General features: G+C 38.2%; 2 protein-coding genes and 1 pseudogene across 3 annotated transcripts; 1 reads left to right on the forward strand and 2 right to left on the reverse strand.

Annotated features, from left to right (window-relative positions):
* Positions 1 to 14,330: 14,330 nt before the first annotated feature.
* Positions 14,331 to 16,939, reverse strand: LOC149181348 (uncharacterized). 2 transcript variants are annotated; one of them, XM_089418315.1, is made up of 2 exons: positions 15,735 to 16,939; positions 14,331 to 15,069 (listed from the first exon to the last, which is right to left on the reverse strand). In XM_089418315.1, exons 1-2 carry the CDS (start codon positions 16,817 to 16,819, stop codon positions 15,057 to 15,059), a joined length of 1,098 nt encoding a protein of 365 aa, XP_089274441.1. In that variant the 5' UTR covers positions 16,820 to 16,939; the 3' UTR covers positions 14,331 to 15,056. The 2 variants fall into 2 exon arrangements, with proteins under 2 accessions (XP_089274441.1, XP_089274440.1); XM_089418314.1 differs by having other exon boundaries at positions 14,331 to 15,079.
* Positions 16,940 to 22,461: 5,522 nt separating this feature from the next.
* LOC149181349 (germin-like protein 1) lies at positions 22,462 to 22,997 on the reverse strand (annotated as a pseudogene).
* Positions 22,998 to 29,320: 6,323 nt separating this feature from the next.
* Positions 29,321 to 38,945, forward strand: LOC149181350 (uncharacterized). The gene is made up of 3 exons (XM_089414158.1): positions 29,321 to 32,147; positions 38,060 to 38,287; positions 38,737 to 38,945. Exons 1-3 carry the CDS (start codon positions 29,321 to 29,323, stop codon positions 38,943 to 38,945), a joined length of 3,264 nt encoding a protein of 1,087 aa, XP_089270284.1.
* Positions 38,946 to 61,663: the final 22,718 nt, after the last annotated feature.

Genomic DNA, 61,663 nt, shown 5'->3' on the forward strand with positions numbered 1-61,663 from the left:
AAATGCAACATGATATATCAAAATTACGAGACCAAGTGCAACAAATGTTACTCGCACAAAAAGTAACAGAATCTAAGATGGATGGTTTAAATAAAGATGTAGAAGCTAAGATGAATGACGTGGAAGCTAAGATGGACGATTTGAAGATAGATTTGAAGACAGGCATGGCAGACTTGAAGACAGATTTGACAAATTTTCTATAAAAAATACTTACTAATGGTGAAAGGGTAGTAAAAGAAACTCATGATGAGAACAAAAGAAATGTTACTCATGATTTCATAGACTCTAATGTTGGATCGAAGACCCACCATATTCCAAAAATCGATATGAGAAAGTTTGATGGCAAGGATCCCGCAAAATGGATATTACATATGGAGTAATTTTTCGATCTCAATAATGTGCAAAACACACAAAAGGTACGTATTGCAACTTTATATTTGGAACCAAATCAGTTTGTATGGTATCAATGGCTTTGCTCTCGTAAACAAATTATCACTTGGGCAATTTTCACAGAAGAATTGACAGCACATTATGAGGATACAAAAAACAACACTTTTTTTAGCCAATTGATAAGTCTCAAACAAAAGGGTTCAATAATGGAGCACATTGAGGAGTTCCAAAAATTGAACATACGAGTAAAAAATATTCTAGAAGAGCATAGGATTTATGTGTTCATAGGGACTTTGAAAGATAATATCCGACATGATGTTCACCTTTGGGAGCCTGATTCATTAGAGAAGGCATTCAGGTTAGCAAGAAAAATGGAAAGCAAAATTATGGCAACTAAGAAGCATACCACTCACAACTATAAAGATAGAAGTGTTGTTTCCCCTAGCCTTCCACAACCTATAAGGTTGACACCGCAACAATTGGAAGAAAAAAGAGCAAAAGGGCTTTGTTACAGTTGTGATAGCAAATACACTAAAGGTCATAAGTGCGTTGAGAAGAAATTATTCTGCATAGATTTTGAAGAGGAAGAAGAAAATGAGCAAGAAAGATCAAAAGAAGAGGATATACTCTAGGAACAAAGACTAGATAAAGAAGAAATGAATCCGACCATATCTTGTAATGCATTGGCTGGAATTACCACTCCTCAAACCATCAAGATAGAAGGACAAATCAAGAAAAAAAAAGGTAATAGTGTTGATTGATTCAGGAAGTACCCACAATTTTATTCATTGTAAAATAGCAAAAGAATTGAATTGCTTTCTATATCCAGCACCAGAGTGTCAAGTGATGGTTGCAAATGGAGGAACAATAAATTTCTTTGGAAAGTGTCATAATATCAAGCTATCCATGGGAGAATATGTATTGACTAGCCCAATGCTTTCCATTCCAATGGGAGGTGTTGATGTTGTACTAGGAGTCCAATGGCTACAATCCTTGGATACAATAGCTTTTAATTTTCATGAAATTTTCTGCGGAAGGAAAGGAAGTTGAATTAAGGGGTATTGCAGGGAAACTAGGAAAGATAATTAGCTCTAACAGTATGACAAAACTTCTAAAAAAGGAACAAAGAGGTGTAATTGCACAATTATGTTCACTATATGTTTCCACATCGAAATCATCTATTTCTCCAGATCTCCAAAAAGTCTTGGACAATCATTCCAAGGTATTTGAGACTCCCAAAGGTCTCCCACCTATTCGTGATCATGATCATGCTATTCATTTGATTCCAGAAAGTGTTCCTCCAAACACCAGGCCGTACAGATATCCCTATGCCCAAAAGAGTGAAATTGAACGTATGGTTGCAGAAATGCTAGAGGCGGATATAATTCAACCTAGTCAAAGTTCTTTCTCTGCTCCAGTAGTATTGGTGCACAAGAAGGATGGATCATGGCACGTGTCTGGATTATAGGGAGCTCAACAAGCTCACTATTAAAGATAAGTTTCCCATTCCTGTCATTGATGAATTACTGAATGAATTGCATAGATCAATTTACTTCACCAAGTTGGATCTTCGTTCAAGATATCATCAAACCAGAATGAAGATTGAAAACATTCCGAAAACAGCATTTAGAACTCATGAGGGTCATTATGAATTTTTGGTCATCCCTTTTAGCCTTACCAATGCACCTTCTACATTTCAAGGTTTGATGAATTCCATTTTCAAACCCTTCCTTAGAAAATTTGTGTTAGTATCTTTTGATGATATACTAATCTACAGCAAGTCTTGGAAGGATCATGTTGAACATGTTCACAGGGTGGTACAACTATTGGAGGAGAAACAATTATATGCAAAAAGATCCAAATGTTTCTTTGGAGTACAAGAGGTGGAATATCTAGGTCATATTGTATCTCGTGAAGGAATTAAAGTAGACCCTAGCAAAATTAAAGCCATTAAAGAATGGAAAATCCCCACATCCATAAAGCATCTGCGAGGATTTCTCGAGTTGACAGGGTATTATTGCAAGTTTGTTAAGAATTATGGGAAAATAGCAACACCTCTAACAACGTTTTTGAATAAAGATGCATTTTCATGGACTCCAGAAACAACCAAGGCCTTTGAACATCTTAAAGAGGCAATGTGCCAAGCACCGGTCTTAGCTACACCGAACTTCACAAAAACCTTTATTGTGGAATGTGATGCTTTAGGAAATGGAATTGGTGTTGTTTTAATGCAAGATGAAAGACCCATTGCTTTTTAAAGTCGTCCAATCAAGGGAATGTTTTTACACAAAGCTATTTATGAGAAGGAAATGTTGGCAATAATACATGCACTTAAGAAATGGCGACCCTACCTAATGGGAAGACACTTCAAGGTAAAAACGGATCATGATAGCCTTAAAAGATTTTTAGAACAAAGATTATCCTCTGAAGAGCAACAAAAGTGGGTCACAAAGATGTTGGGTTATGACTTTGAAATCATCTACAAAAAGGGAAACAAAATGTGGTGGCAGATGCATTCTCAAGAAAAGATGAGGATGTGGAAGCATTGTTATGCGCCATTTCTATTATCCAACCAGATTGGATAAATGAAGCAAGGGAGGAATGGAAGAATGATGAAGAAGTGTGGGCACTTATTCGAAAGTTACAACAAGATTCCAGTACATCTAATACATTTAGCTGGCAAAATGATTCGTTATGGTACAAAGATCGCTTATACCTATGTAAGAATTCCCAACTCAAACAAAATATTCTTATGGAATTGCACACTTCTCTCTTAAGAGGGCACTCAGGATTTTTAAAAACTTACCACAGAGTTAAGAAGGAATTTTTTTGGGATGGCCTTAAATCGAATATTCAAAAGTTTATGGTGAAATGTTTGGTTTTCCAACAAAATAAAGTTGAAACAATTAAGACCCCGGGTCTATTACAACCTTTATCCATTCCAAGCCAGAGTTGAGAGGAGGTTTCAATGGATTTTATCACAGGTTTACCCAAGTCTGAGGGAAAGAGTGTTATCATGGTGGTAGTTGACAGACTTACGAAGTATGCACAATTTTGTGCATTATCACATCCATTTAAAGTCAGTACAGTTTCTACTGCATTTATGAAAACAATTCAAAAGCTACATGGAAATCCAAAGATTATTGTAAGTGACAAAGATCCCATTTTCACTGGAAATTTTTGGACAGAATTATTTTCTTGTCTTGGTATTCAGTTAGCTCATAGCTCATCTTATCATCCTCAATCTAATGGGAAAACTGAGATAGCAAACAAATGTCTGGAAGGATATATTCATTGATTTATCTGACAAACAGACACAATGGATCAAACGGTTGCCTCTGGCTGAATGGTGGTATAACATTTCCTTCCATGCAGCAACACAAATGACCCCATTTATGGCATTTTATGGATATCAGCCACCACCATCACATCATATTTAAGAGAAAATTCGAAGGTTCAAGCAGTGGAACATCACATCGAGCATCAACAACAAGTCCTCCAACTCTTAAAGGATAACCTTGTGTTGGCGCAAAATAGAATGAAACAATAGGAAGATCAACATCGCAGTGAAAGAAGTTTTGATGTAGGTGATTGGGTATTCCTACGGCTACAACCATATAAACAAATGTCCCTCAAGCAAGCTAAGAAGGATAATAAATTATCACCAAAGTATTATGGTCCATACAAGGTGTTTCAAAAGATTGGTACTATGGCATACAAATTGGAGCTTCCTGCAGCTTCTCGAGTGCACCCAATTTTCCATGTTTCATGTTTAAAGAAGGTTATAGGTGACAAGCTCCCAATTCAAACAATATTGCAAGAACTTGACGAAGAAGGAAAAATTATATTGGAACCGGAAGCACTCACAGAAACAAGAACTCCACAGCTACAAAATCGATCAATTTCGGAGTACCTCATCAAGTGGAAGAACTTATCCGCTGAAGATTCCACATGGGAGGATGAGAATTTTATATAGAAGCGTCCAGAACTACTCAAGCGTTGAGGACAACACTTTTTTGAAGGAGAGGGGCATGATAGATCCCTATAATACTAGTGATTACCCCATTACTATTGTAATTGTATCCCTTATTAATATTGTTGTGCCCCTATTGTCCCCATATTGTTATCACTGTGCCCCATAGAATCCCTCTATTGTTATTTTTGTGCCTTTATATTATTATTTTTAGGTCGGTTGAGTTATATTGTGACTCCTCAGACTCCTATATATAGAAAGGAGGTTTTCTCATTTGAATCATCAAAGAATCATTCATTTGTGTTATGTAAAGGAGTTGCCCTCTCGAGGAGGCTGGATTCTAAGCCGTTGATCTATCTTTTCTATATTTTTGTGAGCTGGTTTCATAACAGAAAATTAACCCACGAGCAAAATCTAGCACCTTAAATTTTCCCTATTGAATATCCTATGGATGGAATAATTATTGCGTATAAAAGTATATGATATGCATGATTACCTTGATTATTGTTGTAGGGTTATGTTGAAACGTTAAAGACTTAGAGCATCTCAATGTAATGAAAGGATTTTCTAAACATTTTTGTCCAACATAGCTAACAATTGCAAGATTTCAATAAATAGGATATCATTGTAGACGCAGCTGAATAATAGAGACATAACTGCATTGGTTGAAAGAAAGGTTCACCAAAGATGGTGTCATTCTAATGAGGGAATATAATAACCTTTTTTTTACTCTTGGACTATACCTCATTAAGTCATATACTATTTTTTGGTTATGTCATAAGATTGAATCCATGTGGGATGAGTAATGATCCCATGTTGTAAAAAATGTAAAATGAATTCTGAATATTCCTAATGTGGAGTTTAAGGCCAAGATATGACTAGTGAACATGTATGATTCCCAATGGTAGGATATAAATCTAGTGTTGTGGATTAGATTTTCCATGGTGTGCTTGTGCTTATGCAAAATAATGTACAAAATTATATACACAAGATATAATGACCACCAAAAAGCTTATTTGAGGAAGTAACATGGGAACTATGATGCCACAAAAGGGGAAGAGGAAAGGGGATACAAGGGTAATTCGACTGTGTCATTATCCTTTGGAAGCAATACGCTTTGTTTCCCATGTTTTCTTACCATCTTTTCAATAAATGCTTGACTTATGTGTGTGCACCAAGAATGAATGTTCATTTCCTTCATAAGAGAGTAGTATCTCATATAAGAAAAAGCCTCTCATTATCTTTCATATTCATTAATTCTTATGCACCCACTCGTGGGAAAGAGAAGACACATGCTACCCAAACAATTTTCCTCTCCCAATTTATAGGGATCATATGCTATGGTTGTTATGGATACACATGGCAAGATGTTCTTATGTAATCATAGTTGGAAAGACCCCAAAGAAGTTGGGGAAACTCGTTCATGAAAATATGAAGGGAAATGGGGTGGTTTGAGAAAAGAACCATAGTTAAAATGCTTACAATAACTAAAGGAAACACCTTCAAATCTACAACCCTATTATTACTGCTCATTGACTATTTGAGTCTAGGTGTTAGTTATTTGCAAAAGGAAAGAAATAGTTGGAATCCTTTTACATGCACTAAAGAGCACTAGAATGGAAAAAGGTCTTGAGGGAATGTTGATCAGAGAAAGGGAAGATCTTCCTTGTATTGTGTAGGGTAGTGTAAGAGAGTGACATTATTATTTGATTGTTGGATGATAGCTTGGAACTACTCTATAATGAGAAATTTGGCTATGTCATGAGAGTAATGGGTAGTGGTGAGTGATTTTAGAGCCTTGTAGAAGCTTTCCTCCCCCTAGCGGTCTAGCTTGGGGGTGGGATCCATAACTAATTCATATGTCGAGGGTGTAAAGTGCTCTTTAAAAACTAGTTTGATAAACTTGCCTTAAATAATAAATAAGTATTTGAATATATAAAAGTGGAGAACACTTTATGTTCAGTTAATCCTTTGATTAAATTGACACTAGATGAGTTCAAACATGCAATGTTATAGCCCCAAGAGTTAGCTCAATCGGTCAAATCAAGTGCCTCGCCAATGGGAGGTCACAGGGTCGAATCCCGAAAGCTCTTGGGGTTAGGTCAGTAAATAGGCCGAGGGGTGTTGATGCCTTCGGGTGCGTCCACTCAGTGTTGAACAACCCTGGATGTAGCGGCTACCCATTGACCCGGGTATCCGTGAACCAGAAGTGAAAAAAAAAAAAAAAAAAAACATGCAATGTTATTTATGATACAATTTTAGATTTGCATTCAAAGTCTATATTATGTTGTTGTGAGACATTAAACTAAACTAAAAAGGTTTAATTGAAACAAAGAAATCTTGTTGGTAGTGTCAAAAGACCAAGGAATGCATATAAGGATGCTACAATCATCGAGGGAGATTAATTGTTATGAAACCAGCTCACAAAAAAAATAGAAAAGATAGTTGAACGCCTTAGAATTTAGTCTCTTCGAGGGGGAAACCTCCTTTACATTACACAAATGAACAATTCTTGGATGATACAAATGAAAAGACTTCATTTCTATATATAGGAGTCTAAAGGGTCATAATATAATCAGAGCCGACATAACAATAATAATTTAAGGGCACAATAATAACAATAGTGTGCTTCTATGGGGCACAATAGTAACAATATGGACACTACATGGGTACATCAATATAATAAGGGGGTTGTACTAATAACAATAAGGGGTTACACTAGTAGTATAGGGGCCTAACATGCCCCTCTCCTTCAAAAAGTGTTGTCTTCAATGCTTGAGTAGTTCTTGATGCTTCTGTGTAAAATTCTTGTCCTCCCATGTGGAATCTTCAGCGGGTAAGTTCTTCCACTTGATGAGATACCCTGAAATTGATCAATTTCGTAGCTGTCGGGTTCTTGTTTCTGTGACTACTCCAAGTTCCAATATGATTTTTCCTTCCTCTTCAATTTCTGGCAATATTGTTTGAATTGGGATCTTTTGCAACTTTTGAATAAGTTGCCATACTTCTTCGTCCTTCTTCCATTCATCCCTTGCTTCGTTTATCCAATCTGGTTGGATAATAGAAATAGCACAAAACAATGCTTCCACATCCTCATCCTTTCTTGAAAGTGCATCTGCAACAAAATTTTGCTTCCATTTTCTACAGATGATGTCAAAGTCATAACCCAACATATTTGTGACACATTTTCTCTGTTCTTCTAAAGATAATAGTTGTTCTAAAAAGTATTTAAGACTATCATGATCCATTTTTACCTTGAAGTGTCTTCCCATTCGGTAAGGTCGCCCTTTTTTAAGTGCATGTAGTATTGCCAACATTTCCTTCTCATAAATAGCTTGCTTGAGATGTAGCAGTGAAAATACCCAATCACCTACATCAAAACATTTTTCACTACAATGTTAATCTACTTGTTGTTTCATTCGATTTTGCACCAAAGTGGCGTTATCCTTTAACAGTTGGAGAACTTGTTCTTGATGCTCGATGTGATCTTTCACTACTTGAACATTTTTCTTCTTGATATGTCCTTCTATCTTTAGAGTTTGAGTGATAATTTCTTATAATCCTTTACAAGATATGATCGTATTCATTTCTTGATGCTCGATGTGATCTTTCACTTCTTGAACATTTTTCTTCTTGATATGTCCTTCTATCTTGATAGTTTGAGGAGTGGTAATTCCAACCAATGAATTACAAGATATGGTTGGATTCATTTCTTCTTTCTCGGTGTGATCTTTCACTTTTTGTACCTTTTTCTTCTTGATATGTCCTTCTATCTTGAGAGTTTGAGGATTGGTAATTCTTGCCAATGTTTTACAAGATATGGTCTGATTCATTTCTTCTTTCTCTGGGGTTGGGTCCTGGCGTATATCCTCTTCTTTTGATGTTTCTTGATCATTTTCTTCCTCCTCTTCATACTCTATGTAAAATTATTTCTCCTCAGCACACTTATGACCTTTAGTGCATTTGCTATCACAATTGTAACAAAGCCCTTTTTCTCTTTTTTCTTCCAATTGTTATGGTGTAATCCTTGTAGGTTGTGGAAGGCTAGGAGAAACAACACTTCCATCTTTATAGTTGTGAGGCGTAGACTTCTTTGTTGCCATAATTTTACTTTCCACTATGTCACAAATCCCTTTTACTCTTTCCAATTGTTGTGGTGTTGCTCTTTATATCCTCATAATGTGCTATCATTTCCTCCGTGAGAATTAATCACGTAGCAAGTTGTTTACGAGAACAAAGCCTTTTATACCATAAAAATTGATCTGGTTCTAAATATGAAGATGCAATACATACCTTTTGTAACAGTGGTACACCGCGTAGATCAAAATATTGCCCCATCTAAAGTATCCAATTTACTGGATCATTGTCATCAAACTTCCTCATATCGTCTTTCCTTGATTTTAGGAGCTCAATCTTGAAATAACTATAACTCTGTATTTCGATTCTTCCAGTTCCGAAATTGCGACCTGCAGTGGCCCTCTGTGTCATCTTTCCAATGCCACTAGTCTGATCGAATTTAGATTATCCAAGAAAGAGTTATGCACAATCTCCCAAGATAACCTGATTATATACCTTTTCAGAGGAGCGAACTTGTATAAAGTGCCATGTGTCACTGTTTTGACCTTTGAGTCTAAAAATATATACACAAGAAACTACAGTCTGTCCTCTTTCTGTAACTTTTTACGAAATTGCAAGTTGATGCTCAAAACAAAAGTTATGACGATTTTCCCAAGGTCACCTGTTTGGAATGTAATTCAGGAGTCTGCAAAAAGACCAACTTCCTCAGATCATATCTCCGCAAATATAGCGCGAAAAGCTCTGAAATTCGGACCCGAGGTTCAACGCGATTTCATCTCAAATAGGTTTTTTTGTTCGATTCTGAAACATCGTAGAAAAAATTTATAGCGAAAATTCCACGATGACCTATTTGGAGCAGCAAAACCCTAGAATCCAAAGCTCCGATACCAAATGTTATGAAACCAGCTCACAAAAAGATAGAGAGATAGTTGAACACCTTAGAATTCAGCCTCTTTGAGGGGGCAACCTCCTTTACATTACACAAATGAACAATTCTTGGATGATACAAATGAAAAGACCTTCTTTCTATATATAGGAGTCTAAGGGGTCATAATATAATCAATGCCGACATAATAATAATAATGTACAAGCACAATAATAACAATAGTGCGCTTCTATGGAGCACAATAGTGACAATATGGGCACTACATGGGTACATCAATATAATAAGGGGGTTGTACTAATAACAATAAGGAGTTACACTAGTAGTATAGGGGCCTAATAGTAATCATCTTGCTTTCATGGCTTATTGTATTGTTATTGAGGCATGAATGCTTACCCATTTGTCTTCATCATTTCATAAAAGTGTGTATGTGTGTATCATTTGAATTTACTTACCAGTGATGAATATTCTTTTAATTCTTAAAAATTGAAATTCATAATTTCATGTTTGGAATATACATGAAGAACCAACCAAAACCAATGAATAGCCTTTGTTTGGACAAGTTTTTTAATTGTTTATTAGAAGTGATTTAAGTTTATTAACATTGTGATATAAACCATTTATACACAAATAAACAAAATTTCTTATTCATATAGCATGTAAGGGTGCACATAACCAAAATAGCATTGAGTGTAATCCATCCCTGAATTGAAAATACATCACCAAATAGGCTCTAAATGGCCTCTAGCATCCAAAAAAATCACGCTACAACAAATACCTACTTATCATCAAAATCATTGCCTATATTGGGATCTTCATCATCAATATAACCCTCCATGCATTAAAATCAGATAGAAAAAGCGTAGCATGTCAAGTCAAGATTTTGTTTGAGTGATGGGTACATTTTTAGTAGAGTAGTGATAGAGGAGTTCAACAACCAATGCCAATAACATCAAAGCACATAGAGCGATTGGTGGTATTTATTAAATACTAGTTCCTTACCTTTGTACGTGACAAAATCCAATGGAAACATTGCAATCTCCGAAATCTTGAAATCTTGAAAAAATGTCAAGTATGTTGGATTTTCATTGAAATCTAAAATTCTACTTTTTGTGGATAAAATCCAATGAAATTGGAACTACTCTCCAACATCCTGAGTCATTTCATGGTAATGTTAAAAATTTAAGTAAATTGATGGAAATGAAAAATTAAGAAAAATATCACTTTTACTTTAAGAATTTAAAATTACCATGAATTGCATAAATATTAAGTTGATCTAGAGAAATTAAAAATAGACCTACCAAATGAAAAAATTAAAAAAAATAAATAACTTTTTACAATGACTCAAAAAAGTACAAACCGCACCGAACCGGTCAGTAACCAACCTATTCCAGTTCAAAGACTTGGTTCAGACAGGTTTTGAGCCAAAAACAGCCTGACCAGCGAGTTCCACCAGCTCTGATCCAATTCTGATAGCATTGATACATTAACCTCTTTGAAATATTTGTTTTAATATTCTTGTTTTATCTAGTTAAAAAATATTTTTTTGCGATTAAAATATTTTTAGTAATAGGAAATATCATTTGTTCATTAAAAACGTTCTAAGACAACTTCTTCCGAGTCCTAGTGAGTCCTAGTTGCACTAATCTCAAAGCATTCACCAATTGAACTATCTTCCAAATTGAACTATCTTCCAAGTCCTAGTTGCAATAATCTCAAAGCATTCACAACGGGAGGTTTTACGGAGTGCGCCCTAACTTCTCTGGTATGATGAGATGATCACATTTTTGTGTTTTTTTCTTCTTTTTGTGATATTTATTTTCGGAGTTGTCTTTAGTGTGATTTTTTTGGAGATTTTGGTGATGAAATCAGGGGGAAAAATTTGAGGTTAAATCTTGATTTGTATTATTTAAAATGGTTTTTTCACTGCATATTTGGATTCAGCAACCTGAAAAACCCGACGCTTTGATTGTGCAGAAATTAGCTATAAATTGCTGCCGGATTTTGACCGAAAAAACCCACCAAAAAAGCTTTCAAAAAATCTCTTTAAAAACAACTCCTTTATTTTCTTCATATCTATCGGGAGCAGAGTATGGAAGCGGTTGTTCCGTCTAAAAGACGGTTTTTTTTTGTTTGGCAGAATGTTTTTCGTACAAAATGTTTTTTCGGTACTTTTTATTGGGCTCTTTTGAGTTCTGATTATTGGCTGTTTGTTTTTTCTGGCTTTTTTTTCATGATTTTGGCTTTTTATAGGCTCAATTTTCGAATGTTGTTGGCAATGAGTTCTGATTACTAGATGTTTGTTCCTTTGTTTTTTTCTCATAATTTGGCTTTTACAAGCTGAATTTTCGAATGTTGTTAACAATTATGGCTTTTGGCTTTCTACAAGCTGAATTTTCGAATGTTGTTAACAGTGTAGCCCTTGGGCTTTCTATAGGCTGAATCTTCGAATGTTGTTAGCAGTGTAGCCCCTGACTTTCTATAGGCTGAATTTTCGAATGATGTTAGCAGTGTAGCCCCTTAGTATTTGATCTGTAAACTTCGTTGTTCTTGGATCTGTAAACTTCTTTGTTCTTGGAGGTATTTTTTGTATGGTCTCTTTATCCTCGAATCTGGAAAATGTAACTTCTCTATTTAATAGGAATAAGCTTTGTTTTTTTCTGCTAAAATAACTTCCCTAGTATGACTCCATTCATGGTCATGACTGCATTTATGAGTTTCCCTTCCGCAACAATCCTTTGGAGGGATTATCCCACTACAAAATTGTATGATTCTCCGGGAGGCCGAACCATACTACTTCAGTAACCTTGAAAGCCGGCCTTTATAGCCAGGGCTCCTAGGAGATTACCCTTAATCCTTTCAAGAGAAAATCCTGGGAGAGCGTGAGCGTGAGCGTGAGCGTGAGCGTGAGCGTGACAGTGGAAATAATCACTCCAAACTCGTCTTGGGGTGGCAACCGTGGAGATACTTGTCACACTGCACTAGAAACTTCATAGTCAGGTGGGAGGAGAGTGGAATGGGGGATCTGAGCATTATCTCGCTTGAATCTGAGGAAAACTTCTGGAAAAAATCGAGCCTCACTAAAGCATTAGATCTCAAGGATGTGGAATATATGGTGACTCATAGATGACTGGAAGATGGATGGATGGGATAGTGCCACGCGGTTTGAATTTTTTTTTCTGGTAATGAACAGGGAGTTTTTCATATTGTATCAGGCGGGTTCCATTGGACATGTTTCCAACTGTAAAAACTTAATCAGGCTTATTGTCTGCTCGGGCAGAATTGCCAAAGCTTGCTTCTTTAGACCCAGGATTGCCCAAGTTTCATCTCATTTGAACGCAAGAAAACAAGGTTTTCATAACTAATGATCCCCAGATCTGAGACATGTTAATCATGCGGCTGCCCATGATCCTTTTTGAGATATTCGTGCAATCTGAAACACACACATTTTTTTGCAACAGGTCTTGTTGTAGAGCTGGAAATGCCCCTGAACTGCTGACATAATGTCCAGTCAGTGTCAAAGTTGAGATCTGAAAGCAAGAGCCTGTCAATGTTGAAATCAGGGCTGTCTTTTTCATTACCTGCTTCATCTTCAAAAGGATTAGGGGGAGCTCCATATTGTAGGCTTGCCACAAAATCTTGAACAATGTCTTCATATCTTTAAATCTAGGACCTCCAAAAAATGTCAACGAAATTTGCAATATAACATATACGCATTGGATTAATACAATGTATAAACCAAGCTCTTTGTTTTTATGCAAAAGAGCATATAAATAATCCCATCAACATGTCCTCGTCGTCATGTTCGGTTTTTGAAGTGTATCTCAAGAAATTTACAACATGGGAAATGACCAAAAAAGTAACGCCACCAAATTTCAGGTGGTCTTCTAACCATTCCACACTGGTTTGGGTATCTAAGAAGTTTGCTTAACATCAAGAGCATTATATTGCTAATGAAATTCCTATGGAGCCATTTTTTTATTTCAACAATTATTCAACCTGAAAGATCAAATTTGATAAGATTTTACCCTATCAAATTAGAGAACCATGGAGTCGTCAATGTGAACTTTCGATTCCCTTGAAAAAGATGCTTCTTTCACCTAACAAGTACATAGACTTCAAAATCTGCAAAGAACCAAGTCTTCATTCTTCCATTCTCACACCAAGATGAGTATAGCTTTTCAATAAGCACCCTTATCCAAAGTTGTAGCTGATGGATAGATGTCTTTCAGGAAATGGACTTTATCTTTGGCAGCGGTGTCAAAATATATATGCAATAAGGTCGGCCTAATAATAAAGGGGTTACATGTGCAATGTGTATGTATCTATATACACACTGCTACAAATCATCTTCAAATAGCAGGCATTTTCCCAGGCATAGCTACAGGCTTCAAACAAAGTCGCATCCTCTATCAACACAAGAGGCATCCTTGAATTAATCAACTACTAGCTTGAGTCTGAACTAGACTTCAAATATTATAAGTTAGCACCATAATTCCTCATACAAGTTGGCCCTAGGCTTCATAGAATAGGTTTTTCCTTATAATTTTTTTGGAACATGTCAACCCTTAGAAGTTTCTACACTTGTATCCTATGTACTGGGAACGAGGTTTGAACATGATTTATCTTGCAAAGGAATTTTCTTAATCAGCTGCCTTGTATCATCCAAACTATCATTTATCCCTCCTCTATTGCTGGATCAGAATTTAACAGTGAGCGCAGAAAGAGATTCATGAATTAAAAGCTTTCCATGTGGTCAGATACATAGCTAAAATCTGGACTATGGATTTTAATATTTATCCCCCATGTTATATGTGTTGAGTTCCCTACAGTAAAGGATAGCTCTAGGATATTTAGCTTGATGTAAAGCCATGATTTCTTCCTGAACATGAAGCAATGTTTTATCATGACATTGGCAAGGAACAGATTATTCATAATTAACCTCATGAGAAGTGACAACCGTAGCAATAATACACCGGACTCATGATCAAAATAAGAGGCCTGCCAATGCTTATCAAACCGACCCTTTCTTAGAAGAGCCAGGCAACACATTGTTCCGGGTATAAATTTCATTAATTTATATAATATCTAGTGCATGCTACCTTTGTGCATAAGCAAAAAAATTCCTAACACTGGTGTGGTGTTAGCATGTCACTCTTAAACTTCTATAAATTTCAGAAGTTTAGGCCAGAATCACACAAAGCAGATGCTTATGTTGCTCCAAACACATGTTCAAGAGGGCCAAGGATTCATTATGTTGTGATGAAGGAACCAAGCCGCATAAGGCACTTCTCATTTGAGTATTAGAAATGACCCTCCCAAAGCTCCAAATACTCGGGCAGTATGGCACTATTAGTATTAGTTTTAGCCACCACATGTCTCCAAAATTGTGAGATGGGAAGCCAAATCCTATTCTTTTATATGGTTGCAGAGCTATCCAATGTATTCCTTTGGAAAGTTAAAGTGACCATGTCCGCCTGCAATGATACTCCCAAAGCTCCAAATACTCAGGCAATATGGTACTGTTAGCTTAAGCCACCACATGCCTCCAAAATATAGGATGGAAAGCCAATCCTATTCTTGTATATGGTTGCAGACAGCTCCAAATACTCAGGCGGTATGTCACCATTAGCTTAAGCCACCACATGCCTCCAAATTGTAAGATTGGAATCCAAATCCTATTCTTGCATTTGGTTGCAGAATTATCCAATGTATCCTTTTGGAAAGCTAAAGTTACCATCTCCGCCTGCAAATATCTGAGTTATCAAACAACATGTGCGAAGAATGGTGGATCACGTGCCCAAAGTGAAAAGTGAACTTCAAACTCCCAAAGAAAAATAATTTTGTAGATTACTTTGAACTTTGCATGATAGGTAAAGTGAATTTTCAACTTTGGTTGATGTGAAAAGATTTTTCTTCACAAGGAAAAATGAAAATTATTAAATTCACATAGTATTGGGAATCATTTAATCTCTTTACAAAGAAATAATTAAAAAAGGGGGTTAGGTAAACTTTGCAGGCTTGTTCAAGAAGTTTGTTTTTTGTTTTTTATTTTTTTTCAATATCACTTAAAAGTTTGAAAAATTATGTCACAATTTGTCATGCAGTCGATTTGGAATCTGGTGAGAATTTTTTCAAGAAATCTGAGTGTGATCATGTCTAAATCGTTTTTGATAACTGAAATGAATTCAGCACCGACACCAAATTTTAATAAAATTTTAATAATTAATCCCTAATTACTTGACATGTGCATTTTCCAAGTTCAGTTCATACACAGGTGGAAACCTATTTTTTGCATAACAGAAAACAGATTCTCTAAACCCACGAACCTGCACCTTATTTTTCTTAGAACTACAAGATTTCAATGAACCAGAGTGATTCTTTGCCATGCAAGAAATGAATGTGACTAACCTCTTAAACTCATCCCTGTTACAATCCACGTCGGCCAAGGCAACCGTCCTGGCACATAAGTGGCATTTGCCTTTCACCGGATCAAATTCGCAATCGATATAAATAGGGATGTCTCCACATGGGTCGACGTCTACACAAGGAAAGGTCTTTTTGTTCTCATTAATTTGGTCTAACCAAGGCACCAAATTTGCACCTTCCTTATAGACTTTGGCACCTCCACTGATGATTCCTGTTATAGGTCCTCTCACCACGCTTAATAAAATATCGTTGCTGGGCTTCAAATTCTCCACCCAGTTCCCCAAAGAGTACACTTCCCTCCTCATTGTCCGAGGCAGTCTGTCACAAATCATATGCATTACGAAGCAGAATAACGTATTTATCTTTTCATAAAGCCAAATCCTCAATATCGTGGCGAACTCCATCACAGCCGCCGTAAAGCTTATGATTGTAGGAATGAGCCAATAAATTTGTTGGTTGGTTTGCAGAAACAACCCCACCAAGTTTAAAAACTTGAGCAGTTTTTCCTCCGAGACACACAAATTCACAGGGAGAAGCAAATCATTGTCTAAAACCTTGATACTGTGGTTGTCAAGAATTAAACGATCCAGCACCTCTGATAAGCTCATCACACCGCCTGTTGCTACTTGTTGCCAAAACTCTTTATATCCTTTCAGAAATACCGTCTTGGGGGCAACTTCTCCCATGTCCAGCAGAGAGTCCCAAATTGTATCGGTTATATAATATGACATTTTCCCATTTAGGTACAACATGTGGCTTTCTCTTCGCTCCAGAAGGAAATCAATGCCCAAATATGAGGATTCGATCTCAGATATCTCATTACCTATTTGCCTTGGCATCTTCGTCTGATCTTCAGAAATGGTCACATGGCAACGCACCTCCTTATAGACACAACCTGGAAAACGTTTCAGTCGGGAGTAAGTTTGGGACAAATGTAAATGTTGGAGCAACCACCCCATTCCGCATTGTATAATCGCCCCAACTGGTGTGAGTTTCCCGATCTGCCAGAAGCCTAGGCAGAGCTGCAAGCCCAGCAAGAGCCTACTCAGAATTGAATTGGCTGACATATTTCCTCCACCAACAAACCATAGCTCTGTTTGCTTCTCCTCCACCTCCTCCCTGGTAGCTCAGTCTGCTAATATGTATACCACTTCCCCTAGCTCTTCTTTTTGTGCCAGGCTATATCAATAAAGCTACATCAATAATAAATCTAGGTACTCACATAACAACGGTACAATGTTTGATAGGAAAGAAGTGGATCTTTTATTGAGCATTGATTAAATAATTATTTTAATTCACTATTCATAAATACCGTGGTGAAATCTTATGGATGATTTTCCTTTGATTATCCTTGCTTAACTTCTTTTGGGTATTTGGATTGGTTTGTGACACATGAGGATTATATTGAAAGGGTTTTTTTTCGAAAATGGGAAATTCAAAATTTACCATTGGATGAACTAGTTTAAAGCTATATCAATAAATCTAGGGACTCACATAACAACTTTACAATGTTTGATAGGAAAGAAGTGGATATTTTATTGAGCATTGATTAAATAATTATTTTAATTCACTATTCATAGATACCATGGTGAACTCTTATGGTAGCATCCACAAGATTTCCTTTATTCAACATGATATTTTGTGAGACTTACTATATATTTGACTAGGAAGGGGTCTATAAATAAACACAAAAGGATTTTTATGCCTTAGAAAGTCGTCTCTATTCCGAAAAAGTGGAAAAAGTTTGTGAAGTGTTCACTATTCAGAGATGCCATGGTAAACTCTTATGGTAGCCCACGAGCTTTCCTTTAATCAACATGATAGTCTGGGAGACTTGGCTACGTATTTGACTAGGAAGGGGCCTATAAATAAACACAAAAGGACTTTTATGCCTTAGAAAACAGACTCTATTTGAAAAAAGTGGAAAAATTTTGTGAAGTGTGCATTTGATGTTGAGATTGTTTCTTTCCACACATGTTTGGTGCATATTTCTTTCTCCTCTCATTGACCAATTTTTAATATTGAACTTTGGAAAAAGTGGAAAAAGTTTGTGAAGTGTGCATTTTTTTTTTGTTAAGCTTGGTAGGTCCTCTTTTTTCCATTCATTTATAAGAAAATTTACACGACATAGATTGGCTAGGTGGCCTCAACTTGCCCATTGGGAAACCAAGTCTGTTGGCCACCTATCCGCATTGTATGCCATCCAAAAACAAAAAAGTTTCAGTATTTCTATCCAAGCTATATAAGTCTCTGTTTCATGACCATACTCTAGATTTTTACCTATACATATTCTTGCATAAGGAAAAGTAAAATCTATCTGCATATAAAACAAAATGAAACAAGGGAGATTATCTAATCATTATTTTCCACCAAGGTCGATTCCACTGGCGCAGGGTCTTTGACATTCGATCCAGGCATCTCAGACAGTTCTAAGATACATGAAGTATGCCTCTCAATTTTTCCCAGTGTGATATCTTGCTTATGGAGTTGAAACTGAACTTTTTGGAATTCCTGTTTGTAGCTCGGCATGCCTTGGACAGTAACAACCATGCCCATCGAAAGATGCTCCATAGCCTTTGTCCAACAGGATTTCCATCAACTAATAAAGGTATAAGGTCTATTTAAATTGAGTGATTGTGCCTCTAGTGTTACTAGGATCCGAGACTAGGGTCCTCCAGTCATCCATTTTCGCATCTGTCTCACTATCCTACTTGACTTCCTCTTCCCATTCCTCTAAAATTTTCTGAATACCTTCATCATTGCCCTCACGATATGCCTCTGCAGCCTCGCTGATAAGCCTTTCCACTTCTACCCGTGAGAGGCTCAGATGTGCTCGGTTCCTTTTCCTTTTTGGGCAGCTGGGCCTGTCTTCCACGGCCACAACTTTTCGCAGGACGAGCCATGGCGAAGATGCCCCAATCTTGTTCATTGCAACAATTCATTAACCAAAAACAATTCAACATGGTATAACAATGATCACGCCCCTAGTTTGTACTATCACAAATAACTGCCCCACCTTGCTCCTCCCCTTCCCCTTCGGTGTCGATGCTAGAGCCTTCGTGGCCATAGGTCCATTCCCCAGGAGGGGCCGACCTACTGCCACTAGCAAATAGCCTTCGTCGCCACACCCATCTCCTCACAGCCGCAGGAAGGTTATCTTCCCCTCGCCAATTACCAGTTGGTGAGCATTGTCGCATGCCAGTGTTAGGCTAGCCATGGTTTGCATACCCTTTCCCCTCTACCCAAGACGCAAGCAAATAGCCATTGATATTTTCTTGCCTGACTTCCCACCCATGATTCCCAGCATTTCCCTCTTTGCAATTATAGCTATCTACCTCCTAGTGGTTGTGAAGTGTGCATTTGGTGTTAATACCAATTTTCAATATTGAACTGTCTCACTTGATCAAAAGCTTGAAGTCTTTTACATTCTACCTGCACATAATTTGATCATGTACCTGCACATAAATTCAGCATGTACCCATTTCATATTTCAAGTCTTTTATGATATCTATTTCCCCTAACTATGCAAAATTCCTACGAGTTACAATTCAAGCTTCCATAATTGTGTTAATTTAGATACAACCATCTTATATGCAATTTTACTGAGGAAATAATTTCAAACATAAGTAACAAATTTATTGTCTTCCTCTAATATCCATTTTCCCTAGCACTGCTAAATTTCCCTCCCAAATTATTCTTGACCCATCAAATGATTCTAAGTTAATTTGGTCACACCTATCTTATATGCTATCTTTTTGAGAGTATAATTTCTAATTTAGTTGGTAGGGATTCTAATTTAGGTGGTAGGGACTAAGCTACCCTGTCGTATAGTCGTTGTTAAGAGAAACTAAGCTTTCCATCCTTTATTAATCATTTCTCAATGCTAGAGCTCCAATGAATCTTAATTTCTAATTTAGGTGGTAGGGATTCTAATTTAGGTGATAGGGACTAAGCTACCCTATGGTAGTCGTTATTAAGAGAAAATAATCTTTCCATCCTTTATTAATCATTTCTCAATGCTAGAGCTCCAATGAATCTTGTGATGAATGTCAACGCTAAGATATTTTTATGAATTAACTTTCTCTACATTGATAATATCGTACATAATGTTAGTGTAAATGATATTTTTAAAATATAATTATCACAACCTTTATCTTATCAATGTTTATTGATGTTTATTGGTAGACATGTACAAGAATAAAAGTCTTGAGAATTCTTAGTTACTTCATGAGATAATTTTTTCTATGACAACAACTTAGAGGAAGTTAACTCATATAAATATCTAGAAAAACTTAACTTTCAACAAGATCTTAAGTGGAATTATAACAATGAGAAAATGAATAAATATAGAGAATTATAAAGGAATTGAAAAATGGAGAAGTGTTGTATAACTTATAATATTGATATTAAAAGCAATATGCCATATCTCATCCCCTTCATAGAAGTTGGTATTTCCTCCATTGAGAGTATGGTTGTGACTAAGAACCTTATGTACAGTCAAAATACAATTAGGTTTCTTAAGATTGCTTCAAAATTCGTTTCTTAAGATTGCTTCAAAATTCAGTCAACATTGGGGTTAGCACAAAGTTGCTAAGACTTGGATAAAGCATTGTGAATAAATGAGGTAGTCATTTCAAAGAATATTGATGCCAATAAGAATACTCATCAAAAGTACAAAGATTAAGGAAACTTCTCTCCAATATTTATGAGCATAAAAACAAATTGCTAAAACAAAAGAACTAAATTGTTATAGTTTTCCATAAGATTAGATAAACCAAAGTTAGTATTTATAGATGGTAGCAATCATTATCATAATCAACAACCACCTTTTCTATTCTTATCAGTAGCAGTTACCTTCACCACTTCACCTTCAACTAGCCCAACCACATAATATATACACCAATACACATCTATCACCTTATATCAACCACCTCTCAATGACTTCATGAATAGTTAAGTACTAATTGGGAAAGTATTGAAATAAAAGTGAAATCTTATAGTGGAGCATCAATTATTTAGAAAACAATGGTAACATCTTTACGTTGAAAATTTTTCTAACCAACTAGAGGTTTTATCACCTAACAAATATGAAAAGTTTTTTTTTTTAACTTCAATATGGAAACAATAATATAGATGAATTTGTTGAAAAGTAGTTTAATATCACCAAGATCTAAAAAGGTAGTACAATAAAAGTGAAGGATGAAGAGGATGTTGTAATAAAGATTTGTATATATACAATGAAATTAAAATACAAAATGTCAGTGTAAAGGAAGAATTTGAAAAAAAGAGAAAAAATGGGTTTGAAAATTTATATATAAGTTAACTCTTTTTAAAAAGAAAGCCTATTTTGTAAATAAAAAAAAATAAAATAATCTTTAATATGGTCACAACTATATTATATGCAATTTTTCTTAGAGGTAATTTCTAACTTATGTGGTAGGGACTAATCTACCATCTAGCACTTGTTTGTAGTTGTCAAGACCAATGAAGCTTTCCATCCTTTATTAATCATTTCTCAATGTTGGAGCTCCAATGAATCTTGTGATGAATGCCAACTCTAAGATATTTGTATGAATTAACTTCCTCCTTTAATATGGTCACAACCATATTATATGCAATTTTTCTTAGAGGGTAATTTCTAACTTATGTGGTAGGGAGTAATCTACCCTCTAGCACTTGTCTGTAGTTGTCAAGGCCAAAGAAGCTTTCCATCCTTTATTAATCATTTCTCAATGTTGGAGCTCCAATGAATCTTGTGATGAATGCCAACTCTAAGATATTTGTATGAATTAACTTCCTCTATATTGATAATCGCAAACATAAAGTTAGTGTAAATGGTCTTTTAAGATCTAATTATCACAACAAATTGAATAAAAACTCTTGATTCTTAATTTAACTTAAACAAAAAAAGGTACAATTTATATATTTTGGAACCATCCATTCTTTTAAAAAAAAAAACTCCCCACTTTGCATCTTCATAAAGAAGGCTGGAAATTTAATATTACATTTTGCCAAACTAAAAATTTTCAAACCAAAATGAATCATCCAAAAATAGAAATTATTTCCAAATTAAATAAAAGATATGAGAATGAAAGAACATATACAAATTCAGGTAAAATTTTATAAAAAAATTACAATGAATTAATCAATTTCTAGTTATTATTATTTTATTTTTTATATAACATACATTTAATAGGTTCCCAAATCTATAAATTTTAACCTAATGTCATTTAAGACTATCAAAATGAAAGAATATACAAATTTTGGTAAATTTTTATAAAAAAAAATACAATGAATTAATAATTCAAATTCTAACTAGAAATTTTTTTATATGTAAAATGCATATGGTAAACTCCAAAATCTATAAATTTAAACACAATATCATAACATTTCTTATTATTCAGAATTAGTTCCCATGAAAGCTTCACCAATCACTTCCAAAAGTTTAGAGAGAATTTACTGAATGAAAATCACAGCCAACTTCCGGTACAGATTTCAGTTTCAACAAAACTTCTTTTTTCTTTTTTCTTTTTCTTTTTTTTTTTAATTCAGAAACATGGCTAAAAATTATGATAATGTGCAAATCAATGGATATGCAGCAACCTTACTAAACCAACATATCATTAATGGATGAAATTTCATTAGAATGAGGCAGTACAAGTTGAAGCTTGAAGGATCAATACTTGAAACAGATATATATACATATATCCTAGCCGCTACCTCCTAAGAAAGCCTTGAGGCGCTTCACCTCAACATAGGAAAGGAACATATTCTTCTCGATGACAGGAGGGATTGCCGGCAAAGGGAGCGGCATGATGGCTCCTTTGTGGAGTGTTTTGTTGTACACAATATTGCTTAAAGATTTGAATCCAGCAAAGATTACTCCTTCAACCACCAACAGAATCTCAGAACCTTATGGATGGTTATGCAATGGAATGACGCCTTTGGGCGCGAGGTCGAGTCTAGCTATCGACACGCCATGGCCATTCACTGCAAAAAACTTTGCTCAGATGGTCGGAGTTACAGCAACACTAAAAAGGCCGGAGTTACAACAGCACCGATGTTGTTGTTTACATTCCCAATATCTTCCAATCTGCAGTTAAGGATGAAGCCACCTTGCAAGGATAAGCTGGGAGTGAGCGACAAGTCTGCCACTCAGAAATCTTGTGCACGTGAAGGATGAAAAGAAAAATTACACTGGACTAGTACAATCGCTAGCAGGGATGCAATATTGGAAGTTTCCATGATTGATTAATCCAATGCTATAATTGCAGAACCCAAAAAAGTTTATAGGGTCATAGAATAACCTCGTGAGTATCTTAACTACATATAATTGATTTCCGTTTCACAGGAAATTTGTCCTTCCACTCCCCAAAACATTGTTTTCACTCTGAAATCTACAGATCCAACTATTTCGGCCACCCCATAGAAATGGAGGCTTCTATTCACCTGCATGCTAACGGACATCTAGATCAACTATTAAACTTCAAAATAATGGTATTTTTTCCAAAACAATGGCCAAACTTGGAATGGAAAAATTACAGCAAGAAGAAGAGTCCGGAAATATCGATGAGCAAATAAAACAATCTTGCGAGAGAAACCTTTTTATGAAAAACAAGACAGAAATAAGTCTTTGTTTTAACCCATCAAGAAATAGTTAAGTAAGAAGAAATCGTTCAGCGAGAAGAAACAGTTCTGCCAGAAGAAGTTACTCATTTTAATTATTATTATTTTTTTTAATTATTAACTATTTATTTGACAGTGTAAAATTATTCAATCGCCTACCATTCTATTTAATGGTGTAGATTTGTACAAAGTGGTATTGTGGAGAGTCAAAGGGAAACGCCTTACCGCATAAATATATTATCATGTAAATATTGGACAATCTAAGAGCTCTGCTCATTTCAATGGTATAGATCTCTAATTTAAACAAGCTATGTATGTAGCATATGGTTGCATAATGCTAACCTGTTTGACAAGTGTTATAAACATGTGATTGAAGAAGGATCCACATGGAGATTCAAGGCGTGATAACCCACCCTATTTTTTCTATGGATCCTCTACTCCTCATTACTTACAATATTCATCCCTCTCAATTTCTGAAGAAATTAGGGAATACAGGAGGACAAACGGGCTACACGATATGAGCTTGCATAACAACAAAAGAAAACAACGAAAATGCAGGCATCACTAGCTCTCCCCTTCTCAGCTCCATGTCCCAGCAGGCTTCCTCACACTCACCACAAGCCCCTACCATTGGGCACTATTAGGCTCACCCAGAATTTCCAAAGGTTTTTGCAACATAGGTGGCAAGCCATGGTGGAAAATCCAAGCATGGACTAGGATTCATGTGCAAAATCATAGGAGCCTTCTCATTTCTCTCAAAAAAAATCTCGAAGCTTTTTCAGAAAGAAATTTTGGGTTTGAACTTGTGTCTCTGAGTGTCCATGGAGGGCTAATAATAATTTGTGATGAAAATCTTGTCCGCAAAGTGTTTCCAACAGAGGTATGGGAGGGGAGGCATGCGAAGGAGACGTTGGCGTTGAAGTGAAATTGAAGGTCGGTTCGCCTCTTCAATCCTCTCCCACAGTGGGGGTTGACATAGATTATGTTGAGTATGTTTTGAAGCAGAAGATGTAAGTATTTTCTTGTTTTCTCTTTCTTTTTCCCTCTTTAATTTTTGCTCTTAGGTTCCTCTCTTGGCCCCAAGATTGAAACTCGGGGGCATCTTTTTGGGTATGTGAATTCATTTCTTTGGGTATTGTTGCAGGGTGTTTCCAGGTGAGCCGTGTGATGATATTGGAGGGAATTTTACGAGCCGAAATATCAAAGTGGTGTTTACAAAGAGAAAGAGCCCGCCAAATAGGGCCTTGGTTTTATGTGAATGTGTAACATAATCATCATGGCAAGTAGAGTGTGAAGGGTTGTAATAAATTTTGTAAATACAATTATGCATGGTATTGTGATACATTAAAGTCATATTGTATCTATATTTTAAGTATGTGGAGTTTACATTTTGTTGGACTCTTTTTGCATGATATCTAAAATCTTCTACAATTATCTTTATGGTTTAGCAGATATATGAAACATAGATTTATAAGTTATATGAGTCAACCACTCATCCTTTTTCACTCTCCACTCATGGAGTTGAGGGTATGTTCTCATCAACAAACTTGGAACAAGGATTTTGAACATGAAGGAGTAGGGAAGTTGAATAGGAAAACACTTCATTCTCTCATATTCAATTTATTATAAGATTTATGAGTACTTATTTAATATGAAAATAATTTTTTTAAAATGTTAAATTCATTACAAAAATCTTTGAGATATTAAAGTTTTCAGTATTACATCTTTAGTTTGTAATAAAACATCAACTTATCAAATCCATCCATTCACTCTAAGAATTATAAAAAAAGACAATTCTAATACTTAGAGAATGTTGAACTAGTGAGAAGGCCCGGGAGTTTTGAGAGATAATAGATCCAGGAAGTAATAATTTGAACGGATCAATGTCCTCTTCAAGTGAACGATGATCAACTAGAGTGATCCAAAATGGATCTTGAAACTCTCTAAGTCTTCATGAACGCTCTATAATTTATGCCAAAGATTAAAAATCTTGTGAAGATCAAGCTTATCAGAGGAATCCTCATGACAGTTGCTAACTGCGATCAGCGCGGATCAATGAAGGTCATCGATCAAGCGCGCAAAGCGGCAGACTATGGTAACGCGCGTTGTCGCGAATTAGCAAAGTCAGTGATGGTTTGAGTCAATGGGGGGAGGAATCTGATATTCAAGTTGCTATTCGCATATCGCAGGGAAAACCCCTCGAAAAGGGAGAGCCACATGCACTCGGACCCAAAAAATCATGAAATGCAGCAGAAAGTGTTTCGGTTCCGTCCGAGGGGGGATTCCACAGAAACCGGCAGGATATCGGAAGGGCTTCGAGCAGTAAGCGGTTTAGACCGAGTCCCGCCCGATGCCACACAGCGAGTGACACGCGTCCGGCGGAAGAGAGAGAAAACCGCTCACATTGGACGGGTAAACGTCGAGCAAGTTATCTGCCCGATATGTGCAATGACCATAGGATCTGGAGGGTCCAGATCAACGGCGGAGATGCGACCTGATGGATGACCAGATTTGACGAAGTTATAAAGCAGATTGTGCGGGATTTTGAAGTCCGATGTGGACAATGAGTTGGCAGAGATTCGTGTTTTGCAGGCATTCTTGGAGTAAACGGAAATAACGACTGTTTCAAACGATCGAGTGTTTCTGAAGAACCTGACATGCTCATTCATTAAAGGAATAGGTGGCCACCTCCCTATAAGGCATTATGCAGATAATGTAACTACCGAAAGAGGGGATTCGAAAGGACAAAGGCAGGGGAACTAGAAAGCAGAAAAGCGGAAACGAACAGTCAGGAAGTGGATTGGCGTTAAAGCCACAGATTGACAGAGAGAAAGAGGAGAGAGCCGAGGGAAGCACTAAGCAGACCTAGAAGCAGAGAAACCAGAGCCGAGTTGACCTGAAGAAGCAAAGGCAACAAGTGAGCCAGGGTTAAGACAAAGACAGAGAGAGTACTCCAGAGAGTTTGTGTACTCCAGAGAGACTTGGGGGATCCAAGTATAGTCCTACTGACTGTATCTGTTGTGTGAGACTCAAATTGAGCTCACTATAATAGGCAGAGCCACCAAAGGTTGGAGGCAGAGCTGCAGAGCCAGAGAGCTCTAATAGACTTCTAAAGAGCCACAAGGCTGCAGTGAAGTTGCAGCACAACAGGAGATCGAATGATCGAGCTGTGGCTGGTTGTCTGAGGTGTGTCAAAGACAAGAGAAGGAGTTCCAGAGACAAATGCAGAATTCTGAGGGAGTCAAAGAAGCCAAAAGCTCGAGAAGCTCAGAGCACTGATTGAAGGAGTCAAGTCCAGAGAAGCCTAGACCTGTCTGCAGGACAAGGATAGCCAGGGGTAAGATGGCATTCTAAGCCCATTGGTTCAGCTGTAAACCAATGGAGTTAAGTGTAGCACTTGTAAAAGAATTGAAGCCATAATCCCAGAGAGCCTAATCGAGTTGATTAGAGCTCAAGGAGACGTAGCCCAAGATATCAGGGTGTTCTCCATATTATATTGTTGTCTTATGGGTTTGTTGCATTGCTGCTTTATTTATTGTTATTTATGTTTCACATCAGCATAAGAAAATGAACATAAGCACTCAACAGTCAAAAACAAATACAAGCATACACCTATATTTTCAAGCATTTCTAAATTCTGCATTGGTTAATCTTTGAGACTTGGGAAAATTTAAAGCTTTGGAAGTGGGAGAGGTTCTTGTAATTTAGACAAGAAGCCTAAGTGCCCCATTTTCAGATCATAGAGCCTTGGAACTGAGGACTCCGAGTGTTGAGGAACTAGAAAAAGAAGGTCACTCGTTCTGTTGTTTATGATGTCGTCCGCTAAGGTGTTGCAGCAAGCTGGGATGGTCGTGAAGTAGTTGGAAAAAGGAAAACGGTGATAGACCCAGCTTGTTGTGAAGTAGTTAGAAAAAACAAAGGGTGACAGAGCTTGAAAAAGGAAAACGGTGACAAACCTTCCACGTGTCAAATTTTAATTGCAGCTAGAAAAACGAAAATAAAAACCTCTTATTGATTGGGTGAAGAATATCTAGTCACCCTAAACCCAGCGAGAAAGACGAAAATGAAAGCCTCTTATTGGTTGGGGTGAAGAATATCTACTCACCCTAAACCAGTATAGGAAACACCTCTCAATATAAAAATAATAACTCGTACACATTGCTAAAGATTTTAAAATGAGCGTTAAAGGGAATGTCACTTAATAAAGTGTATTTCTAATAAATAATTGTGATAACATTATTAAATACCTAATATTTATATTTATAAAAATAATAACTCGTACACATTGCTAAAGATTTTAAAAGGAGCATTAAAGGAGATCCACTTAATAAAGTGTATTTCTAATAAATAATAATAACGATAACATTATTAAATACCTAATATTTATATTTATTTTAATTAATTTAGATTTAGTTAAAGTTTAATTAGTTTTAGATTTATTTTAATACAGAATTTATTAAGTGTCGTAAGGACAGGATTCAATTTTATATAGTAAATATATTTATTAGGTAAAATTTGAAAAAAAAATCCTTTTAAATATTAAATAGAGTTAAGATAAACTTATATTAGCTGAAAATTTTAAAATAAGAAAAGAAATTCAAAGTTTAAGATGGCAAGTTCGTTTGGGGTAGTTCAATTGGCAATGGTTGTGGAAATGAAGTCTCACTGAACCGAAAGTCTTAGGTTCAAATCTTGTGCTATTCCCCCAATCAGGGTGAGAAGTTGGACATGATGAAGATGTAGTCCTACCAAGCTTAAAAAAAAAAAATTCAAGATGGCAAACAAATAGTTGTGCAATACATTTGGCAAATAAAGTTATGAGTTTGCAATACATTTGATATGTTATAAATATATTACTTAGTAGTGTAAAATACAAAATAAAAGAAATTCCAAGTTCAATATGTCAAACAAACTGCGCTGCAATACATTTGGTAAGTATGCATTTGATATTTTATAAATATATTACTTATTAGTAGTGAATTGCACATAGTTTATGATTCCAAACACACATTGTTATCAAATAGTGTATTGTTGGTTTAGTGTTCAATTGTTCCTCCCGATGGCTAAGGCCTTTATTCCATTCTTCATTATGTACAACATAGACAAAGTTCCTACTTCAAAATTGTTATTCCAAGTATTTTTTTTACTATCACCCCTCTTAATTATTTATCCATTGTGTCCATAATTCTATAAAGTTTATTACTTTTCATTGAAGATTGTGAATGGAGAGACTTTATATTGGTTTTCGTTGGAGATTGGGAATGGAGAGACTTTGTAATAGATCTATTTGGTGTGAGATCTCTTTAGTGGGATTTGTTACTACTTTGATCATTTTAATTGCTTTGAGGTGAAATTGAGTATTCCTTTAGGATTCTACAACATAAACATAGAATTATTGAGTAGTTTCCTCTCTTACAAACCTTTTTTTTAAAAGATATTTAATTAGGGATTTATTTGTTTTTATTTTGTTCTATTTTATTCTTCAAGTCTCTTTATTTCAATGTTTACAATACTATTGATTAAAGTGTATGTGTGATTTTGACCCAAAGTCATTAACAAAGGTTAATTATGGGTAAAACTTTTAATCCTCCTCCAAAATATTGTGACCTCACATCTCTTTCAACTAAGTTTATTATAACCCTTCCTATATAAACAAACAAGATGTCACACATCACTTGTGTCATAGTCAAGAACTTCACAGATTTTAGTAAAGGGTTTCCAAACAAAATTATTTTGCATTCAATATATTTACATATAATAAAAAATCTAACCATAATAAAAAATTAACTTCTTCCTCTTTGGTGTTCCCTTCCCCTGCTTCAAGATATACTAGGTTATTGCCATGAACCCATTCCACCAAAAAAGTTTGTGCAATAAAAGGACAAACATGGTTTTCTTCCTTTCTTGTTGGTTAGGCATCATGTTTGTTTTTGTTAATGAGAATGAAGGCAGTTGGATCATCGGAGGCAGAAAAATCTCATTTAGTGGAGCTGGAAAATCAGAAGCAAAAAATCCTTAGGGAGAGGGAAGAATCTACTCGACTGCGCAGTAGAGCAATCTGGCTTAAGGCTGGAGATGACAACTCTCGCTTTTTTCACAATTATGCCAAGGGCAAAAAAGTCAGCAATACTATATGGAATCTCCCTATGCCCGATGGTGGAGTGGCTGACACATTCAATAAGCTCTCTCAGATGGGATCATCCCACTTCAGGAATCTATACAAGCAACCTCCGGGTTCCAACATCGCAGATGTCATCAACATTGCTGGACATTTTCCTAGGTTTGTAAACGAGGAAGAAGCAGAGAATCTTTTCGATCCGGTGACCCCTGAAGAACTGGAATCCACCATTAAATGGTTTAAGAAGGAGCGTAGCCCGGGGCCGGATGGATGGACCATCGAATTCTACATTGCATTTTATGAGACGATCAATCAGGACCTTCTTCGGGTAGTAGAGGAATGTAGGATGACGGGATCCCTGTATAATGCTATCAACTCCACTTTCATTGCTCTGATCCCTAAAACTGATTCTCCCTCCTCTTTTGATGAATATCGTCCCATCTCTCTCTGTAATGTTCTCTATAAGATCATCTCAAAAATCATTGCAAACCGCATTCGCCCCATACTGTCTTGCCACATCGCCCCTCAACAATTTGCCTTCCTGGAACATCGCCAGATTCATGAAGCTATTGGGGTTGCTCATGAGGCTTTTCACTCTATCTGGACAAAACACCATAAAGCCATCATCTTAAAAATTGACCTAGCTAAAGCATTTGATCGGGTCAGCTGGCTCTATATCAAAATGCTCCTTATTCATTTGGGCTTCCCTCACCGATTTATCACTTGGATCATGGCTTGCATTACCACTCCCTCCTTCAGTGTGCTGATTAATGGATCTGCATCCCAGTTCTTCCACTCTGAACGTGGCCTCAGACAGGGGTGCCCTCTGTCTCCCCTTCTCTTCCTCATTGTCATGGATGGCCTCAGTCGTCTTATTGCCTCAGCCAAGAGAAATGGAGATATTTGTGGTCTCAAGATAACAGAGGACTGTTACCTCACCCACCTTTTATTTGTGGATGACGTTATGATCTTCCTTGATGGTAGTATCCGGGACTCCCGTTCTTTCTCAAATATTATCTCCCTCTTCTCATCCGCCACTGGGATGCTGGCCAACCATTCAAAATCATCTATTATCCTATCCAGAACCACTGTCCATGAATCTCAACTGGCACTTCAGCTTTTTCCTTACAGCATTCACCCCCTGGATCAGGGCCTTAAATACTTGGGATATTGGATCAAGCCTATTAGCCCAAAAATAGCGGACTGGATCTGGCTAGTTGCTAAATTGGAGAAGAGGCTCAATATCTGGAGCCATCGATACCTCTCTCGAGCAGGTAGACTTGTCCTGATTAAATCTGTCTTGGAAGCTACCCCGGTCTTCTGGATGGCATTGGCCTGGATCCCGCGCAGCATCCTAACCAGATTACAGCAAACCTGCAATAGGTACTTATGGAATGGGGCAAAAGAGAAATGCATTTTTGCATGGATTGGATGGAAGAGGATTGCCATACCAAAGAAATGGGGTGGCTGGGGGCTCAAAGATCTCCCTTCCTTCGCTCAGGCTCTGGCAGCAAAGATGGGTTGGACCTTAATCACTGGAGATAACCTATGGACTCATATGGTATACCACAAATATATTTGGCCCCTTCAACTAATGGATTGGATCCGTCTTCCGACCTGGCCCAAAGCAGGGATATCATCAGTTTGGAAAGCACTACTTCATGCTATACCACTTATCAGAGATAACTTGATATGGAAAATCAATGATGGCACACAGGCCAGGATCGGCCTGGATCCTTGGAATGGAAGCGGAGGCAGGCATATATTGCCTGAAGCTCTCATCCGGTACCTGCACTCACAAGGGATCACATATATAGCTGATATAGCTGATCCACAGCGCACCACCATCTTCGAACAGCGATGGAAAACTGTAGATCAGATCAACATCCCACCTCTTTGGCACCAAGATTGGTTGTCTTATATCAGTGCCTTATCTGAATCGCACATTAGGATCAAGCAGGGACCTGATGAGCTTATTTGGTATCCTTCGGAGCACGGCATTTACACCCCTAAATCTGGGTACCTATCTCTGATTTCACATAAGGTCCCGGATTTAATATCTTTCTGGTGGAACTCCATTTGGAAACTAACATCCCCACCCAGGCAGAAGCTATTCTTTTGGTGCATCCTTAAGGGTGTAGTTCCCACGGGGGAATACCTCATGAGACGTGCGGTCCATGGACCATCTTGGTGCATCCTGTGTAAACAGTCAGCCGAATCATGCACGCACTTATTTCTACAATGCTCTGTTCTGTCGCACATTTGGCAAGCAATTTCCTCTGATATACAATACTCTGGTAAATGGGAGGGTGTCGATATAAATCAAACTTGGGAGACTTGGTTCCATCAGCACAGGAACTCAAAGCTGCAAAGCTTGCCCATCATCACCTGTTGGTACCTCTGGCTGGCCCGAAACCGTTTGACTTTCGAGGATAAACGGGTTCACTGGCCGCACCTAATTGCTAAGATCATATCAGCCTACAATGAAACTCCTGAGCCTCCGCAGCCAAAGGTCCGCCAACCCCGTGACCCTCCACACATCAATCACAACAGCCCATGGGCTTATTTTGATGGTGCTGCTCAACAGCAGGGATGTGGAGGGGGCTTTCTCTTCTTCATAAATGAACAACACTTCTATAAAGCAAAGCTGGGTTTGGGAGCCGGTTCAAACAACTTCGCTGAGCTCATCACCCTCCATCATCTTCTTCATTTTGCATTGAGCCATAATTGCTTGCATTTAAACATATATGGGGATTCAAAGATTGTCATAGATTGGTTCAATAATAATTCTGCTTGTCATTCACACACACTCAGCAGCATATTGGATGAAATTAATTTACTGAAGGAACAGTTTAATGATATCACTTGCAATCATATCTACAGGGAACACAACAACAGTGCCGACCAACTATCCAAGGAGGCTACGACACTTCCCAGAGGCGAGTGGATGATACAGGAGCAGCGAGGCACAAATGCATATCAGTACTACCACCGCCCGTACATAGATGCACAGTATCATAGGGCAGCCAGCCCATGAAAAACTGATATGAACAGATATTTTTTGAACAATTTTGTATATAGCTGATAAATATTATAACTGATAGCCCTGCGTGGCAATATGTATATATGACAATATAGAACATCCTGCGAGATGATTTTTGCTTTTTGATAGACAGTAATAGAATCTACAGCTACCCACATGCATGGTGGAAGAACATACAACATATGCAAAACGCATCTACAACATGTAATTTTTCCAAATCAATGAAAGATTACGATTTTTCCAGTGGGAAAAGAGAATGAAGGCAGTTGGGGAACCAAGGATATAGAAAGCTTTAATAAGGTCTTGCTTGGCAAGAACTTATGGAGGGAAACAAAGGGAAATGGTATATTGCAACAGGTTATTAAAGAGAAATATCTAAAAAATAGAAAGATTGAGGCATGGACAAAAGCGGGGCCTCCAAAGAGAAAAATGGCCTCATACATATGGAGGAGCATGATGAAGAATAAGCATTAGCATTTCGGCAACTTGAGATGGGAGGTTGGCAAGGGGGGTCGTATTGAAATTGAGTTGGATGTCATTAAAGGAGTGGAGGGAACACTTTCTTTGTTAGTACCTCTCCTTGACCACCTGCACGAAAATAAATATTACTTTTTAGACCAAATTATGGTTGTGGGGATAACAGTTTCGGTCACTAGCATTTGGGTTAGCGCTTATGATCTAGATCTGAACAAGTCCCTAGCTATAGAATGGGATATATTTTCCTCTAAATTGTGTCATGCTGGAATTATTATGTCAAAAAAGGAAGATAAGATGAGCTACGGTGTATGTACATAGAAGGAGCTAATACAAGTTAAAGAAAATTATTATCATATACCCCAGGGTAGAGATCCACCAGAAAAAGAAGTTTGGTTACATAAGATGTGGAGATGGGAGGTGCCCTTTAAGTTGAAATGTTTTATATTGTTGGTAGCACATAACATGGTGTTAACATGGGACAACCTCCATAAAAAGGGTTTTCAAGGGCCTAGGAGACATGACTATTAGTATTGTCACAAATTATCAAGAGTCTGGGTCAAAACCACCGGAGTGCCCTAGGGGATAGATTCGCAGTAAGGAGATATGGTCCACATTTATAGTAGATTTTTTTATGGGGCTTCAAGAGCCAGAGTATGTGGAAGTGGGGCATTCCTTGTGACAAGGACTAGTAGTTTCTATCACTTCAAATGGTGCAACGGATCTAGAATAAACAATAGAGTTGAATTAATAGCACCGTGGGGGGCTCTTCAATGCGCAAGATGGTTTACAATTAAGGCTATAGAAGTCTATGGTGATTCAAAGGTGATCATAGATTGGGTTATGTAGAAATCAAATTTTGGTCCACCCTCCCTAATTTATTGGATGTAGCGAATCTAGAGACTAACGAAGTTTTTCCGGAGTTTATCTTTCACTCATATATATATAGAGAATGGAACAGAGTGGCAAATCAACTATCAAAAGAGGGATGCAACAACGAGTTAGGTAAGATATATTATGCAACATATGATAATGGTACCTTGTTCAGTGAGGGGATTATCAAAATATAAAGGTATGGTTGCAAAGGTACATGTCTCAATTCTTGTATAGAATAGGAAAGAGACAGTAATATGTAAATATTATTTTTTTCTCTTAAGCAATGTGTTTTTGTATAGAACAGGAAAGAGACAACCATATGTTTATTATCTTTTTCTCTTAAGCAAAACACTAAATGATAGTAGTGATACAAGACTGAACACTGATGTTAAAGTAGTCGGGCTATTGTATGGAACCATGTGCAACATAAAGAACATTAGAACTATTTTTGAAGTGGATCTATATATTATAGATATCAGATGAAAGGACAAGTTTCGAAAGTTCAGACAATGTAACTACTTTTTTTAATGAAAAGTATGAAAGTTTTTTCTTGTTGAAAAAAAGATAGACCATCATTTATTTAGGTTCCTTTGTTACTGTCATTGTTTTTCCAGACAAACTTACTCTTTTATCTGACGTTGGCATAACTTATTGTAACAATTTAACTATTAGATATTTTTGTTTGAATTAGATGATACATTTTTTGATAATATCATGAATTTTAATTGTTAAAAATGCCTTTTTGATAAATGTAATACCTTAGAACAAAAACACTTGATTACTTAATTTCTTCATATTACATAATTAAAATTAACCATTTCATATAACATTCGCATAACTTATATTCCGTTTGTAACCATTTAATTATTAAATATTTTTGTTTAAATTAACTGATACATTTTTTGATAATATCACGAATTTTAATTGTTAAAAATATCTTTTTGAATATAAATAAATATAATGCCTTAAAACAAAAACACTTAATTACTTAATTTTTTCATATTACATAATGAAAATTAACCCTTTCAAAAAATCTCTATCAAACTTTATAGATTACAAAAGTGAAACTAATAATTCCAAAAAATCTGTTCCAAATTCAAAATAAAATTAACCAAAAAAAAAAAAGAGAAGCAAAACCTTGTCACAACTAGAATAGAGCATTTTGTTATTTGTACCTCTAACAAGTAGAGTACTGCATTTTGTCTACACATCCCTCTACCATGTGAAATTGTACCCAGCACAGGTGAAATTTGATGTACCACACTATGTAGTGTCACTTTCAGAATGTATTTGACAGCTGGCATTAAAGTTCAGAGTAGCAACCGTAATAAGTTTTAGATGATATATATTCAGATAAAGAATTGGATAGAATAATGCCATAATAACTTTTAATATGAAACATCAAAAAGGTGGTAGACCAGACCAGAGAATTAGCGGCATTTTGCAGTAGTGCAGCTATTCTTTTTTCTCATCTTCTCTCTTTCTTTGTTGCTGCAATATTGCTATGTTGTGGTGGCTATATTATATTTGTTTTATTAGGTTAATGGAATTTTGTATTTTAAAATTGTATGATTTGGATAATAGATTTATGAGTTATAAAGTGTAGATTAGTTAATTTGTATGGTGTTTAGTTTTTGTTAGGTTTTTGGTTTAAATTTTATAACGATTTAAAAATAAAAATATTTTTGAGTAATTAAATTATCTCAACATATATTCGAATTTTATTTTGTTTTATATAATCTTGATAATAACATTAAATATAAAATCATGGTTCGGCCTAACTTTCAAAAAAAGGATATTAAATGATCAAATGATGGGAAAAAAATGACATTAAATGATCAAATGATGAGGAAATAATGATAGCTTACAGTGACCTACAATCTTGATAATAGCATTAGATATGTGAGTTGAGGATGTTGGTCCCTTTTCTGGGTTCAAGTTTTTTTTGGGTAAAATATATATATATATATATATATATATATATGGATGTTATCTCGGGTGGTTGGAACGGTTCATTAATGACCTTTCCACGGGGGTTCGAATCGTGATCTATACATGATGTGTTGTCGTTTGTTGAAGCAATGATGTTGTAATGATTATGTAATATATGTCTTTTTTTCCCAAAAGATGGTTCCCTTTTAATATATATATACACATACACATATATATATAACATTAAATATAAAATCATGACTTAATCTAGCTGTCAAAAAAAATGATATAAAATAATGAGAAAAGAATCTGATATTGAATCTTGGTGATAGTAATAAAAATAAAATCTTTACATAGTTTAGTTGTAAAAAAAATAATGAAACTAGATAACAAGACGGTGAAAAAAATAATAGTCACCTAAATTTATTCTTAAATCCGACATTAAAACTAACTAGATGACAAGGTGATAAAGACACGAACGATGAAGATGGAGAAAAAAAATGTTCACCTAAACTGAATCTTCATGAGATGACAAGGTGACAAAAGAAAATGATAGTCAAGCGAGAAGGGTAAGCCTACGTTGTTGAAGAGACGGGTAGATAATCCATCCCTTTCATTTTTTTCAAAAATATTTTTTGATTTTTATATTTCTTTTTCATATTTTAATTTTTGTAGGTGTGGTTATTATGAGTTATAAATTAAAGTAACGCTATCGTGTTTTTTAATTGAAATAATTAATATTAAAATATTAATTAATTAATTTCAAAAAATAATAAAAATGATGATGAGAATTTGTAATTTATTTTTTAGTATTTAAAAATTATTAATAAAAGAATGTGGATTATTAATAAAATATTTAGAGAAATAAGGTTAAATAATATTCATGAGTATTTTTTTTTTTTTTTTTTTTTTTAATTTGGTATTGGTGAAACTATCTTATGGTCATGTTTAAAGATAACATTAGAATAGGGCAGAGAATCGAATTGATGACTTAACATTTATGAGTGCCTTAATAGTGTACCCAATCACTATCAATCCAAGAACTGACTTAACATCTATGAGTGCCTTAATAGTGTACCCAATTACTATCAATCCAAGAACCTATGGACATTGTGTATTTAAAAAAATATCTTAATGTGAACAATGTGGTTTTATTAATAAAATATTTCAATGTCCATGTTAAGTAAATATTTCAATATCAACTATATATATATATATAGTAATTGAAAAAAATAGATTCTTATGGTGAACACATTTCAAGTAGTTGTACAATTCTATAGTTTGACCCTTTTTTCATATATATCTTTTAGTCATTTGAGATATAGCAAAGATTTGTGGGAATTGTAAGTTTAAGTTGAGTGGTCTACATAATCGAAGTGCTGAAAGGGATTTTCAAGGGGTTGAATCTATTTATACATTCAAAAATGCAAATTAAACAATGAAATATATTAAGCATCGAGACAGATCAAATCTCTGAAGGTACAAACCTCTTTTAGAGTGACAAACTTGGAAAAAGGTTTGCACTTGTAGAGGTTTGATTTCTCTCAATGCTTGTTAAATCTATGATTAAGATGTATCTATACTGGTATTATACACATATACATTAAATCTGACCAAAACGTTGTAGGTTTTAACCCTGTACAACAATTACCTGCAAACGAATTCTTAAAACAGAAAATATACAATGGCGAGGACATAAAACAAATACATAGAGATTTTCCCCTGGATCCCAAAACCGGGACTACTAGATTGTTTTTTATTATTTTCCTTTCAATGTTACAATACATATATATACATGTCGAATCATTCATAAACCCCAATCCATTAACCCTGGATTATAACATAGTCGTAGTTTCCTTGACTAAATCTACAAAATACCATCGGTAGAAAACTATCATGCCCAAAACCATGTGCAAAACCCATGCACAAAACCATGGGTAGGTCCGCCCCCCATCCTTGGGTCTACATGTATATAGGAAAAAAAAAATCCCAAGGCATTGCCCCTGACCCTAGATTTCGATTGTCAATTTTATGGCTATGTCATCATTCCACATTAGTTGGTCATAATTATAATCTACTTCTCGAGTTGTTTACATCATTTACTCGAGACCCGCATTGCAGTCATCATTATTATTATGATTTGAATCGATTTTGGGAATTTGTCATATTTATTAATTTATGGTCTAATCATTATGCGTCTTGTTGAAAGTGTCTATATTGTGTGCGTGGTGTTGCCAGGATTCCTCATTGTGAGTGTCTGTTTCGTTGAATTATTCACCATGGCTCCTGTGTCTAGTCCTTCTCCCTCTCAACCTCATTCTCAGCATCTCGTTTACATTGTCTACAGTCGTCAAACTCCAACCATGACTCATCTCTCTAAACATGTTGCCTCTCCAGGTCTCTCAGATTCCCACATTGTGGCCATGGAGGACACTCTCGGGAAGTATGAGAAAGCCACATTGGCTGGTAATGATTTAGCTAACTCCTTCGTCTTTTCAGAATTGAAGCCCAAAGTTTTTATGGAGCCTTCAACAAAGCAAGGTGGCAGTGGGTCTTCTTGTGTTAAAACAAACTTTCGACTTTTGCAGCGACCTACGGTAATGACTTTATGAAACTTGCTTGTCTTTGGTACTATTGGAGCAACTATGAAGTGTACAAAGTTCCTTATTAGTCGATTGCATGGTGGATCGTTATGACTTGATAGGGAATACCCTATACATGTTAATGATATTTACAAGTTGACAGGGTTGTCAGTTGATGGTGCAGATGTTTCTTCCGCTTTCCAAAATATCTCTAAGTGGGTAAGAAAAAGGGTGATGATAACTTCTACACTAAATATTAGCGAGGTGGTTGAGTTGTTGTGATCGACATTATCAATAATTCTCGAATAATATTTGCATGTCTCTTTATAACAGGAAAGTTGATGCACCATTACACTAAATGCGAGTGTACACTAGATGATATTTATGTTGTTGAAGCCTGCGATCATGGGGAGCAACTTAATTGGTGTAGTTATTTGCTGAATGAGCTATTTAAGGCCTGTGAGGATGTTTACAAGCAGGATACATACTTTATTTATGGTTATTTGGTTGTTGTTATTGCCATTATGAAATGGTTCACATAAGAGGGTAGACAGGAAATTGAAATATGAGATGATGAGCCTTTGGAACTTGCATACACCCTGTGACAAGTATCAGGTGATCCCGACGATAAAGAAATTAATGAAGAATCTTTCGCCAAATGGTATACCAAAATGGTGGGCATTACACATAATAAAACCCAGGTACCGCAACCGATTCTAAATGAATATTATCATTCAATTTGGTTTGGCATCCACCATGACACCACTTATATTCAACCTAAGGTTGTCAATGTTGAAACTTTCCATATGAAGCCACTGCCTCTCTATGTCTCTAAAGAGGTATTTAATAATGAGGTTCATTCTTGGGAAGGAGTCCAATGTCAGATCCAAGATGGTAAATTTGTTTATTCATTTGAAGGAATGTGGTTGTGCACGCCCTTTCGGGAAAGTCCTTCATTGTCCAAAAAACAAACAGTCGATGAAGTTTTTAATCACATTTTGAAGAAATTCCAAGAGTCTTTGTTCCTTTCCCGTAGCACCTTAGAAGCTTTGAGTCCATTGGTAAGTTCTACACCTCCTAATTTTGATGCCCATATTGTTGTTCCTCTTCATAGAAATTTACTCAAACCGCCAGTTATCCCTTTTGTTACTATGGACCCCATCCCTGTAGTCCAACCAACAGGTCCAGAACCTTTTAATTTTGCTGCCCTTTTCCCATCCATAGCTTAAAATAATTTGGAGAGTCATAATTCCTAGATTGTAAACCTTACGGATGAAGAGCCTCGAGACTTCATTGTTGGATTTCAGATAACTAAAGAACCTCATCATTTCCCACCTGCCAATTCTCCCCTTTCCCTTATCTCATCGCCGCATACAACAACCCCTTCTACTACCATCTTCGACATTCGACACACAAGTAACCCTAACATCGAAGAAACCAAAATGGAATTCAATTATGTTGTTCAAGATATTACCGAGCAAACCGCTGAAGTGTCAATTGTGCATGCCTCTTCCGTGACCACTACCTCTATAGTTGGCCCCGATGAATTGCCTCTGACATCCTTTCCAAAACTTTCCACAGTTCAAATTGTGCAACTCACTCAAAACCCTGACCGTTGTCGCAAAGTTTTGGGCCTTGTTTCACAAACTTGCGATCTTGTTCCTTGTTTACCTTTGTAAACTATTGACCATATTCATGCTCTATTTCATTAAGAGAAGAGTCATGAACATGAGACTTCAATGCATACTCATTCTAAGAAGTTTGTGGCCATTGGACAACCTTTGCAAGCTCAGTTCCCTTTGTCCAATACCCTGTCATCTGATAATCTTCAAACCTACTCCTCAGATTCGCAATTGTTAAAGTTTATTTAGGTATTCACCTGCCAGGTGGAAAATCAACACAACTCTTTAGATTTTGAATATGAACAAAAACAATAGTAACTTCTTATCGTTACAATGGAAATAGATCAATTGCACAATGAAAAGGATCAATTGGAGTGCCAAGTTGAAGATATTAATGTTAAGTTTAAGAAGTTGTGGCCCACCATCACTAAAGTTATTCTGAATGCACCAAAGGATTTTTCTTTTTGCCCTATGTCTGAATGTTGTGACCATATTGAAGCCACTTGTACTGAACTTATTGCTGCGAATCAGGGGTTGCGCAACACTGTTACAACTTCTCGCCAAGCACTTCCAGACCCAATGGCTCAATATAATTATGAAATTGAAAAGAAGATAGTATATTGTTCTTTCCTTAGAGATTCCCTCCGCCAGCTCACTGATGATGCTTAAGATGTCTTCCAACAAGTCCAATACTGGGTTGTATTGCTTGCGAAGAAAAATGAGCCTTTGTATGAATTGTGCCAACAAATACGAGACTTCTTTGATCAAGCATTGGCTATTGATGATCTTACTCAACAATAAGAATTTTTTTCTAAAGTTGATGCATTGGAAAACATATTCATCAGTTAGAAGAGGATTCCCATGTAGCCAAATTTGTGCTAAGATATCTTCAACCGCCTACCCAACGACATTTCGTACAACTGCACCAACTCAACGCTGACGCTGATAGCCAATGACAAACTATATTGAGTGCACGATGAGAACACTCTAATATTGAGTAGACCACTATTTTTAGACAAAGTTTATACTCGTATGGATTCCTAGAGGTCTGTTATGGATGATTACTGTATTTTTAAAGTTGATGTTATACAAACAGTATCAGAGTTGGGTCCTTCATTTGAAGGTAAACTTGCAACAAAAGAATGGGAAGCACGGGAAGAAGCACCACAATAATAAGTACAAGCAAAATCACCCACAAAAGATTGACTTGATGTTGGGAACGAGATCCCCCAAGGACAGTTTTGGGGCTAAAAACCCATGTTTTGAGTCGAATTTTGTAATAAAGTTGTAAAGTCTCTGCATTTTGTGGTCACAGAGCGCGAAGGTGTCATGAGTCAAAAAGGGTTTTCTACCCTTATTTTGTAAAGTGTAAAGTTGGTTGTAAAGATCCAGCTCTCAGTATTTTTGTGTCATGAGATTTTGGTAGTGGAAGACAAGGCTTGGAGTCTTGGTAGAGAAGTCTAAGTTTCAGGTCTTAGCATAGGTATAGGCTCTACAGCTGAGTTCGCAAAGGCCTAGGGTGGAAGTCCACAGCTGAGTGCGCGGACCCCTACAGCTGTGTGCGTAGGGCGGGTAGAGTCTGTAATCATATGAAGATATCAATAAAGAAAAGTATTCCAAAAATTCTATGTCTTTGTTTCTTGTTAATGCATCTAGTTATATTGTGTTTCGGGTTGAATTTATAATGTTTATGTAATGCGCGAATATATGTGATTATATTGGGTTAATGAATGCAAGTAATAATATCATATTACGCGACGTTAACTGTGACTGCTAGTAAGATAAGTAAAGCACTTAAGATAACTTGGAAACCTATTCAATACGTTGTCATAGCAGCGCAAAAGTACCTAAATCGTAGGCTCAGGCTGCGCGAAGGTCAATCATACTCCTTCGCAGAGGTGTTGAAGGACGGAGTAAAGGTCTAGACTGATAGAGCCCTAGAACTTAACAACCTTAGCGAAAGTAAGAACAACGGGTATAAACCAACATCACGATCATCTCAGGGTGTAGAAACTTGGTTCCAGCATCCCCCCATACTGCTTCGAGTGAGACTTCGGTCCGCACTCCGTGGGCTGATGTCGAAAGGGCCAGTAGTGTAGGGATTTGTTTGGCTAACTAACATTGAACCTAGGTTAGGCCACACGCAGCCAACAAATGGTTCCTTTGCCGAGACCAGAATCTGCATAAGAGATGTGTGATGTCGTATCATTGGAATCCTACTAAGAAAGAGATCGGAGACTGTTTGGATAGGAAGATTTACGAATTCGTGGCGCAGGAGAACAGAAATCCGTGACTGACAAAGGAATAGTGGCTGGATAGGTACATGTATACAGAAATCCACGAGATCTTTTTCTGTTCCTTTACAGTTGAGTTATACGAGGGGATCACGAAGCTAACAAATAGCCAAGGAAGGTGGAGACTTGACGATCCTATAATTGGACCCCGGAGCTGGTACAGAGACAGGAAGCCTCTGAGGATAAGATCACCCGTGTTGTCGATCATTGGCTCGATTGCATCATAGGAGGATTTGTGACTTAATTCGTGGTCGATGCCTTAGTTAGCTACAACAAGGCGGAGCGGTGCTTTTTCAAAGGTCTGCGAGGTAAGCACTTGAATTCTTTGAATACTTGGATTAAGATGTTATTGTGTGAAAAACGGGTTATGCAGCTACCTTGATGTTCAGAGCTACGCAAAGCGGAAAAACTTACAGGAACGAAGGAAGAAATGGTCCTGAATATAGTCCATTGATTTCACCTCCATTGGGTGACGAAGAGGGAGTAGCGTAGGCTTCTCCGTGAAATGAAATTTAGTTAATAAGACAAGGATTCCCATGAATGTCGCCTCCACCCACACCACCTCCAACTTCACCACCTTCACCTCCCACTTCACCCATACCACCACCACCTCCACCGCAGTTCAGCATGGCAAATTCAGTGAAGCTGCCTTTGTTTAAAGGCTTGGGAAATGAGGACCTAGACCAATTTTGGTTCGTTGTGAAAGCTATATGGGAAGCTCAGGGCGTTACAGATGATCACATGAAGAAGGCAACATTGGTTAGTGCTTTGCAGGATCACGCGCTAACCTGGTACATCAAGTACTCTAATGATAACCCAAACGCTGGGGTGGCAGACATCCAGACCGCGCTGAATAAAGAATTCAGTAGGCCTAAATCCAAGGCACAATTGATTGTGGGGTTCAAGGAAATCGCGATGAAACCAAGTGAGACACCTTGGGAATTGGATCAGAGGTTGAAGTGTAAAATCCACGAAGCTAATATGAACTTAACAGATGGACAGCATCGTGAGTGGTTCGTGGCTTCGCTCCTGCCACACCTAAGGGTTGCACTGTCACAATAGAAGATTACGACTTAGTCAGAGGCCTTGGAGATTTCAATCAAACTGCATGAAACACAAATGCAAGATCCGAATCTCAGGGTTTAGCAGATCCATGCGCAGTTGCAAAATATTTGCCTCGAAATGCAAAGTTTGAAGTAGGACAGAACAGTTTGACCGGAGGTGTGCGAAGAGGTATGGTGCCTAAAATGTAAAGGTCAGGGGCATGACAAAGACCATTGCCCTGTCTTTGTGAACTATATTGCAGGAGGAGGGTCGATGCCTTTGAGGTCGGAAGCTCAAGTAGGACCGAGCGCGGGGCTTGCGTTGTGGTGTGTTATATGTCAGGTAGCAGGAAAACATACGACGCTTAACTGTCATTTGCTGCAGAAGTTTGTACAAAAACCGCAACAACTATTCTGCAACTTCTGGGGTTGGTAGGGCATGATGAGCGAAACTACAAAAGTTATGAATTGATGATGGATAGAACACCCGCCTATAGGGTTCAAGCAGAAATGCGACCCCCTAACCAGAGCACAGGGATGGCGCGAACATGCTTTTAGGGGCGCGGATGAGGTCGAGGTGTAGGAGGACCTGGCAGAGGTTGGGGACAACTAATCTACTACAATTGTGGAGGACCAGGACACTATGCCGGTGATTGCACTAGCCCAACGTGTCTGTCGTGCAAATATTGCGCTCTGTTTGATCATGAAACAGAAGACTGTCCTACACTTATAGAAAGGATACGCGGAAAAGGGGCGCTACCACCTTAGCCGACTCAGAACCTACAGATGATGAGGTCTGAGCCTCGTGAAGAGGATCTGAATGTGAATATAGTGCTTAGAAGTGCAATTGCAACAAGGGATGATAAGGGGAAACAACCCAAAGACAATGCGTGGGTTCGCAAAGCTCCGACGAAGGAGGCTGAGTTTGACTTAGAGCGCACATGCGAAACATTCATGGAAGCAAAGAAGAGCTTCGCTAAGGCCTCCACCTCAAGGAGCAAGGCTAAGCTTGATCAGGAAATGGACCCTTCTATGCTTATGACCTTTCGAGAGACCTGCATGAAGTTGTTGCGCGATAGCAAGGCTGTGAAGGGCTTACAGGAACTTATAAATCGATGCGCCGAAAACACTCCGAGTGAACCGCACGTGGTATGAAAGATTGGTGAGCATAAAGCAAGGACAGAACGAGAGATGAGATTGATCGTGCAGATAGGAGAATGTGAAATGGATTGGGTTATCTTGGATCTGGGGTCAGACGCAAACGTCCTACCTGTTATCACTCCAATATTTCTCTAGATTTGATTAGAAAAGAAATGATTAAAGGTAACCATAAACCTACTTTGGAGATTAGGATCTAGCCTTCCTAATTCTCAAAGAGGGATCTCTCTTTATGATTTAACTTTGTTTAGTTATTTGATTTTAGGCTAGTTATGATTGTACTTGGGTTTTGATTTGGATTTGGTGGTGGGATCACTTACTTAGATGAAAAGAGGGGTGTCTTTTACCATTGGGCTATGGGGTCAAATATCAAGCAAACAGGACTAGATCAAGTTCTAAAAACAGTGTCTATAGGGCAAGATAGCAGAGTTACTTTAGATCTCAAGGCTGGATGGTGAAGTGGTTTTCAATAGGATCCAAAGAGCAATTAAGGGTTCCTTAGGCTGGATTATGAAGAAAGTGAAAGAGGTCAACCGGGATGGGAGAGAAATTAAGGATTCTCAGATCCGGATATCAGAGGAAAACATGTAAATGATCAACTGTTCAAAACAGAGTGTACTTAAACAAATTATGAGATAAATTTCTAGATAATTCATTCAACTTTAGATAACATTCAAGTTTGTGAAAAACATAAGAAAATAACAATTTTGACAAAGAAAATACTTCACTGTAATAGCTCAACACATGAATATTGTAATGCAATCTCTTTATTACTTGGTCCAATCTGTTGACTTGAAAAATTGGTACAATAACCCTTAGGTTTATGATCAAAATAACTCTACAAATGTATAGAAATCCACTCCTCAATACTTTGAATTATGAAGTATTTACACAAAAATAATCTACAAATTATCCCAAACTGTCTTGAGAATTAATCTAGGAGAAAGAAATATCTTCATGCAAGAAAATAGAGACAACTATTGCACTGTTATTTGTTGTCACTGTTTATTAGGTTGTGTTGTCTTTAAGCTCTGATATTTTGCCTTTTAATCTCTGCTTTGTTGTTTGGTCTTTATGTTGGATATTCTATTCACTCCGACCTTTCAACTGATACACTTTCATCTTATACACTTTCATCTAGTTGGTCTGTCATTATCCTTTTACCGTGATTTTCAATCTTACTGTACACTTTTACATTTTGACTGTGTATTTCTACAGTAATTCATTTAATTTCTCCCATGTTTCAGCGTCTGGTAATTGGATAATTATCATCTTCCTATAAATCTCATCTGCCTCCGTGTACTTGGTAAAAGTAGGCTTATTCACAAAAAGGTGTTTTACCTCATGCCGAAGGTAAAACAAGTTCTCAAAAGTTTGGTATAGAACCTTGCCAGTAGGCATCCCTTTCACAGATGAAGTGTTTACTTGATCTCTAGCCACTTCTCTTCTCTTTCTATTGTAGTCCTCCTCTGTCACTAATTTATCATTTATTACCAAGGGATTGGGCAGACCCTTTTGCCTCAAAACTTCAAATTGAACCATGAACCTGTCTATAGCCAGTTGCATGGTTTGGCACTTATCTTCAAGGTTTAGCATTAAATTCCTCTTGCTGAGGACCCTTTTAACTTCCAATATTGTACCTATTCTGTCAGGTATCTCTAATTCCTGCAATTCATACTTATTTTTGGAGTTGAGGAAGTGAATGATCCTTGCAGCTTCCTCTGGCATGTCTCCCAGTTTTGCTTTCACTCTCTGTATGGCTTCTGTAGCCTACTTCACAAAGTCAAACTGTTCAAAAATTACTTGGATGGATGGCCAAATATCATTGATAGAGCCAATGATATTGGCCCACAATTGTTCCTTAACCTGGCCTAAGGGTTCTTTTAAAGTCAATTCCTTCTCCAAGTTTTATATTCTTTCATTCATCCTGGTGGCTTTCTGCACTTCTTCCTTGTGCATAATCTGGGCAAGCTTGTAGTCAGTCTCTAGACTAGTCACCTTTTCCTTGAGCTTGTTCATTTTAGTGGTTTGAATGGACATGTCTTCCATCGCTTTGACCAACTTACTTGCCTCATCACCTGTTGACCCTATTGTTGTTGACCTTGTTGCTGATGTAGAAGTTGGCAGTGTTGTAGCCATTGGAGCAGTAGGAGCTAATGATGCTGCCAAAGTGGAAGGTACTGCAGTAGTAACTGTTGGGATAACAGTGGCAGGGGCAGTCTCTAGACTAGCTTGTTTTACCTGTATCAAGCTATTTAACTCTTTTTCCATTTCCTTCAACTGATCATTCAATTGTAGCACCAGGTCCATCATCTCCTCCTGATGTGTTTGGCTCTCCAGGACCTCTTTTGTCTATGGCTGCTATGAATGAGGAAGTTTTAATTGTTTTTTAAGAGCTGCAATGTCCTCATTCTTCTTCTTGATCAACTTCTCAGCAACTTTGAGGTCATTTGGATCATGGCCCAACTCAATTACCAAGTCCTCCAATGACTTGATCATATTGTCGTTGGCCTATGAGGAGGCCTTTTCCAATTTATATTGCATTGTAATGTTACCTAATGAATTTTGTAGCTTATGTGCTGCCATGGCCTTCCCTGTCAGGGTGGAGTAAATCATCTCTCTAACCTGCTTGTGGAATTCAATCTGGTCAATGAGATGAACATCCCTGGCCAACACTTCGAAATCAATTTTGATGTAGTCAGCTAATGTTTTTGGCTGCTCAACAGTAGACTGCATGAAGGACACCTACATTTTCCCTGCTTTGATGTCAAAATCTGACATCAACTTGCTCGGATTAGCTGGTGTGTGCTTGAAGTATTGAGCATATCTTTCAGCCTTTAACTTCTCATTCCTCAACTTGATCTCCTTGTACCTGTCCTTGATATCTTTTTCCTTATCTACTAGCCTGGTAAAAGAAGAAACCTCAACATTGAGCTGTCTCTCAATCAGTTGAGTGTTAGATGTTAATGGTTGCTACATTTCTCCTGAAGCAATTGTTCCTTTGCTTCTTTCCACCATTGTATTAGTGTCAGTTATTTCGACTAATTCAATGGTTTCTTCCTGTTTAGTTACAGGATTCAGCTCGGGCCTTTTCCTAAGCTCAAAATGCTCATATGTGGTCTCAATAGCAGAACTGGAACCCTCCTCCCTATTTCTCTTTGGGTTTCTCTCCTCATTTGTTGGGGACTGTAAAACAAGAGGAATATTCATGAGTTCCCCTAGTTCTAGAACCTGCAAGAAATAACTTTCATCAATTTGTTTCTCTACATCAATCAGTGTATTTTCTACATCCACTACTATGCTATCCATGTCAATTAATGTGTTTTCCAACCATTCTGATTGGTTGGCAAACCTCTCAATATCCGGTCTAGGATGGTGGATGAAAGGTCCCAATTTGACCTTGATTCTTAACTTATTTATGACCCCATGAGGGTCATACTGCCACATAAAGCTGTTCCTGAATTTCATTTCCTGCAACATCTTGTCAGCCTCTAGTCCAGCCTCTTTGTTATTACAAATGAAGGGGCCCAATTGATTTTTCATTTTAAATTGGGTTTTCTTCCTAGCTGTTAGGAAGTTGACTTCATCAGAATTGATGATTTGCCTAAAATATTACAGTGAAAATATCCTCATAGGAGGTGTTTGGGCAGTTCATAAGGGGCAAGTTGGCATCCATACAGTCTCCCACCTTGCTATTCTTGGCCAACTATAACACCCTTTTGATTTCTTGGCTGATTCTGGGCCGAGGGCTACTCGTCAGCATGTTCATGATTGGATGGACAAATTAATAAATGAAATCCTTATAGGTGAATGCAGTGGAGTATTTCTGGATCAAGGGTGTCCAATAAATAATTGACCTTGGATTCCCTTTGGTATCCAACTTCTGGATGCTGACAGGGAATTTGTCTGATTGATAATATAAAAACATATGAAATAACATAGAGGAGTACTTGAAGACTCTCTCAATTGGTAGTCTGGTGAACTGTTCATGCATCCTGTCTACAATGAATTAAGCATAGTTGTAAATGACAGCAGGAGGCTTGCCTGGGCTAAAGATGGAAAGAAAGGCTAGGACAACCTCATCCACATGCTCATCTGAGGTATATCCTAGGATGCAAGAGAGCATGGTAATAATCTGTCTGCCTCTCTCTGAAAAAATGGTGGCAGCATAAGGGGGACTATATGTGGGAGTATGGCAGTCCTCTATAATGAAAGTCTAGAATATTTGGGCTATTTTGGTCAGGTCTAACTTGACATATAAGTCCAACAAGTAACCAATAGACAATGGGGTCTCGTTAGGGCTTGGTTGGACCTACGACATTTGGTTAATAGACTCTGCAGTAATGGTAAATAACAGCTGTTGGTTAGGGGTGATAATAGCCCTTTGGCTAGGAATGTAACATGCATGAAAAAAGTGGATGATGTCAGGGAATGGGTGTACTTCTGGAAAACAAATATTTGGGTAAATTAAATTCCCAAAGGTGGATGTCATCATTCTGGTTTAGGAATGTGTCCTTACTCCAGTAGTGGAGCTTTAGAAGGTAAGTTGGGGAAACAGTATCCTTTATTTGAAAATATTTGTCTGTTAATGCTAGGTGGCCCATGTCCAGGTGAGGGGTTGACAGAGGTCTCACATCCATAGAGGTCTCGGAAGCCATGACTGAGTTTATGGATATGAATTAGGCCTGTAGTGGTTGTAGAAGTGAGGTTTGGAAACCCTGGAACAGTGGGATGGTAGTTACAGTCTGTAAAAGAAGGGTTTGGGGTATACAAGTAAATTTCTCTTCAATTTAGGCAAGTTTATTAATTAATTTCAATTAATTAAGCTTTCAATTGGATTGTACGTTTTCAAATTGAGAGGGTCGTTCCGGTTTTTCTCAAGAATACCTAGAATTTGGCGGTCTCGCTTGCAAATACCAGGATTTGTTCCCTGCCAAGTTTACGGAACTAAAATGGATAATAGGAGACCTAGGCGTTATGAAGATCATGTTAAAACCCGACGCGAAGCCAGTTAAGAAAAGACCTTAGCGTCTCAATCCGAAGTATAAGGAGAAGGTCCGCTTAGAGCTAGACAAGATCCTTGCAGCAAGAATCATTGAGCCCATAGAAGAATCTAATTGGGTAAGCCCAATGGTGGTACAAGAAAAGAAGCAGAAGGACGAAATAAGAATATGTGTAGATCTCAGGAAGTTGAATGACGCTTGCATACATGATCCTTTCCCGACTTTGTTCATTGATGAGGTGTTGGACAATGTAGGTGGCCAGGAAGCGTATTCCTTCACTGATGGGTTCTCTAGGTACCATCAGATCAAAATCACACCAAAGGATAGAAGCAAGACGACCTTCGTGACTGAGTGGGGATGTTTTCAGTACACTATAATGCCTTTTAGATTCAAGAATGTGCCTATGATTTTTTCGCGCGTAGTCATTGCTACACTCAAGGAATTTATTCATAAGTTTCTGGAAGTGTACTTTGATGATTGGACTGTGTTTGGGTTGGTGAAACGTCATGTGACAAGTTTGCGCCTGATGCTAGATACATGTCGAGGCTACCAGATCGCGCTCAATCTGAATAAGTGCATGTTTTGTGTTCCTTTTGGGACCCTGTTGGGTTATGTGGTTTGTAGGCAGGGACTGATGGTAGATCCCATGAAGATCGCGGTGATACTTAACTTGGAAGCACCGAGGAGTGTGAAATAGTTGCGCGCAACCTTAGGACATACTGGGTATTACAGAAAATTTATCAAGGGTTATGCCCAGATCACCGTGCCTATGGAGAAGTTGTTGAAAAAGGATGTCACATTTTGTTGGAACGAGGACTGTAAGAAAAGATTGGATGTATTAAAAGAAAAGATGGTCACCGCACTGATTTTAGTCTTCCCGGATTGGAAGAAGGAGTTTCATGTACATGTCGACACGTCATGTATAGCGCTGGGAGCAGTACTGACATAGGCTGGCGGAGGAGAATTGGATCATCCTATAGCGTTCACAAGCAGAAGGTTATCCAAGGCTGAGAATAACTATTCCACCACTAAGCGCGAAGGGTTAGCCATGGTATATGCGCTCTAGAAGTTTAGACACTATTTGCTGGGTGGACATTTCAAGATGTATACAGATCATTCCGCGTTGAAATACCTGGTCAATAAGCCTGTGTTGGGGGGGAAGAATCTATAGATGTTTGTTATTGTTCCAAGAATATGATTTTGAAGTTATTGTGAAGCCTGGACCACTAGACGCGGGACCAAACCATCTGTCGTGCTTCGAAACAAGGGAAGAGCCCACTAATTTGGAGGAGGGATTGCCTGACGTGCAGTTATTTGCAGTGTGTGTCGCGGACAGTAATTTTGAAGATATCATACACTTCCTAATGACAGGAACTGCCCCGAAAGGTTACACCGTCCAACAGAAGGAGTTAGTGGTGCGCGCAGAAGACTTTTCTGTCATTTCCGGGCATTTGTACAAAATGGGGTTTGATGAAATATTGCGAAGATATGTACCAGAGTTTGAAAGGAGCAGTGTCCTCGCGGATGCTCATGGGGGCGTCGTGGGAGGACATTATGCAGGGAGAGTGATTGCGCAAAATATTCTACAAGTAGGGTTGTGGTGGCCAACCCTCCATTAGGATTCAAAAGCTTATTGCAAGGCGTGTGATGTGTGTCAAAGGATGGGCAGGCCATCGCGGAGAGATACGCTGCCTCTGCATCCACAAATGACGTTACAACCCTTTGAAAAATGGGTAATAGATTTTTTGGGACCCATTCAACCCCAAGGGAAGAAGACGAGAGCACGATACATTATCACCGCGATTGAGTACTTGACTCGATGGGCGGAGGCACAATCTATGAAGGATTGCACATGTGTGACTGTTGCGAAGTTCCTCTCTGAGTACGTACTGATGCGATTTGGGTGTCCAAAGATTTTGATGAGTGATCGCGGTATGCACTTTCTGAATGAGATGATCAATGCGCTGACGGAGGAATTTCAGGTATATCACCAGAAGAGTGTGCCTTATCACCCAAAGGCTAATGGGACGGTGGAAGCATTCAATAAAGTGTTGGAAAACGCACTGACCAAGGTTTGCAACACTCAACAAAGTGATTAGGACCTACGCATACCCGTAGTACTATGGGCCTATCGGATGACATGCAAGAAGTTGACTGGACAGACACCCTTTAGGCATGTATATGGTGTTGAAGCAGCGATGCCCATGGAATACATTGTGTTTAGTCTGCGCATAGTGGCACTCACAGGTATGACGAATCGCGAAGCCCTAGAAGAGTGGCTTGCGTAGCTGGCTGAGCTTGAGAAAGAGATATTTCTAGCTGGATTTCACCAACAGGTCCAAAAGTAGTGCGAAAAAGCATGGCATGATCGACACATTAAGTTGCGCACCTTTAAGGTAACTGACCTAGTTTTGTTATATGACGGTAAGTTTGATAAATTTCTAGGGAAGTTCAGAATGCATTGGTTGGGGCCCTATGTCATTAAGGAGATTATCGACAATGGAGCAATTCAGTTGGTTAAATTGAATGGAGATCCCTTCCCAGGAAAGGTGAATGGTAGCAAATTGAAGCCATACACCAGTCGTCCCGCCATGTGATTATATGAGGGTAGCACAGTCTTAGTGCTCCAGGCAGTTGAAAGGAGGCATATGACTATAAACTACATTTCCCGGCTTGGGGAGTTGCGTGATTGGAGGATTGTGCGAAGCAAGGAAATGTCACAGGGTTCGCAACAATGCGCAGGGAGCTACACTACCCGGGGAGAAATCGCGCAGGTCATCTGGAAAGTAACCATTAAAGTCACTGTTCATGATTTGATAATAGAATTGCGGCTAAATGGAGCGGGCGACCGGCATTTAAGACGAAATTTATGGGTCAAATCCTTGAAAATATGTTGCCAATCTAACATAATGAACTGAATGTGGGGTAACGGTTGAATTTGAATTCAAAATTCCCTATAAATTACAGGTGGCTGCCCAGCGAAAAACACTTGGCATTTTGAGCATTGAGTTGTTGATCTCTTAGGCGCACATGAACCGAGAATTCTTCGAGGCTCTGATAGCGAGTTCGGCATTTGAGCAATTACCAGAGACGACACGAGAACTATTGAATAGCGTCTTGTTGACACCTACAACAACTATGGATACCGAAGCAGTGACAACCGAGGAGGTTGTGTCAGAAGTGGTTAGGGAGGCAGAAGACGTTGCTCCAGAAGTTGCTAAAGTATTAGCGGAAGTTCCCAAATCACCACGGACGCCGAGACCAAAGCCGACCCCAACCAAGGAGAGTGTGAAGAATAAAAAGGGAAAGCAACCTGCGATACTGGTGCATGCGTAACCGAGGAGAAACCCACCAAAGGACAAGCCCACCGCGCAGGAAAAAGGCAAAGCCATCAATCTAGAGCCGGAGGAGGAAGAAATTGAAGACATCTTGATGGATGATGAGGACTTAGGGATAGACAAAGAAGAAGTTGAAGCCGAGGGTGCTGACCCTATCACTCGGTTGCCTGAGTACGTCCCTCCGTGCAAGGGCAAGACTAAGGTGCCAAAAGATATCGACGGGAGCAAGGTCCCCTTGAAAACCCCTCTGCTATCGGACGAGATTGTCTTTGAAGGACCACGCTTGGGGCGGGTTCCTCTTTTGAAGCTCGAAGACTGGGACTTAGCTGACCATGAGAAGTTCTCGCACTTAGCGGCTAAGCAGCGAATGCGGCGCATTATTGATACAAGCATTGGGATGACCGCATTGGAGCCCAGAAGTGGCTCAGGGGAGTAGGCAAGGCAGGTCTGCTCAACCTACTATGGGTGCCGCACTACAACCACACCCCGATTACAGTATTGGTCATTAAGCAGCTGCTATGCTTGGTGCATGATGGTTGTCTATGGCTGGAGGAGCCAATACCCATCACCGAAAGATTGATCCATAGGACCACATGGTTTCCCTACACAGGAGAGAATTCGGCCATGATGTTTGGCAGAAAAGGTGGCAAGCAGGCCCTCGTGAAGGCCATGAAAGAGAAATATAAGCTTGTAAATAAGTCACGCAGATATGTGATATCAAGTATCAGTGACCCTGCCTTAAAGGTGGCCACACAGATTTTGGTTGGGAAAGTGATGAGAAAGTGTCGCGATGATGAGGTGTCGGCACCTGTCGTCGCACTAGCAGCCCAGCGCGCCGAAGGAGTCCAGTTCAATTAGGCGCACTATCTCTACGGTGAGTTCCTTGCGAACTGCCGCGAGGCATAGGAGCTCAACAAGACTTTCCACTATGCGTGGCTCTTACTGTCTATTGTGCTAGTAGCATGGGAGCTGCCAGAGGACAGTCAATTCCCTTTGGTCGCACCGGACCTACTAGAAGCAACGAATTACGCTTCGCTTTGGGCGACCAAGGATGCGCAGCGCATTAAGGACAACAAGATATTTTGGATCTTGATGGAGATGGACATCCACATGGCTATCAATCGCAAACCGCGGTTGTCGCCTACAGTGTTTTCCAACCTACAGGGCTACGCGGAGTTTAAGGAATATTTTCACCATGTGTCCATCAGGGCGTGTAGGACCCTGCACAGACATGGTATGACTTGCCTTACTTGGAAATGGATGACGCAATTGATGTAGTGCTTGATCGTTGGCTGGCGCAGTTCATCAGACTTGGCAGTCAAAGCGAGGAAGTCCACCGCGTAACGTAAGAAGGAGGAGGCCAAGCTCAAGGTGACGCAGTTGGCCAAAAAGAGAAAGTAGGCTACTAACAAGGCCTAGGCGAAGCGTGATGTCGCTTAGCAGACGGAGAAGCAAACAGGTGGAACGGAGCGAGGCTTTGATAAAGGCGCGAGGTTGCCTTCGCCTTAGACAAAGGAAGAGACGGACGAACAAATAGAGTAGCATGACGCGGACCTGCAGGCAACGTCCACCTGCATCAAGCATCCAAGGTAGTAAGAGAAAGGAGGGTTGAGGAAGAAATCCAAGGCCACTAAGATGTCACTGGACCCAATTACCCTCACAGAGGGAGATTTGCACGACATTGGAGACACAGTTGGAGTGATCGCGGAGCTGAGGGCTCATGAATATTGCACTCTACAGGTGATCAGCGAGCAGAGGATTAATAACGAACAGATGGCCCTACAGATAGACTCTGCCATCGCTACCGTGACCGAGGTGACCGTGCAAAACAAGCGAATAATTCAAGTCGTGGAGGAGGCATGCCAAATGGTCCCGAAGTTGGCCATTCTTGAGGAAGAACCGGTCGAGGTGCGCATCCACAAGCTGGCTACAGGGGTGCGTGATGCTCATACAGAGATGGATAGGGTTCAGCTGGAGTTGAACCTACAGATCACTGAATTACAGTTGAAGGCCCAACCTTCAACTCCACCAGAAGTAAAGGAGCAGTGTGCAACTGTTGTCACAGAGGCAATAGCGGCGGTCGACAGTGCAGTAGCAGACTGCACACAACTTTTTGAACAGTCGTTCGAGGTCCTGATGAGCCTGCAAGAGGACCCTAATGTACAACGGCTGGAGACAGAAGCGTGTGAGATGCAACAGCGGTATGACGAGGTCAAAGGCACAACGCAAACCGTTGCACTCACGCAGAGACTGGCAAAGCTGCAAGAGGCCAAATAGTTGAAGGAACAGGTAGATGCAACACAGCACAAGAAGGCAGTGTTGAAGGCACGATTAAAGCCTTGGTTGGATGAGGTTTATGCGATTACGACCTCTATTAAAGGAAAGCTTGTGACTTTGCAAGCAACTCAACAGAAGCTTCAGGACGACAGTTCAAGAGCAGTGACCAAGCAGATGGTTAAAGAAGCAAAGCAGGCGGCCACACAATGCATTGCTGAGGTTGCGGTCATACAGGTTGAGCTGAGAAGTCTTCGTGCTAAGATCTCTGTGCTCGCAGAGTAACTCGAGGACGAGTCACGTTGTTTTTGTTGGGGGTCTGTTGGGAACGGGATCCCCCAAGGACAATTTTGGGGCTAAAAGCCCATGTTTTGAGTCGAATTTTGTAATAAAGTTGTAAAGTCTCTGCATTTTGTGGGTGCGGAGCGCAAAGGTGTCATGAGTAAAAAAGGGTTGTCTGCCCTTATTTTGTAAAGTGTAAAGTCGGCTGTAAAGATCCACCCATGGTCCGTGGACCATGGGATTGTATAAAAAAGGAGCTAAGTAAGTAAGCTCTAAGTAGTTTTGAGTCATGAGTTTTTGGTAGTGGAAGACAAGGTTTGGAGTCTTGGTAGAGAAGTCTAAGTTTCGGGTCTTAGCATAGGTAGAGGCTCTACAACTGAGTGCATAGCGGCCTAGGGTGGAGGTCCGTAGCTGAGTGCGCGGACCCCTGCAGCTGTGTGCGCAGGGCGGGTAGAGTCTGTAATCATCTGAAGATATCAATAAAGAGAAGTATTCCACAAATTTTGTGTCTTTGTTTCCTATTAATGCATCTGGTTATATTGTGTTTCGGGTTGAATTTATAATGTTTATGTAATGTGCAAATATATGTGATTATATTGGGTTAATGAACGCAAGTAAGAATATCAGATTATACGGTGCTAACTGTGATTGTTAGTAAGATAAGTAAAGCACTTAAGATAACTTGGAAACCTGTTCAATACGTTGTCATAGTAGCGCGAAAGTACCTAAATCATAGACTCATACTGCACAAAGGTAAATCGTACTCCTTCGTGGAGGTACTGAAGGGTGAAGTAAAGGGCTAGACTGACAGAGCCTTAGAACTTAACAACCTGCGCGAAAGCAAGAACAAAGGGTATAAACTGACATCATGATCACCTCAGGGTGTGGAAACTTGGTTCCAGCATCCCCCCATACTGCTTCTGGTGAGACTTTGGTCCGCGCTCCACGGGTTGATGCCGAAAGGGCCAATAGTGTAGGGATTTGTTTGGCTAACTAATGCTAAACCTGGGTCAGGCCCCACGCAACCAACACTTGAGGACAAGTCAATAAACCGTGGTTGGGGCCTGTTGGGTTCTTCATTTTTGGGGAAACAATTTTGACAAATTTTGGTCAAGTTTTTGGTCGGAAAATGGTTGTACAAGAGATATTTGGAAAAAGGGAGATGAATGAACGAAACAACTAGATGTCGAGAATGACTAGAAACAAGTGTGCAAGGGAAATGAAAGAGAAATTATGGTGGAATTTGCAGAGGCTGCCAAAGAAGGATAAACGTGCAAGAGAAATAAAAGAGTAATTACAACGAAATTTGCAGAGATCGCTAAAGAAGGGTATGTGCATTGGAGATTGAAGGAATATGAGGCGATAAGGACCAGACCAAACAAGTGGGATCACAGGAAGAAAATCTATAAAAGATGAAGGAAATATGAGAGGAGGAGGAGGATCGGGAGCATATGTCATAATATTTTCGTTGTGCTAACCAAAGAAGTTATTTTTGTTTGTGATCTCTCTCTCATAATTCTATTATGTAATATGAACCGATAACGATTGTCACTCTCGCTTCTGATGAAGAACCTTTCTGTTATGTAATGATCTAGTTGTTAATAAAAGAGGAGTTGTCGGAAATATCTATGTGTTTGAATGATGATTAGATTGTTCAACCCCTTTTAAACAAAAATTATTATACCTTAAGGTGTTTTATGTTATTTCTGCTATATTGTATTTTTGTTCTCTTCTAAATCTATTATGTCTGCACATGTAAGAACTTATACGGTGGTTGCATGCTACGCTCCGTGTGATGGGTTATTTGTTGCATTGTTCCTTGATACCACCCTATAATCTCTTATCTTGTTAAGTCTCGGGACACCTCGGGTGGGACACCTCTCTTTCCTAATAAGGGAGGTGAAAATGTCCACGAATTGCTAGACTACGACAAACTACTTTGTTGGCACCCTGTGTCTGAACCCAGGGTCTAACTTTGTCTAAAATTTAAGCCAACAAATTGTAAAAAAGTAAATGCTTGGATGATAGGATCCTTAGTACTTAAGATCACACAATAAACCAACATATGAAAAATGTACACAAGATATGAACATGGAGCACAACTCCCAAAGAGAATAATGATGAGCTACACAATAACTCCTCATGCATAGTATGTTATGACCCTAGGGGAGTATATATGGGGTTGAATAGTATGTTATGACCCTAGGGGAGTATATATGGGGTTGAATGTATATGTAATGAGGTTAAATGTATATGTGAGATGGGGTCACATGTTCTATAAGTGAGAGCATGTATAAATATAGGTAAATATAGTCATTATTGTAGGCATGAACATATGATTTGGACTTATGGATGTACTTAGGTTATTAGGAGAAGGTTCTCTTGATCTTTAGAGAGTTATCATGTAATCTCTTGTCTCATTTTGGGAGTTGTGCTCCATGCCCATATATAGTGTAAATTGCTTATATTCTAGTTGATCATTTTATTTTATGTTTTGGGAGTTGTACTTCATGCTCATATTTGGTTTAATGTTTGCATTCTTGTTTATAATTCTATTTTATGTATCGAGGTCACAACATTTAGTATATATTAATGATTAGTTACATAATAACTCCTCATACATTAGGAAAACTTCCCTCAAATAACCCTAATGTTTTTCCATAGAACCAAATATCTTTTCATGTCCATAATAATGTGTATATTAACCTCTACATATGCATATTCTCCTACATTACATTTGTGGCCTACCATTATATTAACCCCTATTACATATAAATTAAACCCCATTACTTACATATTCAACCCCATATATACCCCCATAAGGCTATAATATTGGAAGTGGGTCAAGGAAAAAGAGTACTCGACCAAAAAAATAATATTTTTCTTTTTCTTTTGATTCTCTTTAATTTCCAATAAACTCAAATATAAGCAACATCAACCAACCATAACCAACAACATGTAAGTGAAAACAATGATTAAATGAAATGCTAGTGGATGTTCAAATAAGAAAAGAGGAGTATTTAATCAATAATAAAGTAATTTTTTCCTCTTTTCCTCTTTTTGCTCTAATGGCTTAAAAAATAGACAATAGCAAGTCGCTGCATGCAATGCAACTTAAATTAAAAGTTATTCCTAAAAAATCTAATAATTTTTTTTTTCTAAATTTAAACATAAAATTATGTTGGAAAAATGGTCATAGATGTGCTACACTGTTAAAGTGGGTCACACAGTAGTGTCTCAACACACTTAGGAGACAAAGGACAAACATGACTTGGAACGAAGAAACACATGACTTTCATGCTAAAAAGGAATCAGTTCCATACAAACATTAATAGTAACATGACTAAGAGAAAATAATGAGAATTTTAAATGAGATAAACATAACAAGAGTAAGGAAGCGACTTAGTATGGCTCTTCAATGAATAGTCAGAAACTGCAAGTAGAGAACAATTAGACCCATCAGAAACCCAACATAATCCACTAAGGACAAAAATTTGAGAGGGTCAAAATATAAAACCCAATAATGTCACCATTATATATATGAGACAATCTATCGTGGAGTGACTAAACAATACTAGTGGATTTGTTTACTATTACACAAATTTAAATAAAATTGTAATCACTCCCAAAACATCCTTATAATAGTTTTAAGTTCAATAAAAGGAGGAGGAGGAGGATATGCAAACCAATGGTCATAACCAATAAGAGGGAAGGAGGTTTTATAGTCATAGAAGTTATTGTAAGACACTATAAGACAAACATGGTTGGTGATTGTTATTCCTATTATATTATTCACGTTATGTTGTTATTCTTATTATATTATTCACATTATTATTCTCATAGAAATGCCACACAAAGGAGGAAGGGGAAGACAATGCAAGAAATCATATTATGTTAGTAGGGGGGCGACTATCTATGTTGATGCCCTCCTTAACATAACGATCACAATATATTGGGGCTTATATGTTGTTGTATTTTCATGACAAATGTGGGATAAGCGGGAAATATATTTTGTAGTCCTAGAAACTATTCCAAGAAGCTATAAGCTAGGAATACTTGCATGTTGTTATTTCTAATTTATTATTCCTATTGTTATTCTCACACACAAAAGCATACATATCACCATAAGAAGGAGGGGAAGGAAGTGCAAACAAACGTAATTGCCTCGAAAGCAATAGACCATTATGTTAGTAGGTGGGCCATTATTTCCATGGATGCCCTCATTCACATAAAGATTGTGATATATTGAAGCTTATATATCATCATAGAATAATGTTAACAACTAATGTAAGATATGATGGAAGGAAAATTTATAGTCATGGAAGTTATTCTAAGATGTTTCAAGTTTTTTTCCAAGGAAAAAAGCGGTAACCTTTTATTAAAAAATGAAAAGTTACACAAGCATATGCATTGAAGCATTTCCATAAGTTGCCCATTGGGCTCGAGTGCTTTCGCACACAATGCAACGTAGCGAGACTACCGTGCATTTAGAAAAAATGAAAGAAAAGAAAAAAAGAAAGGAGGAAAGGACAGAAAAACTGGTTACGGTAGTGAGTATAGGACTCACCCCTCATGTTTTTCTCCCCTTCTTCTTTTCGACCTTGCGCCACTCTCCTTGAGTGGGCTTGATCGAAGCTAGGACTAACTGTGTTTCTGCTTTCTGTGGAGCTGTATCATTGTTTGAGTCTGAAGTATCTGAGGGGTGATGCCGTTTTGTCCCTCCTACACTCAGATCCTCGCTTGTCTTCTCTGCCTGCTTTGAATGGAGTTGTGAATCCTTGTTGTTTGATATGTTTTCCTTTTGGATCTCCTTTCCTTGGGAAGGCTCAGAATTCTCTGTGGGGGTAACTTCCTCCTCTGCTTCTGATTTGTCGTCCTCTGAGTCAGGAGGGGGAAATTGCCATCCTTTCCTCTGCTTCCCTTTCTGCTTCTTTTTACTGTTTGCTTTCTTGACTTCTGGGCATGTACTTTGCAAGTGTCCTGTCTGCCTACAATTCCTACATCTGAAAGCAGTGTTTTCGTAGTCTAGTCCTTGCAGCCAGTTTTGTTGTTTGTATACCAACCTTATACTTTCCGGGAGTCCCTTACTTAGATCTACTTCCACGCAAATGCGTGCAAAGGTATAGATCCTCTCATCAGTCCTTTCCAGATATGTTTTGATATATTTCCCTATGCTGTTCCCAATTCCTTCCAACACTCGTTCACTCCAAAAGTGAAGGGGAAGGTTATATAGGCGGACCTAGACCGGCATTTTGGAGACAGTCATTTTGTTTGGATCAAAATCTGGAAACCATGGGGTCATAAAAAGACCCGATGTTCCCCAAAACCAAGGCCCAACACTGATGATTGTATCTCTAACTTCCGTGGATGCGCATTTAACAATGAAAAACCCCTTGGAGCATAAATGTATATCACATTCCATGGTCCAATTGGTGAAGATCCAGTGAAATAGATCAAATGGCTTTGGCCAAAAACTGTTAAATCGGCAAATTAGGGCATGTGTTTCATATGACTTAACGAAATCTTCTAGTCCTATAGAATCAAAATTGAGAGCTGGGGTTTGCCCTAGCTGATCTACTATGTATGGCCTAGGTGTATATCCACCTTGATCTGGAGGGGACCCTGGATCTCTGTTACCCTGTAATATGTTTTTGTAAGAGGAGCCTCCCTTGGGTTGTTGCTGAGATGCTGTCTTTTTCCCCTTGTCTCCTCCTGAGGAGCTTGGATGTCCCTGGGGCAGAGCCCCTCCTCTCAGCCTAAAGTTTAAAGCAATGGTTGTTTCTGGGCTAATATCATAGTTTTTCAGGGTTCTGTTATCCTGCAAGGACCACCTACCACTGACCAAATGTTGGGTCTGAACAGGGTATCCCATCAATGCCCATATTTGCTGTTTCAACTGCATAATGGTGCTTTCTGCATGTACCCATACTAGACTGGTTTTCCCCACCGGGGGTTTAATAAAAATCTGAAAACAAGTTGATGTTACCTGATGCCTGGGTTCTGGCTGTTCTAGCTGCCCCTGACATTGCGCTGCCTCGGCGCTGAGAAGATCTGAACCCCTAGCCATAGAGTTGAATAGGTGTAGATTTGATCTACAGAGGTCTAGATCGGAGAGCCCATGATCCGATCTGTGCACAATGCTGCTGATCGATGAATATGATGCCCAATCTGGGCTCAGCGGCGGTTGTTTGGACATATGGAAGACACGATCTGCATGATAGTTCAAATCGGAGTTCTGACCTGAAA

This window comes from Pinus tabuliformis, chromosome 3_2 (genome assembly GCF_031772625.1).
Source record: "Pinus tabuliformis cultivar Carrire ecotype Pingquan chromosome 3_2, CPIR1, whole genome shotgun sequence".
Taxonomy (NCBI): domain Eukaryota; kingdom Viridiplantae; phylum Streptophyta; class Pinopsida; order Pinales; family Pinaceae; genus Pinus; species Pinus tabuliformis.

Excerpts from the sequence above, each read along its gene's own strand:
- LOC149181350 (XM_089414158.1), top strand. The coding sequence starts at position 29,321 with ATGAAGGCAGTTGGATCATCGGAGGCAGAAAAATCTCATTTAGTGGAG. Across the intron at positions 32,148-38,059 it reads CTTCTATAAAGCAAAGCTGG|GATTCCTCATTGTGAGTGTC; the intron begins GTTTGGGAGCCG and ends TGGTGTTGCCAG. Across the intron at positions 38,288-38,736 it reads TGAGAAAGCCACATTGGCTG|GAAAGTTGATGCACCATTAC; the intron begins GTAATGATTTAG and ends TCTTTATAACAG.
- LOC149181348 (XM_089418314.1), bottom strand. The coding sequence starts at position 16,819 with ATGTCAGCCAATTCAATTCTGAGTAGGCTCTTGCTGGGCTTGCAGCTC. Across the intron at positions 15,080-15,734 it reads AACAGGGATGAGTTTAAGAG|ATATTTGCAGGCGGAGATGG; the intron begins GTTAGTCACATT and ends TTGATAACTCAG.